At 29.6% G+C, this 61,014-nt stretch overlaps 1 long non-coding RNA gene across 1 annotated transcript; it reads left to right on the forward strand.

Annotated features, from left to right (window-relative positions):
- Positions 1-24,226: 24,226 nt before the first annotated feature.
- On the forward strand, positions 24,227-59,891 carry LOC139425973 (uncharacterized). Its single transcript, XR_011637179.1, has 3 exons — positions 24,227-24,613; positions 54,063-54,233; positions 59,336-59,891. It is a non-coding gene; the product is annotated as an uncharacterized lncRNA (long non-coding RNA).
- The last annotated feature ends 1,123 nt before the right edge of the window (positions 59,892-61,014 follow it).

The raw sequence follows: 61,014 nt of genomic DNA on the forward strand, positions 1-61,014 counted from the left end.
TAACGCAAATGTGGATTAATTCCATCAAAAAGTCAGCCACGAAGAAGAAAATTTCTCCCAATACTTGATACAGGAGTATCCTTGTCTTCTGGTTGGAGTTTAAAATTACAAGACTACGGTGCTGAACATTAACAATCGTAAACCCAAAAATTGGGTCTGCTGTTCAATGTCGGTTATAAAATATACTTTAATATAACCGTAGTTAACAGTGGAACTGTCGTAAGGATAAAATGTGAAGGTAATTGTGACAAAGAGAACAGCCCGCATTGGGTTTTTCATTACAAGTTTAATAGTTAATAGTTCCCAAACCAATTATTTATTTATTTATTATTTTTTTTTAAATTCCTCCGTATTCTTTGTACATTTTCCTACACGCGCTCGTAATTTAAAATTTTTAAGAATTATGGAATTTTCGTAGCGAAACAAAATTTAACGTAAAGTTGAGAGCCTCCGACTACGTCAATTACAATTTTTTTTCTATAGAGAGAGTTACATCATAATATATATTGGTGGGAAAAGTTGTTAATTTTTATGAATAGAGTAGTCTTGTATATATGTTACTATAAATGACCGAAATCGGTGGTTGTTGACTTTCACCGGTGAATGTTGACAATCACATAGTCACTTCGGTAAATATCCGAAATATATACAAAGTCTAGTTAAGTGCCACTGCCTGGTGTACATTTACCCGGTATGCCCTACATCATTGTTTTTTAACGGTCAAGTGCCACTAACCCAGTATGCAGTTAACCGGTATTCCGAACACTGATGTTTCTCCTAATCTATCTTCAGCAGATATTAAAATATCGAAAAATAGAATTTTATCAACGAATAAATTAGTATCAAATCGGATATAACAAATATTTCGGCCATTCAATGAAGCGACTATGTGCTTGCTGACATTCACCTGTGAAAGGCGACATTCTCTTGATTTTGGTCATTCACTATAACATATATATTTATACATTTTGGCAAATTTAAAAATTTTTCATTGAATTCATTTAATTTTTTTAAGAACTTTCTACATTTTGAAACAAATTTTATGTAAGTAAATAAATAACTATATAAAATAAAATAAAATAAAATAAAATAAAATAAAATAAAATAAAATAAAATAAAAAGTGCAACAATAGTACAAATTTTACATTCAAATATTTTTTCCTTTAAATTTTAAACAGTTAACTTACAGATTAACTTCTTTAGAAAATTTTCATGGTGAGCACGAAATTCTGCGATGAGTAAGACAATCTTCCCATGGGCAAGATTCTGTATCCTTACAACAAGGGATAAGTGATAAACTGATGCAATAATTATGATGATTGACAAATCGATTTGTTAAAAAAAAAACAATTTTCATGTTAAATAGAATTTTTATTTCATTTATTGCTTTAAAAAAGTTTCCCCTATGATCCACTCCATTATAACGAAAAGTAATAATTGGGTATAATATGAAAAAAACACAACTACTTGCACTTTACTAGGAATAACATTTACCTTTTAGTTTAATTAATAAACTGAGTTTTAAATATGTTTACTAAATTCATAAACTTAGGTAACCTGGCGAATAACGACTTATAACAAGACACATCGTTTGATGCTTACTTGTTGCTAGAAATCAGGTTCGCAGAAAATGCTGTTTACTGGTTAAATTTAGTAGGAATAACACGATCTGTGACGTAGGCTATAGTATACCCAATTAAAAACTTTTATGTAAATAAATAAATTTACGATATTTAAAAAAATTTATACGGTGTTATTCTCTTAGCAACAAATACGTTACATTTAATTATTACGTATTTAAAAAAATATAATAAAAAGAGATCTAAATATTTACAAAGAAATACAAACTGAATTAAATATCATTTTCGGCGCAAACGATAAAATAATGAGCAACTGATACACTTTAAATCTAAATATTATTTTGGGAGCAAACGATAAAATAATGAGCAAGTGATACATTTTAAATCTAAATATTATTTAGGAAGAAAACAATAAAATAAAGAATCTCTACACACTGTAATTCACGTAGAGCTACATTATTCGGCAAATTTCAATTAAAATTTATTCCAAGCTCTGTACGAATCGTGTTTTCTCTTTTATTTCATCTTTAACCGCGATAATTTCATTCAAGTTCCGGCTAGCTCTGAATTTCTCCAATCGAACAATAGCAAAATAACATTCTCCCAAGCTTCGAAGAACGGAGGAGGGAAGAGAATTCCGAAATCTTCCACATTTAATGGAATTTTTATTCCATTTATTATTTTATATTAGGAGAATCACCCCCTATGGTCATCACTGGTATGAGGAAAAACAATAATAAATAAACATAATAAAGAAAAAACAAGCGACAGAATCATAGCTCTAAAAATGTAATAGATGATTTTAGAAACAGGCCGGCCGCCTATTATTACCCGTTTAATGGCCGGCAAAGAAACGGGGCCTCTAATATCTAATGTTGCCGCTTTACTGGGCTGGTAATATCTAATATTGGTAATCAATGACAGTTAGCGAGGGGGACGAATTAAGATTGGGGGGGGTTGACAAAGGGGGGCTCGCGTATCACGGAGCATTTTTTCCGTGTTGATTACTTCCAGCTGCCGAGGTTGAAAAGGCGTGATGTAAAAAAAAAGTACAATTGAGGATGACATTAAACTGCGGCATTCAAAAACAAAGCTATTTTATACATTTCATTATTGTTTTCTTGAAATAAAAAAAAAATTGAATAAGAGTTGTAGGTAAACAGCCACAGGTTTTGAATGGTTTGTTTTTCCTCTAGCTGCTAATTATGGTGTGAAATGATAGTGGTGGCTCCTCATACACAAATATTTCAATCTGTTTGCATAGAAAGCGTAAGCAAATTAAAATTGATTGGAAAACGTGACTAGAAATAATGCGGGATTAAATAGTTTTATTCGTAAAGTCCCAACCATTCATTTGGCGCGGCTTTGCAGTTCAAAAATTTTAAAACAGCTGGGTTTTGTATTGGAATATTTAATTTACATAATAATTGGCTAGTCCATGCTCTTGCTCTAAATTTGAAAAACAAATCTGTTAAATATATGTTTTTGAGCCATAATGGCTCAGGGGATGGAACGTTCTCCTTCCAATGAGGTGAACCGGGTATGAGTTCCAGCGATGACTGGTCGATACGAATTCCGCATCCGGCTTGTACTGACCACAGTGCTGACGCAAAATATCCTCAATGGTAAAACGGATCATGGGTTAGAGTCCCCTTGCCATCAGACTAACCTTGGTTGGTTTTTGTGGTTTTCCTCTCCATGTAACGTAAATGCGGGTTATTTCCATCAAAAAGGCTTCCGCGAAGGTATATTTCACCCGATACTTGATCCAGGAGTTCTCTTGTCTTCTGGATCGGGTTCAAAATGACAAGATTATGGAGTTGAGCTTTAGTAGTTGTAAACCAAAAATATTGGTTCGGCTGTTCAACGACGGTTATAAAATAAAATATAAAAATATATGTTTCTGTTCGAAACGGTAGATACGACTTTTCATTAAAATTAATGAGCAATTGTAAAAGACTTTTTCTCAATAAATTATTTAATTCGTTATTTTGGGTGATAAAAAATATACATTTTATACTTTAAAATACATTTTATACTTAAAAATATAAATTTTATACTATAATATACATTTTATACATAAACTATTTTCAAAAATTATCTTATTATATAAAACGCTANTAAAAAATATACATTTTATACTTTAAAATACATTTTATACTTAAAAATATAAATTTTATACTATAATATACATTTTATACATAAACTATTTTCAAAAATTATTTAAATTAAAATAATAAGAAAAATGGAAATTACGAAAATTTAGTCACTAGTTCACGGACTAAAAGGTATTACACCTTCATAAAAACTTTCACTGGTCAATTTACTTGTTTCAATTAGATTTTGGTTAAAAAAAATAAGAAGAAGAAGAATTGAAAGGAAAAACTACATTAAAACGAACGTATAACATTCATAATTCTTATAAAGTATGTTATTTTCTGACAATAATTCAGACCACAACTTGAAATTCATAATCAAATCACCAACACCATTTTTTAACATTGATTGTTGCTCCGAGTCGAATTTTAGTGGTCCCTAAACAACAGAACAATGATAGTATTGAGCCCTAAATGAAAGTAAAAATTAACAATTAAAAATTCTACATATTATTCCTTTTCGGTTACCTTTTGATAAACAAGTTTTAAAATTGTTCACAAAGTATAATTGATTTGTGTAAATGATACCACAGATACAGCAAATGAGTAATAATTAAAAAAAATAATAATGATGAAACCAAAAATTAAATTAAGGATCCAAAAAATAAAAGGAATCCGGTAGTTTGGATGTATGCTAAGAATAGATTTTGTTAAAATAAAAATCCGAGATGGCCACAGCCTAAACACAGCAAAAAATTGATAAAATATGGAAAGAGCCGAATGATTGATTTATTTAGACTGCAAGAGATAGACGATCAACTGGAAGGAATGACGCGAAATCTTGGGCTCCAAGACGATGATGGAAATTTAAGCTTGTCTATCCGAAATGCGATTGTTCCTTAACACCCCATTTTATAAAGTCAAATAAATAAATTAAATACAGTTTTTTTCTCCTCATTCAGAACATTTTTGCGTCTAAATTCTGAACTTTATACAGTGAAACCTCTCGGGAGCGGCCACTCTTTGTTCCACAGTAAAATGGTCGTCAATGGAGGTTGGTTGCTCTTCCATTGACTTCAAAATAGTAATCGTTGGCACATGAATTTTAGCAAACGATTTTAATTTTAGTCCGTGTCATTTTCTTGGTGCCGAAATGTCACTTCTGTTGGCGTCGTGAAAAGACGGATCAAGGAATAAAATTTAGCGTCTATAAAAATGATCCCAACTGATATAAGTATGTGTAAAAACTAATTTACCAATTATGAATGATAAAGCTATTTTAAATAAATAAAAAACTATGTTTTTTTTTGTTTAAGTTTGCATTTAATTTTATTTCATAAATATTAGTTAGCTTTAAAGGAGGAGAACAGGTTTGTATCTTTGAGATGCTTGCTTTTTCTAAAATTATTTCTTTTAATTTAACTCTAAAAGTGAATCATCATCTTTAGTGCGCTCTGACTGCAACATGAGGTTGTATCGTCAAAAAGAGATCTCTAAATAAGAGCCTCACACAAATATGTTGAATAAGTTTTATTAATGGTTAATTTAGTGTGTTGGTTATTAGTAATGGTGGTGTGCTAGTAATGGTTAAGTAGTTTTATTATTGGCTAAATTTTTTCTTTTGATATTTCTTACGCGTTTCCTTATTTGACCTTTTCCGCATTTGGTGCAGATGTTTGCCCGGTCGCTGGGAAAGGTTTTAATAATCTCTCCTAAAGGTTTTTTTCAACACAAAGTCTATGGAAACAATTTCTTGCCTCTCAAAAGTGGTCGGAAGCGGTCTCCAGGAAAGAGCACCTCTATTTATAGAGGTGGTCTCTCCTGGACGTTTCACTGTATTATTGAAAAATAATTATGTTATGCACCCCTACCTAAACCATGAAGATTACAACTTTAAAATTTTTTGACGATTACAACTTTAATATTTTTTAGAAATTTTTTTAGATGATTATATTATTACGTTTTTCAATTTGCTCACGGTATTTAACATGGCATTCATTTTTAGAAAAGTATTGCAAAATAACGATAACAAAAAATGCTTAGATTCTAATTAAATATTGTAATTACGTGACTAATACTCAATAAAAAGTTCTAAAAACAAATTTAACTTATTTAAATTTTTTACATTTTACACAAATTTTACCATAAGATTTGAATAGTGTTTTTACTAAAAAGTAGATACATTAAAAACAAATCTAGTTTTTAAATTTATTTCTAGTTTAATTTTTAATTAATTCAAAATATGGAACAGCATTAGATTGCAAGCATAACATCAATAGTAGATAATTGAAAGAAATAATGCCAAAAAACACAGAAGAAAAAAAACTCACAAATATTTAGAACAAATAATGTAAAAACAAAACTAATTCTGTTACTACTTGAAAGTAAACTGCTTCAATATTTTAAAATTAATTAACACTGTTATTAGTTATAAAACATTTAGCAAAAGATTTGAATTTTTTGCTCTTAATCAACTCTCATATAAAATATATTCGGTTTTCCAGAAATTATTTTAATTGCATGAATTTTAATAGAAATAATTTTGAATCGCAGGTTTTCTTCTAATTAATTCTCTTTAAAAATAAAGAAAAATAATCAAGCATCAGAAAAAGAAATACATGCAGTCGAACATTTTAACGATGAATGATTTTGGTACGATTCCATTAAAAATGCTCCAACAACAACTCGGTAATAATAATATTTGCTGCAAATTTTGAAAATATATTTGAATTTTTTGAAAATGTTTTGATCAGAAAGTAAACGTATTAAGGATAAATTTAATTCTAATGTTCTGTTCAATAGTGTTAAAAACAATTCAAAACAATCAAACCTAAAAAAAAAATATCTTCGGTTAAGAGTAAAGAAATACTTATAATTAGATATTTTGATGATGTAATTATAATTCTGGTATTGTTAAATAATAAAAAATCCAATTTGGTACTAATAAAAACTGTTATAAATCATACGACTCTTGAAAATGAATTCACGTTCTCAGCAACAATAATTTTATTGCCAAATACAATCGAAAATTAATTTTAATAAAATAAATCCAAACTGCACTAAGAAGTTTCGTACACGCCAACTGCTTTTGAAATTCGAACCTCATTTATTTGCTCATACATTTTTTTCTTAATAAAGTTTATTAGTTTTACAAAAAGGAATAATCCTATTATCGAAATAAAGTATCATTAAAATTGTTGCTCCATTTTAAAAGATAATTTATATTACCTATTTACAATAAATGCAATTGTCGGAAAATTATTTTATCACAAAATTTCATCTGTTGAAAATTGCAAAAGTAATTCTTTAAAGGAAAAAACACACTAGTAAACACGCAAGTTTATTAAGTATTAATAGCTTTACGTGTTACAGTCATCAATAAATATCTTTTCATATAAAAATTTCGATTGAAAACTTCATAATTGTTTCATAAAATTCAGATTTGAATCAGTTTTAAGCTTTCTGTCTGGAAATCAAATCTGTTAAATTTATGTATAATAAAAGAAATTTTTTTTCGAAAATAAAATTGCTGATATTAATTTGTATCATGAAAGCTAAAACATTTTAAATCTATAGGTTTTGTTTGTGCCTGTAATGGTTTATAAAATTTTGTGTTTAATATAGTTATAATTATGATTAATATTTTGATAAATAAAGTTTTTGCAATGACCAGAATTTAATTTAAATAATGAATCATTATTAAATTGAACTATTGTAAAACTAAACCATTTATTCGATAAAGCCTAATTTCGTAACAATGATATGATATACAAAGAGTTTCTCACTTTAATTTTAAATCTATTGAATTTATTTACATTTTTTAAAATAATTGTTTCTCTATCAAATTCAACCGGCTGAAAAACATCGAAATACACTGAAAAGCACTGAACTAAACAGCGAAACACGCAAATAACATTTTGTTTGATACTGAGGGAAAAAAGTATGGTCAAAACTGCGAGAATAGTTAAAATGAATTGTATTATTTATTAACAATAAAATATCTCTATAAATGTAAAACGTAAAGTCATCAAAGGTAAAACAGTATAATTAATATTAAGAAAATATTTCAAAGCTTCAAAATTTTGCTCAGAAAAAATGTTGAAACATTTATTGACGTTTCTAATGCCACTTGCCAAGCAACAAACCTGCTTGGTGAAACTAAATGACGTTAAGGTAGAGGGTGGGTTTCCTGTTGTCCAGTGGCGCCATCTATGGGCAAGGATATGACTTCAGCCAAATACAAGTCGCATCCCGTTTATAGAGGGGACCCATTCAGACATCCTTTTATTCATCCACAGAGCGTAATTTTGACCTGAATTAGAGAACGATTAATCTCCAATTCAGTAACCTCAGAGATATTGATTTGTTATAGGAACATGGAGAGCTTTGTGACCCGGCAGATTTAACGTGCACCAGTCACTATTTACTGCACGGTGTGTCTTCAGCCGGAGGGGATCGAACTCACGACCTCTTGACATGGGTTCTACCAACCAGGCTATTTCGGCATGCTGAAACATTCCAGCATTGATTGGTTATTAGATATAAGAAACCAATAGTAGAATCAGGGTGGACAGAGGCAAATTAAAAAAAAAAAAGTTGACCTAATAGTTTAAACAAAAGAGCAATTGCAATTTTTTTCGAACAAATGTTTATAATTAAATCGCATATTAGAAATGAAATCGTTATTTAGAACTAATAAATAACCAGTAACTGCAATTATATTATTAAAACGGCACCCAATATTTTAATCGTAAGTAGATACAATTTAGAAAATATCAAATTAGTATACTATTTTATAATAGTATACAATTTTACTAGGAGTGGTTCAGTGTAGATCCAACTATTTAATCAGGAAGTTATCACAATTTAGAAAATATTTAACAATAAAAATTACGGCAAAAGTAGCTGCAATTAAAAAAAAATTGGAACAAAATTGGAATCAACTGATTAATCAGATGAGTAGCAGCAATTTAGAAAATATCGAATTAATTGTTTGACCAAAAGAAAAACTTAGAAAAAATCAAACTATTAGTTTTACCAGCAGAGTAATTGCAATTTTAAAAAAAATTTGAAGCAATTATTTAATCAAAAGAGCGATTTAGCTGTAAGAATTACTAAAATTCGTTACATAAATTTTGAATTTTCGATTTGAGTTTTTTTTATTTGCACTATAAACTTTGATTTCCTAAATTGGTTTATTTTTTTTATTATTTCTATTGCAAATTTTGATCCACGATTAGGGTTTTTTATGTGTTTTTGAATTATTTCAAAACACAAATGAAAAAAAAATTAAAAATTTTTATTACTATTTTCACAATTTAATGTTAATGATGAATTTCTGCGTTATTCAATAATTGCTGCATATTGTATTGAATTCATGAAAATCGAAAGTTCAATCAATATATCAATAAATGGTTACTTAAAATGAAAAAAAAACAAAGCAGTCCCTAAAGATCTATTTAAATCATCATTAAATACATCGAAGAAGAGTACTTTGTTTAGTTTTTCCTTTGTTTTCATTTTTTACTTTCGATAATTTTTGAAACAACTGCCTTATGTCGCGATGAACTGAATAATTCAGCGCATGTTTTATTCATAAAGGAAAGACGGAAAAAAATCATGTCGATGCATGTGGTAACAATGTATAATAAGAGAGAGGGGGGGATTGAAAAATGTCCCCTCGATTACTTTATTCTTTTTAAAATGTTGAGAGGACATTCAATGCATCTTTCACGCATCGTTCATCACTCGCTTCTGTCCATAAATCACGTGACGCGAGAGTTAAAGCGCGTGAAAATGCGATGCCGCTTATTATGTCATAAATTACTAAGTCTTTTTACTTCGCTGAGTGAGTTTGTGGATCAGAGAATAAAAAGTGATTCGTGTCTTTATGATGATGAGAACTATAATTTTAGCTCATTTAATAAATTGAACTTATCGGGAATCATTAATATACACAAATTTGTTGTAAAAGGGAGGATGTGATTTTATTTTGTTTTATAACCGTCGTTGAACAGTCGACACAATTTAGAGTTTACGGTTACCAATGTTCAACTCCGTAGACTTGTAAATTTGAACCCAGCCCAGAAGACAAGGGATCCTGGATCAAGTATTGGGAGAAATTAGCTTTCGTGGAGGACTATTTGATGGAACTAACCCGCATTTGCGTTACGTGGAGAGGAAAATGTCACGAAAACACCCCACGGTCAGCCTGATGACAAGAGGACTCAAACCCATGATTCATCTACCACTGAGGATAGGTTTACATCAGCACTGTGGTGTGAGCCGGGGGAGGTATTCGTACCACCAAGCCATCGCTGGGATTCGAACCCGGTTCACTGCTTTTGAAGGCCAACACTCTATCCTCTAAGCTACCATGGCTCTGGAGGATGTGATTGTAAACTGGAGTAAGTTTAAATTTTTTTTAATGATTTTTGGCACTCCGAATGAGAGAAGCAATGGAGGAGAAAAGTATCTCCCAGGAGACATAATTACACTCTTTACCATAAAAAAATAGAACACCTAGAAAGAGTTATCAGAAGGAAACGAACGTGCGTACAACGTTGATATAAATAAGTGATTAAAAAATCAAAGCAAAATGATCATTTATTGCAGACAAAAATACAAATGAATGGAGATTCCAACAAGGAATTTACAAAGGGGAAGAAGTCTAGCTTCCATGGAAATAATGTAAACAAGTCCCACAAGGGTAGGTGCAGTCCCTGTGTTTAACCTACTGACAGTTTGCACGTAAGAAGCCGTATTTTAACCTGCAGTCTTCATCACGTAGCAAAATCGGTTTTTCCATGTTATTAGATAGGAAATAGTGAATTTCGGAGAAACATTCTTCCAATTTTGCCCATTTGCTGAACCGCCAGTGAGTCAAAGAAAAAAATAACATTTAGGGGCCAAAAGCAGAGTTTCTTGAAACGGGTTTACACCCTCCTCTCCTCCTAACCGATACTGGGTTTGGGTTGAAGAAGAAAAGTTTTCTCTTTTTATTTATGGTTGGTTTATTGCTCTATATTTATAAACAGAGTATTGTACTATTAATTAAGACAATACTTTCAGAATACATTTATATCGTCCCAGTTAATTAAATCTGCTAACATATTTTGACATAGAAAGAAAGAATAAAATGGCGGGAGGCAGCGTATCCAATCATGCAAGTTTTCCCACAACCGATTCACAGGTGACGTATCTCCTGTATCTTTGTTTCCAATGCGCATGCGCTGCATCTTAGTTCAAATGACGCTCTGCTAAATCTAAGTATATTGCTCACCCTGTGGGTTGTTTTTCTGCTATAGCGTACCGCACCGAGCAGTTCCACTCGTTAGTTACGTATTCGTAGAGCTGAACTTGTTCTCTTATATTCTTTGGTACCCTCTTCGAGCACCTCTAACGCGAATTAACACCCTCTCACCCAGTGTGCCTCCGTTTGGAGTGCTTTGGCTCTCGACGATATTGGACTGCAATCGAATCGAACAGGGCCGTTTTCAGTGATGAATTTTAATTTAGGCAAAGATAACCATCGTGCATGAATGTAAATGCTCCATGGTGAATGCTTCAGTCCTGTCTACACTGTACAACAGCACATCTCTGCTACTCATGGTGTGATGGTATGGGGTATCACAACATATGACCCATGATGACCCCTAATATTGATCCACGGTACCATGACAACCAAGTGACCTTCTTCAAGTGACATCCTTCAGCCAGATCAGTTGCCACCCATGGCAGGTTCCCATTAGCCATTTCTCAACAAGATAATGCTCAGACACACTTAGCAAGGGTGCCTCAGAAATGCCTCTGCCACATTACTTTCATTTCCTGGCTTAAGTCAACATTTTTTATGGTTTTCCATAGGTGGACCACCATAATCTTGATGGCAACTATCAATAATTCCATCATGAACCATTATATTTTTGATGGTAACCAACATCAGTAACCATTACCCCAATGTGGGAATTCGGACTGATTTATGATGGACCATCATAATAACAGCAACCTGCTTTGATGGTTTGTTCATGATGAACCATCAGAAATTTCCATCATAGTTCTTAGAAATCAAACGTTGGAACGATCGTGAACTACCTTCATTCCAATATACGAATTCGGACTGATTTATGATGGGCCAACATTAAAAAAAACCAAACCACAAATTCATAATGAAACATGATGGGTTATGGTGACCATCAAATGATATTGGACCATCTGGAATCACTCTGGAACCAACATAAACCATCAAAATGCTTGATGAGACAATCAAGAATTTTGATTTGGTTTGTTCTATCATCAGATTTGTCACAGACTGAGCATATCTGGGTCTACTTAGGAATGCAAGTTTGACAGCCTCTGAATTTAGTCGAATTTAGTTAGATTTCCAATACACTGATATTCCGTTTTGCAGTTGGAATCAGAATGAGTTAATGTTGTCAGTGTTCTTGATTATTCCATAAAACAACTTACAACACACAAAATGATTTATTTTGAAGTTCTATTTACGAAAATATAGAATACTACTCATCAATAAAACTCGAAACACTCAAAGATTAAAAAAAAAAAGACGTAAAATTAAATATATTAATGCTAAAAATAAATAAATATCAGCTCAAAGACATTTTATTTCTTCTCCATAATAAAGAACAAACAAGCTAAAAATAAAAAATAATAATAACTGTTAGCATAGCAATTTAATTTTATGAACTAGATCAAAGTCAAAAATTAAGCAGACGATAATTCTCAACAACTGGAGTGATCATTAAAGTGCAAAAATCGTTTTATTTCATAAATTATCGTGGTCATCTGCAAGCAAACTAAATAATCGTACAGGTTACCTACTAAGTACTCGTAAAAGTTAAAATACGATCACTGTTGAAACAATAGCAGGTTTATACGTTAAATATTAAAGGTTTCTGTACGTTAATATTAACAAAATTTAATTTATTTATTTTTCGCTATCTAAAAAATCAAATGACTCTAATCAAACAATAATCACATTAGTTAGTAAAACCAATCATCAATTGCTCTAAAAACTATAACAACAAAGAATCCAACTGCTTAAAATATTATCACAATTAAGGAAATTAACATAATATCATTGATTTATATTTTAATATTTAACGAATAAGATTATCAAACTAAGGAATTAGTAGATGGAATGATGCTCTTCATTGATTACGCCCTTTAATTGTCTAATACCATTAAAATTCGATCATCTGCAGATCAGGAGTGCATCAATTTACAGATTGACAATTTAATTTGCATATTAACCGAGTGACTTCCGAGCTTTAGTGGTGACATATATACATATATGGCAGTACTTTTACTTTCGTTACTTGTACCGCCGGTACAAGTAAAAAGTACGTACTTTTACTTGTACTTCGTTACTTTTTAAATTTAGTACTTTTACTTGTACTTTCGTTACTTTTTTAGGGAAAAAGTACAAGTATTTGTAACGGAAATGTCGAATGAAATCGTTACTTTTTTCTAAAACTCGGTAAACTTTCTAAAAAAAAAGAGAAAAAAAAATTTAATTAAAAAAAATGCTTATGTTTTTTTAATTTATAAAATTTATGTGCAATATATATGCATTCACAGCTAACTTCGTGTTTAATTAAATACCTTGACCTCCCGTGGAGCGCTTATTCAGCGTGACTATAAGCACGTTCTGAGAAATTCTCGCAGCAGACTCAGTGACACCACTTCCGAAATGCAAATATTTTTCAAAATGAATAAAAATATTAATTAGCATGTTATTTTCATTCATTTTCGAATTTTATGCATTTATTTAATAAATTTCAAATAAAAAATGTTGAATTTTGCTATTATGTTTTTCAATCCCGACCTTGTCAAACAACTACTAGTCAAATCTCTAAAAACTTCAGAGCTATTTGTGCTATTGAAAACTATTATAATCATTACTTTAACTCTTGAATACTCGAAGGTATTAATTTAGCCTCTAATACTAAAATTCGTTTACAAATTTTTTTTATTCCGATTGGCAGAAATGTTCGGAAAATGATTTTCTCGCATGACTTCAGCATTAGACATTGTTACAAATAAAACTGTAGACTGTTCTGTTTCAACTTATACTGCACATTCAATTATTTTTTACTAGCTCAAAGATTACGAAACTATCTGAATTTTACTTCTTTTGCTTGGGTTTGCGAATTTGCTTTCTTTATGTTTGTGCTTTTAAAACGCGTTTCTATAGAGTAAAACAATTTTAAATCAATGAAAATTTAAATAAATAAAAATAATAAACTAAAAATTAAAATCAATAGATAAAATTTCTTTTTCGTGCAAATCCATAAAAGTTTGATATTAAAATTATATTTGATTTTAAAATTATATTATATGATTCAATTATAAAATTATATTATAATATTCTTCCGAATTTAAAAATAAATTAATGCCCATAAGAAGAAATTTGTCTCCAAGGGGCCAGTTAAAGTGAAAAACTATGCCATAGGACAAGAAAAAAAAACATTGTCATATGGAAGGTGACAATTGGAACGTATGTTCTAGGAGACATAAAGAGAAAGTTATCTCATAGGAGTGAGGAGACAATTGTGTCCCTATTGTTCAGGAACTATATTTTAAAAAGATACTGGCTACTTTACTCCTAGTTGCCCAGTGATCTCGTGAGAGAGAGGAGGGAAGAGCTGATACACTCTAATTTCATCAAGAAAAGAAAAAGAAAAAAAAAAAATTGAAATGAAGAAACGTAAAATTTCAAGTAAGTTCAGCTACAATCAAATTATCTTACTTTAAAAAGTTAATAAAATCCTAAATTATTTTTTAAATACTGTGAACTGTGTTGTTTATGTTAACTATAAAGCTGAAAAACCATTTCTGCTACTATGGCGTCCCATCTGTTTTTGTTGTCATGCATTTTTTAATTGATCTATTTTAAAACTGGTTATTTTTAATATACAGTATATTCTCGATATCTCAAAAACCTTGTTATGTCAAAAAAATAAATAAATAAATAAATAAGAATAAAATAAATTCCTCTTGGCATTGTATATTCACCTAATGTTAATTTGAATTCCTATGTCGAAGTGTTTCTTCTCAATATCTTGTTATGTCGAATCTTTTTCGAAATAGAAATTGAATTTTTTTTTAGAAAAATCACAATGTAAGTTTATTGTAAACCAATTATTTTCTATTTGATAGTTAATTGTTCTTGTCTTACTTATAAAAATAAAATTATCATTGTTATATTTAGATTTATAGTCAACTATCATAATTATATACATATTTAATAGTAGTTATTCTTATGGTTCATGACTCTACTTTTTAGAGTAATGTTTTAGAATATATTTTCTACTTTTCAGTAGATACATATTTAGTTCTGAACTCGCTATCTCGAAAACTCGCTACCTCGAAATTTTTTTAGCGTCCCTTCAACTTTGAGATATCGAGATATTGAGATATTGTACTGTAATCTACTTTTTATTTTAGAATATTATCTTAGATTACAGTCCATAACATGCAGTGCATTGGTGTTTAAGCAAAAGAAAGAAATTAGTTTAAGAATAATTAATTTTTTCTTATACCAAACTAGATACAATTTGCGGGCTTTGACATTCTTTTTATTCTAAATTAAAGAATTCTTTATCCAGTCTAGATAAATCACGTAAACGCAATTTTAGAATGAACTTTAAAAAAATACAATCCCACAATTCTACAGCAACGTTGAGAGAAAAAATAAAGCAAACGGTAGCGACTTTAATAGAATTATTTTTCTGTTCTTTTGATATTGTAGACAAAGGCCATCAAAATAAGGGCAAGCTTAACGATTCTGTAATCAAAAGTCGAAATCTTCTCACAACCTGTCAATAAAAAGAGGCAACAAAAATCCCCTTTTATTCACTTTTAAAAGAGAATCACTTAAGAGAAAAGTTTGAATTCGGAGAGAAGTTGTTAAATTATGAAATAAAATGCTGGGTTAGTAGGGTAATTATTTTAGCATCCGTTCCTTCCGAATTATTGTGGAAAAAAAAATCTTTTCGGCTTAATCGTTTTATACAAAACAATAAAACACGTAAAATGCTGTATTATTTATGTGTGTATTTATTGCTTTAGTCGTAATATGCATTCTATGTTACGAATTGCAACATATTTTTTACTAACTCAGTTCGACTTTGAATATCTTAGTCTTTGTTTTTCCCCACTATTTATAAAAATTTTAAGAAAAAATAATAATGATTAAAGAAAAAGAATACAATTTTATTGCTTTGAAGCTATTGCTTCAGAGCATTATTAGTATATTTATTGCTTTAGAGCTGTGTTAAAAATCGTAACATGCATTCCTTTTCACGAATTGCAATATATTTTTTACTAACTCAGTTCGACTTTCAATATCTTAGTTTTTTTTTTTTTGCACTATTTATAAAAATTTAAAAAAATAATGATTAAAGAAAAATAATACAATTTTACTGCCTTAGAGCTATTGCTTTAAAGCATTATTATGTATTTATTGCTTTAGAGCTGCGTTAAAAATCGTAACATGCATTCTATTTTACGAATTGCAACATATTTTTTAATAATTTAGTTCGAATTTGAATATATTAGTCTTTGTTTTTTCCCCTACTATTTATAAAAATTAAAAAAGAACAATGATTAAAGAAACAGAATACAATTTTATTGCTTTAAAGTATGATTAGTGTATTGATTGCTTTAGAGCTGTGATGAAAATCGCAATATGCATTCTATTTTACGAAGTGTAATAGAATTTTTACTAACTTAGTTCGACTTTGAATACCTTAGTCTTTGTCTTTTTCAAACTATTTACAAAAATGAAGAAAAAAAAATGATTAAATAATTTTTTTTTTTTTTATTGCCTTAGAGAGATTGCTTTAGAGCATTAATAGTGTATTTACAGCGTTATAGCTGTGTTAAAAATCGTAACACGCATTCCATTTTAAGAATTGCAACATACTTTTTACTAACTTAGTTCAACTTTGAATACCTTAGTCTGTTTTTTTTCAAACTATTTATAAATTTTTTTAAAAAAAAGAAGATAAAATAAAAAGAATACAGCTAAATTGCAGATGAAATACTTTGTCAGTTATTCAATATAGGTTTTAAAACAAATTTTATTTATAGCTGGAAAATAAGATAAAAAATGGAACTTGAAACTTATCAAAACAAAATTATTCATGTTATTACCAGCTTTACGTATTATATAGTCATAAGCGTTTCCTTTTACATACATAGAATTAATAAATATTTTATTTTTTCCTGCGTCGTTTACGGTAGCAAGTCAATGTTTAAAAATATGTTTTTTGATGGTTTGAACAAGTGCCAAAGTTCCTATAAATTGTATGCATATTGAAAAAGTAAAGGAGATATATGTCTTTCCTACAGTTCCGAAATATGTCTGAATAACAAAAATTAGATCTTGAGAACAGACAAAACAAATTTTTTTTGACATTATACTTTATTTTAAAAAAATTACCATTTATATAAAACTTAACTTACAAAAATTGTAATCATTTTAATTTCTAAATTCAGTAAACTTCGAAAAAATTTTTGTGCTTTGATGAGTAAAAATTGAGATTTAACGAAAATTATGACAAAGAAAAATTTAAATTTTATTCTGTTTAAAATATGTATATATATAGGTGCAGAAATATTTACATTTTCGAAAGAAATTTGGGATATGGATTGTTTTATTTTGAAATTTTTTTAAAATTATTTTAAATGATTAAAAAGAAAAAAAAATCAGAAACGACTTATTCTGTTGATAAAAATAACAGATGTTTTAATATTTTGAAATAGTTTTCCTTCAAAAAATTTAAATTATTGAAACAAACTATTACGCAAAAATAATTCAAACCACCCCAAGACACACATAAATTTTTCTACACTTCTTTTTAGTCTTTATGAAAAAGTAATATTTTACTAGCGATATTTTTTGATTGATTTTTTTTTATCTCAAACTATTCTAATTGCGCATGCGCACTTCTCTCATTTTAACTTTGTCTACATAATCAAAACAGATATTTACGATTACATTGAATGTAGACTATTTCTTTAAAGCTGTTGCATACGATTCAAGGTGCTTTACACAAAGTAAAGCTGCAGTTCTGTGAGAAGAAGATTTGGTAGATTATAGATTTTGACTAATTCAGCGATAAAGTATGCAGCTTATTATTATAATTAATATTTAAAAAATTATTTTTGAACTATAGTTGATAATTTAACTTCTTTTAACTAAATTGTATAGTTAAAATAAATGGTACTTACGTATTATCGCAACCAGGTTGGCGCGATTTGTAAGTTTGAGTAAGAAAGTATGAATAGAAAGAAAATGTACATTTATTAATTACAGATAATTTTTAATACAGTTTTTTATATTATTTTGTTTTAAAATTATTTAAAACAAAATTATTATTATTAAAACAAATTATTATTATTAAAACAAAATTATTATTAATTAATGATTATTAAAATTATCAAATTATTATTAAAACAAAATTATTTATTATTATTTTGTTTCTTTACGAAAAACCACGTATAACACGTAGGCTTGCCGTAAGTAGGGTCGCCAAACTTGGCGATTTATGCGAATTTTGGCCTGGTTGCGTTAATACGTAAGAACCAAATAAATATAATTTGTAATTTTGAAAGAATGAAAATATACCTAGTTTCTTATGGAACTAGTGTAATTCGACAAACATAATGTAAAACAAAAATCAATAAAATTATTTTTCTATTGAATGAACCAATGGTTGTAAGATCACGTGATTCATTTCTAAATTTCATCAATACATTTCTTTAATTTCGCATTCCATGACCATGTTTTTAGTTTGAAGGTAGGCTTAAGCAGAAAACAACCTTTAACAACTATAAACAGCAAGCTTATAGCTTTGTCTTTGTAGCATAAATCACGCCAATATAACGTAAAGATATGTAGCATATAAAATAAAAGCGAGCATGCGCAGTTGCTTCAATATCAGGGAACGTAGGGAAGATAACGTATAAGTACGAAGTCTCCCTATTTTCTTAATCTCAAACTTAAATGTTTGTTTGGGACTAAAGTATGATATATATTCTAATAAACAAGAAATATAAAAAAGAATTTAAAGTTGATTCCAGGTCGAAGGATCAACAAAGAAAATTTTTATTTTAGATACTTTTTATTAAATAATTAAAAAAATTCNATTTATATATATATATATATATATATATACCCCAAGAGCTACCATGTAATGTTCTTTATTGAATTTATCTGACACAGCGAATATAAAATAATTAAATATTTAATTGTGCGCAGGAATTGTTCAAATAGAGCCATAAGTTAGAAATTATCACTGATGTTATCTTTAAGATGTGTGAGAAATTGAATACCTTCTAGTAAAATTAAAAACAATGACTAACGCTTAACCCATCAGAAAATTTAATTCCTTTTTTTGCTCTTCCTCTATTTAATTAATGAATTAATATTTAAAAAAAAAAACTGTGTTAACATCAAGTGCCATCGACTACAAGTTTAAAAAAATGTATTTGAACTTGAGTGGATGTGTAAAAAGTATTTTATGAAGGATTGAAAATTTAAACAAGATATAGGGAGAATGAGAACTAATAGTAGGAATTGAAAAAAGATTCACTACTACGAGTCACTAATCGATCTAGTTTAAGGAAGGATCAATCAGGTTTTTCTTAATTATGAATTACAAATTATAAAAATTATAAATTTCTTAATTATAAAAATAAAGATAGTGTTACAAAAATCACCATCGTTTTCACCTAGCGAGTGATGTGTCAAAAAATTCACTCAGTATAATAAGAACAAAAAAATAAAAAATAAAAAACCGAAATGCGTAATTGAAGTTGATGAATTATCTATTTCAACGAAGCCATCTTAATTTTCTGTTTTTAGAATGCAAATTTTTAAAATAAAAAATACAACTGAATAACATTAAAAAAAAAATTAAATAAATAAATAAATAAATAAAAAACTGTTTTTTTTTTTAAAAAAATAATTATAATCTGATTTTGAATTGAAACTTATCAAATTTAATGTAATACCAAAACTTTAACAGTTTTTTTTCCACATCTTTTGTTTTTTAAAAGGAAAAGTAACTATTCTCATATTTTTTTATTTTAATTATAAACAGAATTTTAAATCAATATATCATGTTATTTAAGAGCAGTTTTGAGTATTCATACTTAACAGTATTTGATTATAAAAATCATTGAGGTATTTGTTATCGCGAATTCTGTGTTCGATTCGTAGTAGCGTATAGATCTAGTATGTGACCTGTTACTTTAGCAGCACTTTTAACAAGATTTGATTATGATATCTTATAAGTTCATTACATAATTATAAAATTGGATGTTGCTGTACTCTTTCGCTTAAACTGTTTTTGAGAACTGCAATTAGTTTAATTCAAGAAATTCGTTAAAATTCCTTCCATTAGCTGCGTTTTAGTTCTCACTTATTTAAAAATGATATATTAATTAGCTTGGAAATTAATATCCAAGCTAATTAATATATCTAATAAATATAGTAACAATTTATATATCTATGTAATTAATATATCTAATATATCTATATAAATAATATATTAATGTACTATTATTTAAACTAGATAACAACTATCTCTTTCGTGGCGTTTTTCAAACTGTAGTAGAAACTTTTCCTCCCTGTGTTAAATTCAATATGATGTGCAACTAAGCTAACGTACTAAATTAATTGTAACATAGTTTTTAACTAAGTTAACACAGTTTGGGAAAGGCCAATTTCTCAATTAGTCAGTTATTGAAAAAAACCCAAAATGCAGAAATAGAAAAAAGTCTCAACATTTTCGATTTCTTTAAAAAAAAAAAAAAAAAAAAAAAAAAAAAAAAAAAAAAAAAAGGAAAGAAAAGAAGAAAAAGGAAGAAAGGAAAAGAAAAACGTTTTCTTTGACTTTCATTTTGAATTTTTTTTTAAATACATGGATTGTTAGATGTATTACGTAAGCATATGCATGCGTAAGAACGTAAGTATTACGTAAGCACACAGTGGTAAGTTAGTTTTTGATTTGCTTAGGCTTATTTTGACTGTTGGGGGGCAAGAAGGGGTAAGGCCAATAGTTACGTAAGTCATTAAAATCACATCACAAAATTTTGAAAAAAATTGGAAAAAAATTGCTCTTTGAAAATTTTGAGGGAAAGAAAATGTACGAAAAAAAATCTTTTATGATTTTCAGAGGTCAAAAGTTCTAACCACAGAAGGAAAACACAAAAGATCCCAAAAGAATAGTTTAGTCAAGATTTCATAAAATGTATTAAAAAATACATTTTGTTTTAAACAAAGTTAAATCGTTTATTTGAATTCAATTCTAAAATCAGATTGCTGCTGTAAAAGTGAAAGCACAAGACAAGAGGGGGTGTTGCGACTTAAGTAGTCATAAGCGGGAGTATCGTTTTGCTTAATTTTGCTGAAAAAGGGGAGGAGAAGTCAAAAATTAACAATACCATGCTCACCTAATATTTGTACGACCCCTGTGCAGAAATAAAAAAAAATTATATCATTTTAAATATTACTTCTAACATCCCTTATATCCATTCGAAGATTATGCGTAACTATCCATTAGAATGAACCAGCGATGTAATTTAACAGGAAAAAAAATAATCCCAAATGATGCGGCGAAGATCTAATTTTTACAGTAATGATTGGTGATACTACGAAAAAAAATACCCCTTTCACACAAACCGCATTACAGTCACGATTATTTTCATTTTTATTCTATAAATGCCGCCATCACTCAAAACCTAAAACTCATCTCGTTTTTTTACCACAATGGAACAATTTCTCTCGGAGTAAAATTCGCCTCCAATTATTCGCATTATGTTAATCGTCGCCACAATCTATCACATACCAATATATTAATACTCTTCTTAACGAGTTTTTTTTCTTCTTTTTAGTGTCGAATTCTTCAATTAGTCAGCGATTGGAAACGATGAAAAGTCGACGGTACGAAGTCGTCGGTGCGTACGAGCTCACGTGATGCTCTCGGAGAGTGAATAGAAATCATAAAGTCTGCAATTTTGACAGCCACTATGCCTGGAAACTCGGGAAACCTGTAATTTGTCGGTCAGCATTGGAGCTTGCAAAATCTCATTATGTTTCTGACTATCATGAACGGGGCGTGTGGAAGCTGGAAGGTGGAGCTTACATTCGTTCGTTCGTTCTTTTTTAATATTAATAGAACGAAAAGCAATTCAATTCGAAAAGAAACTTTTACTCGTGTCCACGTCCACTTTTCGGGTAAAAATAATACACCCGGGCTATAAATTACGACTCGTACACCATTGGTGCAAAGGAAAATATTGAAACCTTTTCGCTATAGTTGAAGTCGTAAATGGAAAACTTTTTCCCGGAAGCTCCCGTTTAGTAATTCTATATTTATTCTTTTCTGTATTCAGTGTATTATTTTATAGCCCGCATGGGCGTGCCCGCTGCCTTCTAAAGTAATTAACAAGCTTACGACGGATGATAATCTAGCTCGGGGTATCAAAATTCGAAGTTTTATGGAACAATTTATGTGCCGCTGCGTGATATATTTCATCAGGCTAAAAACCAATCCAAATGATTACAAATGTTTTTAAAAATTCTGGTAATTTAGTTTTTAAGCTTTACGTCATTTTTTTATTTTTTTTATTTTTTTTTATTTGTTGAACTGTAAAAGTATCAATTTCATATTTAGTCTAAATTGGTAAAATATTGTCGAGAATATTAATATAAAAGATATTTATCTTATATTAAATATCTCGTATTATATATTTACCAGTCTGAAAAGATTTTTATTACTTTGCACTTTAATGAAACTTATGTGAAGTTTTTGAGATTTGTTTGAACATAAGGATTTCTACTGTAAATATTCATTATTTACAGTAACTTGGAATCATCTCACGTTTTATTATGAATCCTATTTGCACCTACGTTTATAAATCACCAATTTTCAAATTTTCAATTTATTATTCCAATAAAGGATTTTTAGCAGGTTTAGGTATCCTTATTTTTTCTTCGTTTTTCAACTGAAAAAAAAAATACTTGAGTCAATAAAGATTATATGCATTAAAAATTTGAAAAATTAACTAAAATACTTTTCACTTCAAAAAATCAATATTCTAACACAATCACGTATATAATAATATTGTATAATTTTTCTTTGCCTACATTTCTTCTCTCCTAACTAAGTTTTGGAATACAATATTTCATTTCTTACATTTTATACCTTCACAAGCATGTTATGTTACATATTGCATATTCTAATATTTATACTTTTTTAGGGTTTTGACTAAATGTTTAAATCAAGATATTAGTGACGTGATAAAATAAAAATATGATTATATTTCCTGCTCTGGATTTTTTATGGCCTTTAGATCATTTTAATTCATGTTAGATTAGTTACACTAGCATGCAAAAAGAAAATAAATAAATAAATAAATAAATAAATATATAAAATGTGTTATTGTTGTAGAATACTGAAAGACATTTAGAAAGTCGTTTAAGAAACTTTTCGTCGCTAATTCTCTTTCACGTCCATTACAAATTTAAAATTCGTAAAAAGGAAAAAGTAAGTTCAGACAAGCCTAGAGTAAGCCGTTAAGTTTCTGCTGCTGAAAAAAAAATTCAAAATAACAAAATGCAAACAAATTATTGGTTAAGAACTTTTTCATTGCATAATCCTAAGTTATCTTCTGCAACTTTATTTTCATTTTGATATTTTGAAAACTTCTTTTCAGTATTTGAAACTTCATGGTTTTCTCTAGGTGTGTCTGAACTCACTTTTTCTATACTTTCAATTTTAAATTAGTTATGGAGGTAAAAAAGAATTTGCAATGAAAAGTTTCCTCCGTGGTATGGCGTCCTCTTAAATATTATAGAAAAAGTTTAATACAAGCAACAGGAGAAACTGTGATCATATTTTCGATTCCGGAATTTTCTAAAGCTATAACAACTTTTTAATTCATGCCAGACTAAAAATAATACAGTATACACTATCATGAAAAGGCGTTGTTTACAGAAAATGTTGACAAACATTGGAATTGAACTACAGCCACACATATTCAAATTTCATATTATTCGGCTGCAAACCTATCATTTTCAATATAACAATGTTAAGTTAAAAATAATTTAAAGTTATAATTCATAAATATTTTATCTGAGGAATTGTAACTTGAAATAATTTCCCCAAACACAAGCAATACAAACAAAATTTTATGCAATAGCCGGGAGAGAATAGAATTAAATTTTTAATTCCAAAATTTTCTAACAGTAAACGAACTTTTTATTTTAAATTAGGAAAAAAAAAACAATATCTCATCTAATTTTGCAAATAAATATGATCCCTCATGTAAAAATAATTTTTCTTGTCTGTTGTAAAAATAAAATTGCATACAATACAATTAAATTTTCAATTCTAGATTTATCTTATACTATAAGATCTTTTTAATTCAAGTTATAATACCGCATACATTACCATAAAAATGAGTTATTGTTGGAAAATGTTGAAAGTCACGGATTTACGGAACAAACTGCTTCCTAATTTCGAAAAAAAGAATAAATTCTTTAATAATTGAGTGATGCCACGAATATAATGATAAAAAAAATTGTGCGCTTCCGGTCTCAACGGGGCAGAAAATGAAGGCATCTCCATTCGAGAAAAAGCGTGAAAATTCAATTAAAACTCCGCGGCAATTACAAGCTGCTCTTACAAGTAGTCATTGCATTTTGTCGACATAATCTTTCAGACATGGCAAAAACAGAATCGCTCTCTTATGTAGAGGCAGGTGTGTGTGTGTTGGTGATGTTTATTGCCTAGTCGTGATAATGATTCTGATGAAGACTTTGAAGAATTGGGATTTCACCTGTTCCAGTGTCTCCAACAGTGCATCATCATCTTTTCGGAGTTTCTATTCAAGTTTCGGGTGAGCTTTTTACAAAAACTATTCTTTCCTTTATGTGTTAATGATGCATTTATATTCTTTTAACCTCTGTGTTTTGAAATAAGAAACCGTGATTTTAAATATGTTTAATAATTCAGAATAATGGAGTAAAAATGGCGAATGAAGTAAAAATGGAATGACGAATACAACGAGGCATGAAAACGACCTAAAAAAAAGCTCGAGTCTAATTCGATTCGAATTATAAATCAATCAAATAGTTATGTTCAACAGAGAAGTTAAAAATATGTATCGTATTTATCTATGAAATTTTTTAGCTACTAAAATTGCAATATTTAAACGTAATTTCAGAAAAAGTACTCACATTTTCATCTCTAATTATTCTTCCTTAACTTTTATCACCAACTATTCTTCCTTTTATGTGTTAAAGATGCATCAATATTCTTTTAACAGTTGTGTTTTGAAATGGGTAACCGTCATTTTAAATATATATAATAATTCAGAAAAAATGGGTTAAACTTTAAGAATGACGAATACAACGAGGCATGAAAACGACTTAAAAATACTCGAATCTAATTCGAAGATTTCAATTCGAATTATAAATTAATCAAATAGTTATGCTCACCAGAGAAGTTAAAAATATGTATCGTATTTATCTATGAAATTTTTTAGCTATTAAAAATGCAATATTTAAACGTAACTTTGGAAAAAGTGCTCACATTTTCATCTCTAACTATTTCTTCCTTGACTTTTATCATTAACTATTCTTTCCATAAAGGAAGAATAAAAAACCTATTCTCTTTTTTAATTTGTTTATGATGCATTAATATTCTTTTATCCGCTGTGTTTTGAAAAAGGAAACCGTGATTTTAAATATGTATAATAATTCAGAAAAAATGGATTAAACCTTAATTAAGAATGAGGTATGAAAACGACCTAAAAAACTTGAGTCTAATTCGATTCGAATTATAAATCAATCAAATAGTTATGTTCATCAGAGGTGTTAAAAATGGTATCGTATTTATTTATGAAATTTTTCAGCTACTAAAAAAGTACTTTTTAAACGTAAGTTTAGAAAAAACACTCTCATTTTTATTTCTGATTCTTCAGAGATTTGTTCCTATGCAGTTGTTTAGTTACTAAAAAATGTAATCTTTAAAAGAAAATTTAGCAAAAACACTTACTTTTATTTCTCGAATCTAATTCCAAGATTTCGATTTGAATTATAAATCAATCAAATAATTATGTTCATTAGAGGAGTTAAAAATATGTATCGCATCTATCGATGAAATTTTTTAGCTACTGAAAATGTAATTTTTAAGCATAACTTTAGAATAAACACTCACTTTTTTATCTTTGATTCTTCAAGCATTTACCTACGCAGCTGTTTAGTTACTGTAAAACGTAATTTTAAAAATAAATTTAGTAAAAATACTTACTTTTATCTGTTATTTTTTAGAGATGTATCTCCAGGAATTAATCTATATAGTTTTTTAGTATCTTAGAAATGTAATTTTTTTACGTAATTCTGATAAAAAAAAAAACACTTTTATTTTTATCTCTCATTCTTCAAAGGTAAAGTATTTTTTTTTAATGTAAGATCTGTCACTTTTTAATACACTAGTTAATATACTAAAAAATTAAGTTTGACTGAAAAATAAGCATTAAATTAATTAGAAAAAACTCATACTTACCAACACATAAGGTTAAAAAAAAAAAAAGATACAAATTAATATTTCGTAAAATGGTAAGTTTTGGATCGATATTCTTCAAAGATAACTTTTTTTCAATTTCTTAGGTTAGCTCTTGCTCATCAAAATTCGCTTAAAAGTCAATACAATAAAAAAGTCTACACAATGCTGAAATAAATTAATAGTAAATGTTAGAAAAAGTCATACATAATCTTTCTGCCTCTCTACGCATAATTGAAAGAATATAATTTTAGATTTCAAAGAAAGACTTATCATATGATCTATCATAATTCAAAGATAAATTATCTCATCTCTTAAGTCAACCATTGGTAACCAAAATCTAATTCGAAGTCAAAATTAAAAGGAAAATCAATTAAGAACAAGAGTTTGAAAAATGACACTTTATCTACCAACATGCAGAAAAAAAATGCATTCTTAAAATAGAACTTTAAAAAGAAATTATTTTTTAATATATAATTCTGATAAAAATAGATATATAATGTATAATTCCAAAAAGATATTTTAATGAAATTCGAATTCTTATACTTATTAACTTTTATAATTCTAAAAAGATATTTTAAAGAAATTCTAATTCTTATAGCTATTATTTTTTATAATTCTAAAAAGATATTTTAATTCTAATTCTTTAATCATTTATAATTCTAAAAAGGTATTTTAAAGAAATTCTATTTTTCATTTTTATTATCTTATATAATTCTAAAAAGATATTCTAAATATATAATTCTGAAAATTTAGATAAATTATCTATCATTGGTCATCAAAATCCACTTATTTGAAGTCTAGTTTAAGAAACTGAGCTTCACGTAAAGGTAAAATAAGTTAACATTAAATGGCCGAAAAAATCTCTCTACATATAAGAAAATTTTAAATTTTAGAGAAGAATTTATAGTTTGGTCTATCATCCCTCAAGTATAAATTATCTGTACCTTAAACTAGTCATTGGTATCCAAAATTTTAATTAGAAGTCAATATGCTAAAACAATTAAATTCCTCATGAAGGAAGGATGATTTGAAAAACATAATCTTAAAATGAAATTTTAGAAAAAAATTCATTTTTCAATCAATAATTCTGATCAATTATCTATCTTTTTAGGCAAGTTATTTGTTATCTCAATTTACTTATTGGAAGTCTGTACTAAAATATTGAACTTCACATGAAGATAATATTAATTAATAACAGGAGTTAAAAATAATTTATAACAAGATTAATAAATACAAGAGAAAAAATCATAGTTTACTACATATAAGGAAAAAAAATGTATTTTTAAACTGAACCTTTTGTAAAAACTAATTTCTGATCTCTTTGAATTTTTTACTATCGATCTCTTAAGAAAAGTCTTATTCATAAATTCTTCAAGCGCTTTTATTCATAAATTCGTATCATTGAATTTTATTCAAACTATTCAGCTTAAATCATTGTCCTTATAATTAAAACAGTTTCACACAGTATTGAAAACTGCTGTTAAACTATGTAATTTGATTAATTATTATTGAAAAAACTCGTGGCATGAATTATATTTGCATGTAGTCGTTTATTAAAAACAAGTGAATTATAAATTATTTTAATAATTAAAGATGAATAAACTTATGATGTACATTATTTTCATAATGAATAAAGGAATTGAAAAGATAATTTTTATGGATACAATTGCTTCTCAAAAACAGAAATGTATTTTAAATGTTGTTGTTTTGAATGTTTTTTTATGATAATTTTTTTTTCTCTCTTTTTTTTTGTTTTGAGTTCATTCTATTTTTCTTATTTTTATTCTTGTTTTCTCCATTTATTTTTTCTTTTGCACATTTCTTTATTTTTTAGTGATCTTCAATTTTTATTTACTTTGAAGCTCAATGAATAATGATAGTTACTAAGGTATGATTTCACATTAATAGTCACTTGTAAGATAAATATCAACAAATTCATTTTTAGATAAAATCTGGAAGAAAATAAAATTTTAAATTATCTCGTATGTTATTCTCATAAAAAACCTATTCGCTAATTTTGACTTATTCACCTATTCGCCTAACGAAATCATCCACACATCCATTTCCAATTTATTCATAAATGTTGGTTTCATACATTTTCATACGGATGTAAAGTACATCATCCACACATTCTTTTCAAAATTATAAAAGTATACATTATCACAGGAAAGGCTATTGTAAAAAATTTAGAATATATTAAAAACTTTATTTTTTTTTCAATTAACAAAGTTGCAATTTAAAATATTTATGTAAAAAGAGTAATTTTATATTGCTTTTAATCCTCCTCAGAAATTTAGTTTGATATGCAGACAAAATAAAGTTAGAATTTAAAATGCTTCTGGGAATGAAATATTTTGCAAAATGGATGTTTTTTTTTTAAAGTAGTTTTTCTTTCTGTAAAAGTAGTTGATAATCACGTACCGAATGGCAAATAATATTGTACGAGATTCTCATACTTTCCCAGAACATCTGCCTCCGATTCGGTACTGCTCGCCAATCTCTGGAACCGTTTACGCAATTCTTATCAAATCCCTTTTGAATATGAACTTGTAAATTGCATTAGAGACAACTAATCTGCATTTCTTAGAGAAATAATGCAATTTTATAGAAAATTCTAATTTGTGTTTCACAGCAGTAAAAACTTATAAAAATTGCTGAACAAAATTAAACATGTTGCAAATTTATTTAGTACTACGTAGAAAAAAAAGGAATTTCATATATGTTTCCAAGTATTATTTTACTCCCGTTATGCGTTTTCACTTGATGTTTCATTTATTTTTATACACTTATACGTTTCGTTTCATTTATTTTCATGAATTTCTGCTGACTAAATTTAATGCGTTTGCTTCACTAAATAATACGCATTTTGTGTTTTATTTCATTCATTTTTATATGATTCTGTCAGTTATTTCACTTCTTTTCCATTTTTACGCGTTATTTCATAGAAAACTTTGCATTTTTCATGCAATACTGTGAGTTGCATAAATAGCATTACAGACTGGTTTTATGATTTAACAATGATTAATATTATTAAACAATTTCACAGCAAGTTAGTTTTTTCACAATTGAAAAGAAAAAAAAAAGATAAAGTTGAACATGCACAAAACGAATTTCGAATAAATGAAAATCATCATCAAGTTTTAGATATTTTTTTAATAGTTTATGTGAGTATTTAAAGATTTTTATTGTTTGAACCTGGTGTTCTGAAAACTTTTAATTGTTTAAATTTTGTATGCCAAAAACTTTTTACTGTTATAAATTTTATTTATTTTTTTTATAAATTTTTTTACGTCTGAATACAATATTTTAATTTTCATTATTGTTTTAGTTTTGTATTTCAACTTTCGTGTTTAACTTACTGTTTTAATTTAAGATATAAAAATTGTTTTTACTTTATTTGCTTTTAAAGCAAAATTACAGGTTGAAACATTCTACAATTAGTCAAAATAAAAATTTTAAAAAAAATATCGACAGTACGAAATTAAAAATCTTTTAATTAAGTTTAAATATTTTAATTATTATTATTTTTTACTAGTTTTAACTTCTTAAACTTTATTTATTGTATTTTCTCTAAGTTCAGGTACCCGAAGTTTTAATACAAAAAATCTGTAGATACTTCAATGTGTTTTTTCCCCTCTAAGTTCAGGTACTCTATTTTTAATACTAAAAATTTGCAGATAATATAATATTTTTTTCCATCTAATTTCAAGTACATTTTTTTTAATGCTAAAAATCTGTAGATAATTTAATGTGTTTTAAAGCATTTCACATTATATTCCCCATAAACAACTGAGAAAAAAATAAAGTGGGGGAAAAATAAAATTTAGAACAAAATGAATTTTCAAATAAATAAAGCCAACATGACGCCGCTTTTTTCCCTTCCTTAGAATAAATATAATCAAATGATGTGAAAGTGTTTCATTTTCGAGTAAACATCACACAATAACCACTCACATTTACATAATAACGTGTTAATGTGTTTCCAATTTTGATTTTAATATCGGCGATAAAATCAACTTTTGCAAATGTTCAACAATGGAATGAAACTCGGTTGTCATTAGATATTTACATAAGCAAACATTAGCCCGATTGTTGAATTTTAATATCAATATCGGGTACCAGGAGTAGATGCCACCCAAAAAAAGAAAACGATATCAAAATTAATTATAGAAAGTGCGAATAAGCGTATAAACATTTCCTTTATGTTGCTTCTTTACAGGCGATTTTAAAATTAATTCGCCATCATTAGGTAAAAAGCGTGACCGTGTTATATTTCGATGAAAATGGCTTTTTCTGTCAATCGATATAGCTTTTCAAAACTTAATCAGAATCATCAATTGTGTGAATAGGCTCGCATTTTGTCTCGCGTGCAACGACTCGGGAGGAGATTATCAAATAAATATTTAACGTGTATAGACGATCAGCCATTATTTGCATAGCGAATAACGCACTGTAACGAAAGCCTACATTATACTACCTGGCACGGCATCGCGTTCATAAAAAATAAATAAAAAGAACGAAAAAAATCTTTTGAACGACCAAAAAACACACGAGTCGCGTGTAAACACATAGGAAAAAGAAAACTTATTAGAACATATGTTTTTGTGATCATCACAGTTATGCTTTAACCGTTCATTTATAGAATTGCAAACATAAATCGTTGAATATTTAAATACGGGGGAAGTCTTTAATTTCGATTTCAATTTTGGGTTTTGTCTGGTTCTAAAATGTTTATAAGTGATAGTCTCCGTATATTGAATTGGAAAATGCATTGTTTTTGTTATGGAGTGCTCTATTTGCGTTTCTAGGGCAACTAGAGACAATAGGAGAGATTCCTTTTTTTCTTCTTTTCCCTGCAATCTTTAAAACACGCTGAAAGATTATGATATAAATTCCTAATTTTTAAAATCTTTCCTCAAATTATATGTTTTTGTCGTTTGTTTGGAAAATTATGTCTGACGAAACAAATCGATTGACTAATTTTTTTGCTGCCTTGATAAACAAAGTATGAAGGAAATTTGTCAGATTTGGCCTAGGCCGTTTATCTTTAAGAAGAAATAGAAGTATGACATTGAACTTACCATTTTTGGATTTTATCATTTTTGTTACTCTGAGAAGGAAAAAAAATGTATAATGGTTACTTTTGGATGATTCTCATAATAATTCTATAATTGCTATACTATAAATTCAATCTCATAATAATTCTATAATGGCTATACTATATATTCAAACTCATAATGATTCTGTAAGTGCTATACTATAAATTCAATCTCATAACTCTTCTATAATGGCTATACTTTAAATTCAATCTCATAATAATTCTATAATTGCTATACTATAAATTCAATCTCATTATAATTCCATAATGTTAATACTATAAATTCAATCTTATAATAATTTTGTGATGGCTATACTATAAATTCAATCTCATAATAATTCTAAAATAGCTATACTGTAAATTCAGTCTCATAATAATTCAATAATTGCTAAATAAAATCTATATTTTATATAAATTCTATATTTTATAGAATCTATATTTTATATAAATTCTATATTTCATAGAATCTGTATTTTATATAAATTCTATATTTTATAGAATTATATAATTCATATAATTCCATAAGTTCAATATCATGACTTAATATACTCGATGTTCCGTACTGAGCACTCTTAATGTGTACTTTTAGAATTAATGTTTAGAATGAAGTAAAAGGGAAAGAACATAATTTATGATCACAAATTAATATTTTTACTAGGATGCCAACATATGGGATATAGTTACCAGTGTAATCGTAAGTGAATCTCGATTGAGAGGCCGGGACTGAAAACACTAAAATCTGTTTGATTGCCGGAGGAAATAAGGAAGAGTTGAAACAGTAAAAACACGTTATTCATAATGAAACTAAAAAATTTCTTTTCCATCATCTCGAGTAATAATTTATTAGAAATTGATAGCGTATGTGCTTCTTTCCTCGCTTATTTATTTTATATCCCTAATATCCATACTGTTTTTACTTCATTTTCGACCAATATCCTAAAATATACTCGAATTAAAGTCCCGGAATGGCGTTCCGGCAGTAGAAAAGTACCGTACCGAAGCGTCGTACCGGTTCGTTCTGGCTTCACTGCCCCACTAGCCATTATTACTTTGCGATAGAAATATAAAATATGAAGGTTAACTCGTCAAGTACGACTTTTGCCAATGTTGCTTTGAGAGTAAAAAACTAAAGCATAAGGGCTAAATTACGGAATTAGGTTTTTGTCATTGTTGCTTTGAGAAAAAAAAGAAAATATTAATTCTTGTTCAGGCAATTCGGATTTTGTCATGATTGCTTTTGAGAAAGGAAAATGAAATATAAATTCTAAATTATGGAATTTGGCTTTTGTCCTTATTGTTTTGAGAAAAAAGAATTAAGCATGAAGGTTAGCGCTTCCAATATAACTTGAAACCATTGTTGATTTGAGGGGAAAAAAAGTATAAGTGCTAAATTATGGAATTTGACTTTTGCCATTGTTGCCTTGAGAAAGAAAGACAAAATATAAATTCTAAATTATGGAATTTGAGTTTTTGCCCTAATTGCTTTGAGAAAAAAGAATTAAACATGAAGGTTAGCTTATCGAATATCACAAAAATAAAAATAAAGCGTAAGTGCCAAATTATGGAATTTGACTTTTGCGCCATTGTTACATTGAGAAAGAAAAATGAAATATAAATTCTTGCTTGAAGAACATGGCTTTTGCCATTACTGCTTTGGGAAAAACTAATTAAATATGAACTCTAAATTATGGAATTATTGCCTTGAGAAGAAAAATAAAAAGTATAAATGCTAAGTTATGGAATGTGGTTTTTTCCATTGCTTCTTTGAGAAAGAAAAAATGCAAAGCTTAAATTATGAAATTTAGCTTTTGCCGTTAATGCATGAGAAAAAGAATAAATATAAAAGCCCATTAGTTAAATTTGACTTTTTCCATTGTGGCTTTGAGAAGAAAATAAAGTATAAAGGCTACCTTACGGAATTTGGATTTTGCTATGTACTCAGGGCATTCAAGCCAGCTAACTTCTGAATTTTTATCACCATTACATAAATACGTCACAAAGATTTGTAAAATATTTGGAAAATATAACCTACATTACTTATTTTCTCAATCTTTCATTGAGAATAGAAGTGCTAAATGCTATGCTAAACTTTTAAATATTTGATGAAGAAAAACTCAAAAGAAAATTTAAGAATTTGATCCAAACCAGACTAATCCAGCAAATTTAAAAATGATCTTGGAAAGTTAAATGACTGTTTTATAAATTCAGCTTTAGGATATTTAGAAAAAATAAAATAGGAATGAAAAAAAACTCAATTTTTAAAATAAAGAATCAAATAATAAAAATTTATTAATTTTCAGCAGGTTTCATCGTTTAATTGTTAGCTTATCAACACACGAAATAAGTTTATTTCATCATTTAAATGCCAATATATTATTCATGGAAGAGATCCCTTTTTCAAATAGATGTCCCTTTTTCATTGTTATAATTTATCATTCATTTTAAATACTTCAACTCAACTCAACTCTCTCAACTTAACTCTCTTTTTTATAATTTATCATGGTAAGTACGAGATTCCTATTATCCAAACAATTCGTATTTCATCGTTATCATTTAGCCTGATAAGCAAGACATTCGTATTTCCCAAACAATTCGTATTTTATTGTTATCATTTTTCCTAATAAGTAACACATTCCTATTTACGAGCAATTCGTATTTCACCGTTATCCTGAAAAATAAGACATTTGTACTTCACAAACAATTCTTTCTCTGTTTTCATTTATCCTTATAAGTAACACATTCCTATTTCTCAAACAATTAGTATTTCATTGTTATCATTTATCCTGATAAATAAGACATTCGTATTTCCCAAACAGTTTGTATTTCATTTTTATTCCTTATCCTGATAAGCAAGACATTCATACTTCCCAAACATTTCGTATTCCATTGTTATCCTTTATCCTGATAAGCAAGACATTCCTATTTCCCAAACAATTTCTACATCAAATTAACTAAAATCTATTGGTTTTGAAATAGCTTATTTGGCATATTTTAAGCCTAATTCCTAAATGAATAAAACTATAAGAATATATAAAAATGCGCTATCTCTTTTTTCACAAAAGCGCTTTCTTCATTATTACAAAAAGGGCGCCAGGCACGCAAGAAGTTAAGGCAGTGCTTTTGCATGCACATTGAACTATTTTTTTTATATTTACTCTCAAAATACCACACAAAACTCTTGGAAAACACAATAAACATCATTAAAATATATGTATATATTACCATTAAAATATTTTCACTGCAGATAATTTAATTAATCCGTATGTGGTGTATATAAATGTTTACTATTTGCACATTATTCTTTTAAAATTTGGTATTTTTCGATGCTTATTCTGTTTTCAAAATTATTCAAAAAACGAAATAGAAGAAAATCAGTCAAGCATAAAGAATGTTGGCCTCTCCCTCTTCGCTAAATATTAAATTGATAGGAAAAGTTCTCCAAGATTGAACTAATCTCAATAATAAACTGGAAGTTAAAATATTTGATTGCACTTGACTTACGTAAGAGCATTTTAAGGACACAAAGAAAAGCAACCATAGTTCAAACAGAGGCTTCTTTTTTTCTGCGTGCATTGAAGGTTACGCCATGCTAATCAAATAAGTTTACGTTTTTAAGTGAAGAAGGATTAATAAAGTTGAAAATGTGTAGAATTTTGGGCGCAGTTTCGAGTGAGGAATGCTAAGCAGCTGAAAAGCGGTCACATTAATCAAATATGGATATAGTTAAGATTCAATAACTTCTATCTTAATGATGGTTTCTCGTTGTAGAAACTACTACATGGCTACTTAGAATAAGTATTTTTTTATTAGTTCATGATTTTCGGAGAGTGTTTTTAATTTTTTTATTCTGTAACTGTCGTTGAACAGTCGACCCAATTTTTGAGTTTACTACTAACGTTTAACTCCGTAGACTTGTAATTTAGAACCCAATCCAGAAGACAAGGAAACTCCTGGATCAAGTATTAGGAGACATTTGAATTCGTGGAGGAATTGTTTTGTTGTGGATGGAACTGACCCGCACTTGCGTTACCTGAAGAAGAAAACTTCACATTGTTAGCATGATGGCAAGGGGACTCTAATCCATGATTCGTCTACCACAGAGGATATTTTACGTGCAAGCCGGACGCTTTCCAATTAGGTGAGCTGGGTTCAAATCCCAGCGATGACTGGTTGATTCGAATTCCGCACCCGGTTTATGGACGGTAATTCCGCACCCGGACTGACGTAAAATATCCTCAGGGTTATAGCTCCCTTACTGTTAGGCTAACCTGATTTTCGTGGTTTTCCTCTCCATGTAACGCAAATGCGGGTTTGTTCCATGAAAAAGTCCTCCACGAAGGCATATTTATCCCAATACTTGATCCAGGAGTTTCCTTATCGTCGGGCTACCAGAGCAAGGGTGCCCTCCTCTCTGCAGAGGATCAAAATTGCGATGCCATGTCTGCGGTTCATATTCATGGATGCTTCCCAGACCGTCGTCAATAGCCCATTGTGCAGCTCTAGTGCGACATAAATAAAGTATCTATCTTTTATTTATTTATATAGATTCCTCAAAAAGCTTGGAATGATTAAATATTAATTGTATCAAATCGGTCCAAATGTATTTTGCTATAAATAACTTAAATATACTGGTAGTGTATAGCTAACTTTATTTTCTATAGATATTATTTCGTTAATGAATGACACCTTTACACTAAATGCTCCCGCCCTTTTTTTTTAATTTCAATTATCAATTATATTTATCGCCTATCAATTTTGCCAATAGATTCTTAAATAAACCTACATGATATATCTTGATATAACCCTATTTTCTAAACATGTATGAGTAAAAACTTAGCCATTCTTAGATATTAATTAGATATTAGAGATTTAGCATCGAATTAAATTACTGCAATATTATCCCACGCAATCAGAATATATTTTTTTACCATCCTCATTTATTTGAACCACTTAATAAATCAATTTCGAGAATTCAACCAGCAGCCGTAGCATGCTCAACACTGTTGCCAGTTAAATTCAATTTCTCCGTGCTTTATTATCTTTTGATGAAAACGATGCAAAATTACACTTATTTCCGAAATCGTTTGCTTGATATCAAGGTATTCTTTATTGTTACTATTCGGCGCAAAGTCAATTTTTTTTGTTCCACTAAAGTGGTGTCTTATTGTTCTTTATTTACAACACTATCAGAATACACTTATTTGAAAAATCGTTTGCTGGATAGTAAAGTGTTATCTAAAATATTGTTCGTTGCTATCATAATTCTATTTTAAACTTCATCAATCAAGTCTGAAAGTTGAAATATTTGTTATAAAGTATCAATCGCGTTGTCAGTTTCGATGTGCAAGTTCAATATTCCCGTCCCACCACACTGATATCTTATTGTCCTTCAATCAAGACATTACGAGATTACTCCTATTTTAGAAATCGTTTGCTTGATATCAAGAACATTATCTCGAACAAAATATGTACATAAATAACTGTGTAACAAGAATGGAATCTTTTTAAAAAACCAACTCACGTTGTAAAACTTTTTGATTCTCTCACACAATTATGACGCGATTGTGTACTCAAGTCTCAAGGGGCATAGACTAACAAGACTGTCGCATGACTTCATTTCTTTTCATAATTTCTCAATTCTCTCTCTTTAACTCCTTGTGGATCACTAATGACAAAGCGGACCACTCGTCGTCGCGCTAACATCATTAATCCATTGATAAATGATGCCGGCTAACTCAACTGAAACATTTGATGTCGCAGACTTGAAAAAGTAACAATCGAAAACACCATTAGGAAACTTCGAAGATTATTTCTTTTCTTGAGCATTAACACACAATAACTGAGTTTTTTTCGAGTTATTAACGAACACAATGTAAAAAATTTACGTACTTGATCAGCCAGGCACGTTGTATGTTTCCCTTGCAATTCGTACAACTTCCTAATCAAGAAAAAATTGCTAATTATTTAAAGTTGATTGACAAGATTAAATTGACAAGGTATTTATTAGTGGCGGACTTTCGGGTTCGTCTTGCTTTTAATCACTTATTTTCAGTAATGCAATTTTAAATCATTTCACAGCTTTAGCAACTTTTAGTATTACACCAGAATTGGACCTAATGTAATTAAATTTCTTTTATAATGATTTCTAAAGTAGCTCGATTAAATGATGAATATATAATGATAGCGATGCAATCACTGTTTATAGCATAAATTTAATCGTAATAGTCATAATTGATATCTGATAATTATGCTTACCAATAATAATCTTGATTTATGAGTGCAAGCAATAGTGCGTATTTGATTCCAAATCACTATGATTCCTAATGATTTTTAAAGTCACATGATAGAATAACAGTTACAAACCATTTCAATCATATACAAGTATAATTGAAATCGTAATTATAAATAAATATAATTGATGGCATGATTACTTAAAATAATCATAATTTATGATTGCAAGAAATAATGATTACTTGATTCAAAATAACCATAGACAAATAGTTTCTAATAGTAAAATAATTATGATTACTTCATTACAAGTAATCAGTATAAGATGTGAATACAATTTAATCTTTGTGAAACATAAATTATACATTTAATGCTATTCTATTAACATTCATATAGTAGAGTATAACATAAAGTGAAGTTTAATACTGAAACAGATTTAGAAACAAAAATATTAATATTTTATAAACAAAAATTAACAGTATTGCTTGTCAAAAAAATTGGGATATAGTACTTTGAATACCACTGAAACGAAAATTAAAAACTAACAAACAGTTCGGGTTCAATGTTTTTTTTCAATAATACTGAATTAATTTTTAATTTTTTTCTTTCTCGCTTCCTGTAATAATGTTCTTCAAAGTGCTAATATTTAAATCACAAAATATCTATTCAACATGTTATAGTGAAATAAGTTTTTATTGAAACTTGTTATTGTAAAATAATAGCAATTGTAACTTGTTATTGTAAAATAACAAGTTATAATAATAATACAATAATAATAATAATAATACAATAAGAATGTAATTTGTATTGTACGTAAATGTCTTACAATTAACTGCAATCAAAATTTTTTGTAATCATGGTTACTTTATTAAACTTGTACTTGATAGTTGTGTACTGAACTTGTACTTGAATGCTTGTATTCTGGTAGCCATCAGCCCAATACTGCAGCAAGTGCTATCACAGCGTATGCAGATTATATCAGGTTGAGTTTTAAGGCTTCTAAAATTGCTGACCGTAGAAAATTTTTAAATTCACTCAATCACCATCAACTAAATTCACACACACACAGATATATATATATATATATATATATCTGTATATANTATGTATATATATATGTATATATATATGTATATGTATATGTATATGTATATGTATATGTATATGTATATGTATATGTATATGTATATGTATATGTATATATATATATATATATATATACACATAATTAGCAGATATCTAAGTTAATGATGAAAATAGATTATTCCTAAATCTACAGGTAATTTTCTTTACAGTATTTATATATAAATACAAAGAAAATTTAAATGAAAAGAATAATTAGAAAAAAATATTTTTGAAAACTCTGTTTGCTTGGTTTAAAATTATTGAACAAAACATACAAATTTCGTTAGCATAACTATTTAACAATATTAATTTTCTGTGCTTCATTTTATTTGCTTTATGATTTCAAATTTTTCTATACACATGTTGTATTTAGCTGAATTTTATAACAATATTCTGGTTTTATTAGAGTTGCGAACAAATTTGAATATCTGAAGCTTGTTGCTGCAGATAAATTCTGCCATTTGTCAGCCTACAACTAACTTGTACGTACGTGCAAGTAAATAATATTATTTATTTATTTCTGTCACTATAAAAATCCGTTTAATGTTTTTCGCCATCTAGACTATAAGATTAATATGAAAATTATGATTACCTTATATTTATTTACGTTTATTTCACATCTTTCAATAATTTTTAAGCAAATTTGTATTAAATCACTATTTTTATGTAGTAAGTATATGTCTTTATTTTTTAATAAAAAATAAGTAGAATAAGAATTTATCAAAAAATTTATAATTAGTAAAATAATATAAACGAGATAATATTTTGATGGCATCTTTTGCAGGATTCGTAGTGCTTGGTGACTTATAATATTCTGCATTAATTCAAATAATCAAATCAAAATTGTCAATGACTGTATGCAAAGTATGGGAGAGACAATAGACACATGACAATAGAAATCGGTTTGATCATTTTTGCATATTTTCATGTTTAAAGAGTGGAACCCTATTCGACGCTTTAGTACAATAGAATATAGAAAATTCCTTTATTCTCAGACACATGAAAGGGTGAGAAAAATATTCGAATTCATCAACGGAAAATATGATCTGAATGAAGCATAAACTCTGTCTACAATTATCAATTAAATATCATTTAATAGTATCACATTAAAGCCGTCAGAATAGAAGGTGCCGTAATTCAAGTTTTTCAGAATATAAAACTATTGAAATTTGTTTTGTTGTTTAAAAAGAATTATGCTATTTGTTGATTTCCAAAAGGCTATTCAATCATATTGCATAGGCGTACGTCATTGCATAAATTAATTATATTTTTAAGGCATTGAAAAAAAATGACATCAGGAAATTTTCTTTAATTGCAATAATATTTTTACCAGGCTGAGATAGCTTGGTCGGTAGGGCATTGGCCCATGTCCAAGGTGTCGTGGGTTCGATCCCCTCCGGCCGAAGACTCCCTCCCTCCCCGTATAGTAAATGGTGACTGATGCACGTTAAATCTGTCGAGTCTCAAAGTCCTCCATGTTCCCATAACAAATCATACCTCTAGGGGTGAGGATCAAGGAGTTCCTTGTCTTCTGGGTTGGTTCAAAATTACAAGGCTACGGAGTTAAATATTAGTAGTCGTAAGCCTAAAATTGGGTCGGTTGCTCATCGACTATTATAAAACAAAATAAAATATTTTTACCATGTGATTCTTTTTATTATAATTTTTAAAGCGACTGACTCCATCAAGTAATGTGTTGATTTTTTAGATATCGACAAATAAATAGATAAATTTAAGTGTTCAAAAACGTTGCTCTTGTTCCTCCAAATATCATGCGCATTACCTATTGAAAGTAAATAATAGGTAATGTGCAGGTAGTTTCCAAATCAGCAAAGTAATTTAAGAAATAAAATTTTGGCACTTGAATGGATTTTTATTATAATTCTCAAAGCGACTGATTCTATCAAATAATGTGTTATTTTTTAGATGTCTACAAATAAATAGATTAATTTAAGTGTCCAGAAACGTTACTGTTGTTTCTGCAAATATCCTGCACATTAACTATTAAAAATAAATATTTGGTAATGGGCAGGTAGTCTGCAAATCAGCAAGGTAATTTAAGACATTTTTTTTTTATAGTTTGTGCTGATTTCTTCACTTCTGTGGGTAACATGTTTGAAAAAAGAATTAAAAATTGTAGGGAAAAAATAATCATATTGAATAACTAATAAAAGAAGTGAGAGTATAGCATTTATATTTTTGAAGAGAGAAGACAAAAAACAAGAATTGACTCTTGAGAAGACGTTTAAAAGACAGAAAACGAGGAAAATTTAAGAAGAAAAAAAAGAAGAAAAAGATGAGGGTGCGTGATTCATGAAGGATGGGAAACCTCTCCCGAAAACACCCTCCCGATTGGCGCAGACGAGAAATGATGAGAACGATTGACGCGGAGGAAGATGATTCGTAGGCGGCCCATTGATAGAACTTGCTCCCCTCTCTGTGGTGGAACTTTCGCCGCTATACATAGACCGTTTTTCTGCATCGAAAATCTCTGCAATCGTATCATCTCTTTCTATTACAGTACGAGAAATCTTTCCTTTCATATTTTCTTCTACAGTATTGGAAATATCCGCATTCATATTTTTTCTTTGTGTATTGGAAATCTTAACACCTATATTTTCTCGCAATGCTACATTGGAAATTTTTACATTCATATTTTCTCTTTCTGTTTCAGTATTGAAAATCTCTATATCCATATTTTGTATATTCATTTAATCTTTATATCCATTGCATCTTTACATTCATATTTTCTCTTTCTGTTATAGTATTGAAAATCTCTATATCCATATTTTCTAAATTTTTTTAATCATTATATACATTTTTAATCATTATATTGCATTGGAAGTCCTTACATTCATATTTCCTCTTTCTGTTACAGTGTTGAAAATCTCTATATCCATATTTTCTATATTCATTTAATCTTTATATCCAATGCATTGGAAATCTTTACATTCATATTTTCTCTTTCTGTTATAGTATTGAAAATCTCTATATCCATATTTTCTAAATTTATTTAATCTTTATATCCATTGCATTGGAAATCTTTACATTCATATTTTCTCTTTCTGTTGCAATATTGAAAATCTCTATATCCATATTTTCTATATTCATTTTATCTCTATGCCCATTACATTGAAAATCTTTACATTCATATTTCCTCTTTCTGTTACAGTGTTGAAAATCTCTATATCCATATTTTCTCCTTGTAATTTCGAATCCCTAGTTCCACATTTTCTCCTAATGTTACATTATTAAATATCTCTGGATTCATATTTTCTCTTAGCGTTGCAGTATTGGAAATCTAAGCATCTATATTTTCTTCCAATCTTATATCATTAGAAATCTTTGCATTCATTTTTTTCTCCTTTTTATTACAGTATTAGAAATCTCTGGCTTCTATATTTTCTCCACTATTACTTACATTATTGGAAATATCTGATTTCATGCTTTCTCTTTGCGTTGCATAATTGGAAATCTCTCTATTTCTGTTTTCTGCGTGTGTTACAGAATTTCAAATTTCTGTAGGAAAATTTGCTCCCAATGTTATAGCATTGAAACTATCTGCAGTCATGTTTCAAATCATAATCTCGTATCCTAATATAAAGGTAAAATTTCAATATTTAAGTATTAGAAATTTTAGGAATTTTTGCATTAATATTTTCTGCAAATATTTAAGTGTATTTATTTATTTATTTAATTTTTTTTTTTTAAATACAATGTTGCAACTTCAAAACTCTCTGCATTTATGTTTTACCCCAACGATTAAATATATATTAGAAATCTCTGTATTCATATTTTCGTATATTCGTATCCTATTATAAGAATAGTTTAAGTAACAAAGAATAGTATAAATAATAGTGGCATATAATAATAGTCGTAAAATTCTAATTGCGAAGTACTTTAATAATTTCTTAACAAAATACGCAAAGAATTTCTTTACATAATTTTTTGAAATTTCTCATTAAATACTGAAATATTGTAGTAGAGATATTTTTCATTTAAATAACTAATAGCTTATACTAACAACTGTTTTTTTAAAAATATTACGAGTACAAATCAATAATAATAAATTACGAATTGTTTTTAATTCAGGTTAGAAGAATTAAAAACACTTTAAAAAAAGAAAAAAAAGTTTCATGGTTTTTTTTTTCGCGAGGCAGAAAAGGGATGATGTATTCGAAGGAATATAACAAAAGGAGTATCAACTTTAAAAAGAAAGAAAAAAATCGTAACAAAAAGATTGGGGGTTGTAAAAATTCATTAACTTTGTTTTGTTATTTTTATGAGCAGTCATGATGTTGACTCAAAATTCCCAAAGTTAATTTTTTAACTTCTCTGGTTCATACGTTATAAATAACATCTTATATTCAACAAGCATCAATTCGTTAATTTTCAAGAGATAACAATTCGTAAGCATTCAATAGAAAGCAATTTGATAAATTTGCCAACAGTGAAGGGTGGCAATTCTTAACAAACATTCAAGAGTGATCAATTTGCTAATAGTCAAGAGTGTACAATTCGTTAACATTCAAGAAACATCAATTTATTAACATTCAGGAAATGTAAATTCGTTATCAATCAAGAAATATAAACTCGTTAACAATCAATATATAGCAAGGATATCAAGAGATATCAATTCGTCAACATTCAAGAGTGATGAATTTGATTACATCCAAGAGATGTCAATCAGTTAATATTCAAGAAATATCTATTCGTTAGCGTTCAAGAATTATAAATTCGTTAACATGTATGAGTGATCAATTTGTTCACATCGAAGAGAGGTCAATCCGTCAATGCTCGGATTATAAATTCGTTAACAATCAAGAAATATCTATTCGTTAACATTGAAGAATTATAAATTCGTCAACATTCAAGAAATATAAATTCGTTAACAATCAAGAGATAGGAAATTGCGAATATTTAAGAAATATAAATTTGTTAACAACATAAATATAAATTCGTCAACAATCAAGAGATATAAATTCGTTAACAGTCAAGAAATATAAATTCGTCAACATTTAAGAGATATAAATTCGTTAACAATCATGAGATAAAATCAAGTTGTGATAATGAGATAAAATCAAGTTGTTGATATTCAAGAAAAATAAATCCGTTAAATATTAAGAGATATTTACACTAAATAAAGGTAAAATCGCTATCATTCAAGAAATATATATTCGTTAAGATTGAACAGTGGTCAATTTCTTAACATTAAGGAGATAACAATTCAGCAGCTCATACAAATACGTTCTAAGAATAGAATTAAAAACATTTCAAAGAAAAAAAAAAGAAAAAAGATTTGTTATTAAACCCATATGAACAGAGCTATGGGCCAATATTCGCCAGCCCAGAAATATAATTTAGTTAAATATTTTCCAAAGGAGCTCTGTTTTATTGTACTGAAAATCAATTTGTTTTTAAATGACATTGATGAATAATTATTTTCACAATAATTACTTTAAAACAAATCTTAGTAAAAAACACCTTTTTAGATCTAGAAACTGTTTTTTTAACATTTTATTTTATTTTTTATTATTATTTTTTTAAAGCAGCAATGCATTCTGGATTTGTTAATGAAAATTTTCATATAAATAAATTAATAGCATTCTAGAGGCATAAATTTGTTAATATTCTAGAGATCTGCATTTCTAGAGATAGCAATTCGTCAACATTCTAAAGATTCAATAGATAAAACTTTGTATTTAAAACTGCAAAAGATATGAATGAAATTCCTTAACCTTCAAGAACTATCAATTCGGTGTAATTCCAATTCGCTAACAATCAAGAGATAACATTTCATGGAAATTTAAGAGATTTCAATTCGTTAAAAGTCAATAGATATAAATTCGTTCACGTTCATAAGATATCATACGTTAATATTCTATATCTATTTAAGATCTCATACGCTTATATATGTTCTAAGAATATAATAGAAAACATTCTAAGAGAATGTTATTATTTAATTGAATCGGATGGAAACTAGTCCCAAAATAGTAAATTAGCTTAATAATTTCCAGATTCAAAAATTGATTTATTTTTAAGAGCCATTCAGCAGAAACCAAATCTTCAACGACTGCCCATATTACATACCTTAAACACCTTTTTGGAAAGAACAAAGAAGAGTTTTTACGAAGGTGATGATCCTTACGCGTTGCTTCTTATGATAGGCAAAAATAAAACTATTTTCTCCTTTTAAGTAATTTTCGATTCATATTTCTTTCCCTTTATAGGGTAAACCAACCAGTGAAGGAACACTACCCAGTGAAGGAACATTTCATATATATTGATTAAAAATAATAATTTGAAAGTTTTTCTTTAGATTGATTGGTAACAATAGCTTACTGCCAAACAATAGGAAGTCATCTAGCAATGTTTTGGATTACCTGGTCAAATAGACTTCTCTGGAAAAAATTTTGAATTGGTTATTATCTCTGCAACAATTTGTTTCCTTAAAAAAATCATAAGGTGAGTGTTTGTATTTACATTTTGAAGTGGAATTAATTGCATGTAATAGTTTTATTTTTCTCACTGTGAAAAAGAAATTTCAAAATATAGTTATTGAAGTTATGTTTTATTTTTTTTTAAAACACCATAGCATAATAAAGTACTGAGATAAGGGGGTGTTTATTCACTGGATCACCAAACTATGAAAAACCAGAGAAGGAACAAGTGCTCCTTTGCTGGGTTTTTTTCTAAGTTAATGAAAATAAAAGATGAACTTTAATTTTCTTGTACCTTTAGTGATGTTCTGCATCAAAAGTATGTTAAAAATACGAAAAACAACTTCTAACCAGTGAGGGAATAGGCATGTTCCTTTACTGGGCATAGATTTCCCAGTGAATGAAAAGTATGTGTTAATACGTTGACACTTTAATTTTCAATTCATGATTACAAAAAAAAGTTAACATTTTCCAAGTATTTATATGTTATAATTTCAAGAATAGGGTTGCTTTTGAATAATTGTAGGGCTTATAAATTCATAAAGAACATTAAAAAGTTATTTGAACCTCCAAAACTTTAAAACAATATTATGTAAGTTCTCTAAAAGTTTTTTACATGATTTGCAATTAGTACACTGTCATTTAACTAAAATTACGAATTTTGGAACTAATATGATTTTTTAAAAGGCAAGCGAAGCTGAAGTGTTCCTTTACTGTTTAGTTTACTCTACCTTAGTTTATGTCAGAAAGTAACCGAAATTTAGAATGAAGATAAATTCTATTTGTATTTGACAAGAAAGGACGGAAACTTGTATTGCCTTCCAGTACAGGTTTTCAGCGTCCAATTAGAAATTTCAATCATTGATATGTTCCACAGGGAGATAGAATGATTATAAATTTAGCTTTCAGTGGTTAGAATACAAATGTAACTTATATTTTTAAGTTAAGCACGAAACACATTTTGTGCACATTTATGACTGTAACTTGGAAAATGAGCGAAATGTCACTTTGTAAAAAGTTCTTTTTAGCGGGGAAATAAAGCATGCATTCTGTTGTCAGATATACTCATCTATCGTTCAGACACATTCTAAGAATGGAATAGAAAACATTCTAAGCAATCATTACAGTCGGACCTCTATTTAGCGAAGTCGCTGAATCCCGATAAAAAGTTCCTTATATGAAAAATTTGTTAAATAGGAAATTACCATTTGAATTACTTAAACAATACAAAACAGGTTTTAAATTCATAAACACTAGACATAATTAAAATAGCAATTGATACATCTTTATCTTGTAAATTATTATCTACTATCGAATTGTTTCAAATGATTTTAACATTTTATCATACGAAGGTTTGGTGGTTTCTTCATCATTTCTGTTTTCGTCTTCCTCACTATTTTTTACTGTACTGTTTTTATTCTTCACACTGTCCAAAATATCCGATTCAGTTGATGTTTCTGCAGTTGCTAGGTTCAGAATCAGCAAAAAGAAAATCATTAATCAGTACATCATTGCTAATTTCGTGGTCTTCTCTCTTAGCTGTACCCATATTTTCTAAGTTCTTCTAAAGGAATATCATCCTCGTCCTCCGCACTTACCAAATTCTTGGAGCAGACTTTAGCAAAACTGTTACGAATAGTACGTACTGTAACATCATAGTTTCATGCTTTAGACATTTCTGCTATGCTTTCGCTTAAATTAATTTTGGGCACGGATTCCTGTATAAAATGCAAACAAAAAGGAAAAGGGATTTTACTGCTTTCACTGAAAGTTAAGTGGCTGCGAAAATCAATTCAAGATCATTTACCCCATAAAGTTCGTTAACAAGTTTGAAATGTTCTGAAATATTTAGGGAACTAGGGAAAGTGGATCTCAAAGAAAAGTTCGTTAAATTGAAAATTTACTTCGCTAATTGGAAGTTATTTCACGAAGAAATGGAGGTTCGCTAAATAGAAGTCCAACTGTATTGTTGATCAATTGAATCGGGTGGGAACTAACCCCAGAATAGTAAATTAGTTTCATAATTTCCAGATTCAAAAATTGATTTATTTTTAAGAGCCATCCATCAAAAGCCAAATCTTCAACAGACTGCCATATAACAAACCTTAGACACCTTTTTGGCAAAAACAGGGAAGAGGGGGGAATGTTGCAGGAAAAAAAAGGGGGGCAATAATACATCCTCTATTTGTCATCGCTACTGGAAATTTTCAAAAAAATGCGAGGGGTTGAAAAGAGGGGTTGCTCAATAACATAAAAGCTCGACCAAAAAAGTTGGAGAAAAAAAAAGAAACCCTTCTTGAGTGAACAATGTGGCTGATCGTGTTTGCCGGGTCTTTATTAAAGGGAAGATGGGGTGGGTAAATAAATAATGAGTAGTTGAAGGCGCTAGAATGGGCGCTCTCACCTCTTGACATACCGTAATAATACGGCGGCATCGGTCGTGAGTGCCTTCATTTCACTTCACTTTTATATGCTCTTAATTCTTCTTTTTTCATAAGTCAACATACAAAAGGCGTCGTTTTGTAGCTGCTACAACATGCTTCTACTTGTCGACCCTTTCATTAAAACGAGAGCTGCTTACACATACCTCTTTTGTTCCGTAAATATTCTCGTCGCGCAACAACATATTTTCTTTCCTCTTTAAGCAAATGTCGAATTAAAAGGATTCTATGAGAATCGGCACTCAATAGAATACAGCAACATTAGGAGTGATGTTTTCCTTATATAAATTTTGAACTAGGAGATTCTATGGGAATCGGCACTCAATGGAATAACGCAAAATTAGGAATGATATTTTTCCTATATAAATTTTGAATAAAGAGATTCTATGGGAACTGGCATTCAATGGAATAATACAAAATTAAAAATGACATTTTCCTTATATAAATTTTGAATTAAAGGATTCTATGGGAATCGGCACTCAATGGAATAATACAAAATTAGGAATGATATTTTCCTTACATAAATTTTGAATTAAAGGACTCTATGGGAATTGGCACTCAATGGAATAACGCAAAATTAGGAATGATATTTTTCCTATATAAATTTTGAATAAAAAGATTCTATGGGGATTGGCATTCAATGGATTTTAGTATAAAGTTAGAACTGGTGTTAAATAAATGCCGAATTGAAGGAATCTATCGAAATTAACACTCGATGGATTTCATTAAAATTTGGACTAATGTAATTTATAATGTATCGTACAAATGAATTTGTATTTCTCTCGTTTTTCAAAAACAAAAAATTTTTTTTTTAAATGTTTAATAACGATTTAGCTGTGAGAACAAAAATGAAATCTCGGGTGTAGAGCAGTATCAAAGTCAATGGTACAACCCATAATCCGTCTACCATTGAGGATATTTCACGTCAGCACTATGGTCGGTGCCAGCCGGATGCGGAATTCCTATCGAACAGCCACCGCTGGGATTTGAACCTGGTTAGCCTCATTGGAAGGCTAAGCGCTCTGTCCCCTGAGCCGTCACGGCTCCGACCGGGATATTAAACATTTTCTTTTTAATCAGAATGGACATTTTTCATAAAAACAATATAATTATTAGAATTCATTTATTGAATTTTATTTATTAAACTACACAAAGACAATATATATATAAAAATTCCCAGTTGAAATTCGGAAAAATTAATGAAAGAACAAAAACAATGTTCTATTTCTATTTCCGGACATTTCCCCCTCTTCGACATCGACTGTTCTATAACTGCGAACCATATGTTGTTGTTCCAAATCATATAGTCTTTATTTCTTTGTTGGAATCTATTGAAAGAACTATTTGAGCGTCTCCTGCATGTCACTGCTAATGTATAGAAATCAGTTACTTTGCAGACTATTTAGCTAATGATATGATTAACTACTCTTAATTTACCATAAAACTGTTTCATTTCTCAAATTATCTGTAAACTGCATCGATAATCAGCCCATTATCTGTTAAGCATTCGTTAAAGTAATAGTTATTAACATAGCGTTACTTATTTTTCGATATTGAAAAGAAACTACAATCTAACAATCAAGATATTAGTTGATAGAATCCATCATCAGTCACCTTAAAATATTTAAAACAGAGAATCAAAAGATTTAAAATGTTATTACAATTAAGAATATTAAAATTTACGTCATTTATTTATTTTTCAATATACAAAGAATCTAATCAAAAAATTAACAAATTAGTTGACAGAATCACGCAATTTATTGATTACGCACTTTAATAGTCGAATTAGTGAGCAAATTAGCAAGGTAATTTGCATAGTAACGGCTCTCAATCCTCAGCGGTAACATATATATGCGTCGTAAGCTAATTCAATAACCCGGCTCTTGAAAAACAATCGCATTATTCGGCAGTGCATCAAGTTAATTAAGTAATCCGTCTTTTAGGAAACAGCTAACAATATTTTACAGTGTATCATGCTGAGCCACGATGGCTCAGGGGATAGAGCGCTCGCCTTCCAATTAGGTGAACCTGGTTCGAATTCCAGTCATGGTTGGTCGATACGAATTCCGCACCCGGATTGCCCAGACCACAGTGCTGGCGTAAAATATCCCCAGTAGCAGACGGATGATGGATAAGAATCATCCTATTGTCAGGCTAACCGGGGGAGGTTCTGGTGGTCTTCCTCTCCACGTAACGCAAATGCAGGTTAGTTCCATTAAAAAGTCCTCCACAAAGGCCAATTCCTCTGTAGAGGGGATGGCTCCCCTGCTTTGGTAGCCCAACGACCTGCGTGAAGTCGAGCACTTTACGGTAGAACAGTTTAACGAGGACAAATACCACGCACCCTCGGTCCCAAAGCATGCTGATCAAAGTGGTCACCCACCCGCACACTGTCCGCAACAGTGATGCTTGACTTCGGTGTTCTACTGGGAACCGCGTCTTTAAGATCAGTCCACTGTGGGATCATTTTAAATGAAGAATTAATATGAGAAAACTAAATAGACATGATTAAAAGTATAATAATTATTTTTCCTTTTCTGATGGTTGACTTCGACCGCGAGAGGAGAAACACTTTAAGAGAAAATAAAATAAATGTTTGAAAGAAAGAGAAAAAAAAGACTTAATATAGTTTATTTTTAGTGGTCACGATTAAATCTCTCAAAACAAGAATATAAATCTCGAAAATGATAGTTATCTAATGCAAAAAAGATTCCTGTCTTTAAACTGGAACTGATGTTTGTTATAAAGATGGCGAATATTCAACTATTATTTTCAGATTTTGAAACGACACGTTTCTCATAGGTGGTCTCCTCTTGCCTTAAATGCCGCCACTTTCATAAAGAATAATAATTGCCAATTCACTTCAATAAGCAGTTATCATAGAGCAACGACAGAAACCCTAAAGATAAGGCCATTTTCTTTTTTTCTTTCTTCAAAAATCTTCCAACATGGAATAATAGCTGTAGCAAACGATTTCTTATTCACTTTATTAATTAATTAGAATGGCGTGAATAAAAAGCGATTTATTTACCCAACATTGAATTCGGTGGTTATGTAGCAGCTCTAGTGTTCATGATTATTGTCTTTGTTTTTACTAAGTTTAGCTTTGTAGAATGGCAATGCCGGTGTAAAAAAATAAAAATAAAAGTTTTTGGCTTTATGATTCGAAATTATTATTTCTGTTTTCTTTGAATTCCAGTATGCTAAAGTCGTCAATATTATTTTATCCTTATAATATATTCTGACCTCAGCAATAATAAACATGCTTTAGTTAAGATATATTCTAATCAAATGTTATTTGTTGCAGATTTTTTACATTATGATTTTTAAAAAAAATCGAAAAATAAATTCGTAAATTAATTACACATCTCAGTGTCTCGGTCATCTGCATGTGAGGGATTCTTTAATGGTCTCTACCTTTTAATCGCCATTTTTTATTTTAGTGTTAAGCTTTAGTTTTCCTTTTTCGCGTTCTATTTTTCAGTTCTTGACAAATTCTAAAACGATATCGCATCACTAATATCTTTTGGAACTTGAACGAATACTTTTTTGGCGCATTTCTTACGGTATATTAACCAAATTAAAACGTATAATTATTTTTCGTAACATAAATATCATTCTAGTTTCTTTGCAAAGTAATAAAATTATAATGTGTTACAGGTTAGTTTTATTCAAGAATTTACCTCAAATAAATAAATAAAAAGAACAGAAACTTATTGTTTTCAAACATCAGTTCGCCTTCAAACTCGCAGCAAATGCGCACTACGTATTATATTATTCAACAGTAAATGCAACGTGTAATTTTAAAGAAACTGTAGTTATACTTTTGTTAACCAACCCATTCATCATCAATGAGTACAAAAAATAAATAAATAAACAACTTGTTATTTGATGAAACTATCGCTAAATTCGATCAAAAGTAGGAACAAAATTGTTTGCGTTATGGTAACACGCATTTCGATATTTCGATGTCAATTTAAACATTAAAAAACATCGGTCGGGGATATCTATGTTTGTTTTTTTATCGCTAACAATTTCGCTTTTGAACAAAGTTATTGGTGAGTTACGCGGCACGCAAATATTTTTCATTCAGTAGGTTAGGCGATCTGTTACCAGTCAGATGGTTGTGGGAGAAACTTATCGCACGGTCGTGTACAAGAAATCACGCAAATCTGTGATTTCAAAAAGACCGTTTCCCCATTTACGTGCTTGTATTTCTAGCTTACAACTCTAATATACCGCCTCCTTTCAATTCGTTTGATTATGTACTATGTAAATTTTATACCGCAAGCTTAAAGCTGTGAAATTTCTACTACAGCTAAGCCTAATATTATGATATCTATTAGAATAAAGAGATGGATTATATATATATAATCAGAATTTTTCCTGGATCCCAAATATATATATATATATATATAAGTATATATATATATANTATTTCTCTCCAAGGTAATCATTGCAAAACCCTTTGTTAAAGGTTGAGATTTAATCAGAGTTTCCAATAATGCATCGGCAACACGACTGTTGTCACAGTATAGTGGACCAATCACTCCATGTCCTCGACTGCCGATCCTCATAGTGCCAAATCCTATGCATGAACCATTTTTAAAAGCAACATACGTAGTATTTCGTTTTTCAAGACAGCTAAGATTCAGGATTGATCCTCTATTATATCCAATCAAGTTACGATCGTAGTTAAAAATGGCTGGAAGATGTAATGTACTAAATGATTCGATATGAAATTCATCTGAGTGGAAAGCATTGCTCAAGTTTAGATTAACTGGATCATCAGTGACGTAGCCTAGTCTCTTATAATTCGATTGCACTAAAGGAAGTGTTGTTAGGTATTTATGCAACATTGGAAATTCGGAATTTACAACTACGGCAGAACCATTATTATCTATTTGTTTCCAAACTGTATTCCAGAGCTATGAAAGAATAGTTAAAAAAATTATTTTAAGGAATGTAATCCGAACCTTCATTAATAAATATAGACACTAGGATGACAAAAGTTATAGAATAGCAATCTGCAAATAATAATAATAATAATAATTATATATATATATATATATATATATATTTCATGCTGAACGCATTTAATTTTAGCGTTATTTTATACTATATTACTGTGATAATTTTTTCTTCTTCATATATTGAAGTTCAAATATTATGTTACCACCTGAGGTGGGGAGAGGGTGTGTGACTTGATTATTTTTGCTGACAAGCGATGAGGAGCGGTATGGGCAATGTATGCATACGACATTAAAACCCTTTTATTTTCTAAGAAAGTACAGCAAAATAAAATGACAAAAAAATTAGATGTGTAAAATTATACTTTTGAAAAAGTTGAATTCGGGGTATAAAAAATTTGAAAAAAAATCTTGTCTTTGTTAAGTCAGTAGTTTCGAAGGCAGAAGAGAAACTCGAAAGATTCTTCAGGATTATTCCTTTCAAATTTCATAAAATGAATAATTTTTTTTTTTTTTTTTTGCTTTATGCAAATCTACAATCTTTATTCGATTTTAATAATAAAATTAGGTTACTGCACTTTATTTCAGTAAAAAACGGAAGAAGGGTAGCTCAAAATTTATGAACAGAATTAGAACAGATTTCAAATTTGGGCTGAGTCACTCTTGAGTGCGATACCTTATTTCCTTTATGTTTTTGATGATGGCTCAGGGGATAGAGGGATCGCCTTCAGATGAGGAGAATGGGGTTAGAATCCCAGCGATGACTGTTTGATACGAATTCCGCATCCGGCTTGCACCGACAACAATGCTGACGCTAAAATATCCTCAGTGGCAGACGGATCATATGTTAGTGTCTCCTTGCCATCAGGCTAAACATGAGAGGTTTTCGTGGTTTTGCCCTTCATGTTGCGCAAATGTGGATAAGTTCAATCAAAAAATCCTCCACGAAGCTAAATTTCTCCAAATACTTGATCCAGGAGTTCCCTTGTCTTGTGGATTAGATTCAAAATTATAATTCTCTTTTATATAAGACTTCGGAGTTTAACATTGGGAGTTGTAAACCCAAAATTTGAGACGATTGTTAAACGACGGTTATAAAAGTTGAACAGCAGTAAGAGCATTTCCCTAAATCATCGTAATAGCGGATGGCTAGTAATTTAAATTCGTCATAAACATACAATTTTTAAATCTTTTATGTCATGACTGTGATTTGAACACATGTCATATTCTCGTAATATGTCAGAATTATTACCAGACAACAAGTTTGAAGTAATAAGGTTCGAGTAGGAAGAATATCGTGTCAGAAATCACAAGTTCGAAAGCCCACTGGAAGAGGGATAACGACGAAAGTGATTCAGAAGGGAAAGTTTAAATCGTTATGCTTCGGAATTTTTATTTTTTTCCCCCAATGCCCACCTGTGTTAACATCCGTCTATTCAGGCACATACAGGGCAAATTTTATTGACCTCTCTTACAGGGGCACCGTATTAGGTGGGCCAACGTCGCTCCCACAGTAAGGACAGATAGTACAGAGAGGAAAAGAACATCGATGCCTTGCCCGGGATAGGAACCCAGAACCTTTCTGATGCAAGGACAGTTCCCTGCCCCCTACACAGGACGGTCGTCGGCTATGCTTTGGAATAAACAGGTGTTTTTCATTTCCTTCACTTTATTTTTAAAATTTATTTCTGACATTTAAAAATAAATTGCATAGTAATTGGGTACTTGCACTCCAAGAAGAAGATGATGACAATACCCACACATGTGACCTATGACTTCAGTCATAGCAAAGTCATTTCAGTCATAGATCGTTCAAAAGCAAAATGGTGTTGAGGTAAGTTTCTCCACGTGAGTTAGAATGTAAATTAACTTGACGTTATTTAAATACAACTCCGTATCACACATGGAATTTGGTGAAATCTAATTCTTTCTACTCTACGTCTTTTATTTAACTTAGATTTATTATGTATGTATTTTATTGTTATAGTGATATATTTTGTTTTGTGTACCTGGCAACTTCGATGCATAATTAGTTTGTTTATGTTCTACATAGCTTCATTCCTGTCTTTCTATAAGAAATATATAGTAAAAGAATTGAAATCTTAAGAAAAAATCTTCGTGAAGGAATAAAAAATGCGTCACCTAAGAGAATTGGTACTTGAAGAGCTTGACTTACTCGAAACAGGATGGAAAGAACAGTTGCTAACGTAAACAAAAGCCACGCTTCAGCTACCAATCAGGAGCGAGATGCCCACATTGCGTCACTTGCAGGTATCCCATTCTAAGTATTGTTACAAAAATTTCTTGCCCTCAATATGCAATTGTTTCTGATTGGATATTAGGTGTATGTTTGTTTATATAAGGTAGGTAGATTCTTAATTTACCTCGCACCAGATCTGCGCAATGAGTTATTGGCGGCGGTCTTGGAAATTGAGGATGATAAGCAATCGCAATCTTGATTTTCTGCAGAGGAGGTGACTCCCCTGCATTGGCATCCAGACGACCTGCGCACGAAGTCGAACAGTTTACGGTAGAACAGTTTAAAGAGATACCCCACATCCTCGGTCTCTATGCGGGCTGATCAAAAGGGTCATCCTCCCGTTTACTGACCGCAGACAGTGAAGCTTTACATTGGTGTCTCTACGATCGATCAATCCACTGCTGGACTATTTATGTAAGACAGATCAAGATTAGATTTGTAAAAAAGAATATGGAGAGTAGAATATGTTTTCCAGAAAATTATTTGATGTTTAATTTAAATTATTTTATTTTCTTGCTTAATATTTTTCAATTATGTTTACTGAGCCGTGGTGGCTCATGGAATTGTGCGTTTATCTTCCAATGAGGTGAAATGGGCTCGAATCCCAGCAATAGCTGATCGATTCGAATTCTGCATCCGGTTCGCACCGACCACAGTGTTGACGTAAAATATCCTCAGTGGTACACGGATCATAGGTCAGAGTTTCCTCTCCATCAGGCTTACCACGGGAAATTTTGTGGTCTTCCTCTCCGTGTAACGCAAATGCGGGTTAGTTCCAACAAAAAGTCCTCCACGATGGACGATGGCAAATTTCTCCTAATACTTTTCAGGATTTGTTTTGTGGATTGGGTTCAAAATTACAAGGCTACGGAGATGAACATTAGTAGACGCAACCTGAAAATTCGGTCGGCTGTTCAACGACTGTTATAAAATATACATTTTATTGTAAATGTATGTTATTGTAAATCTGTGTTATTGTAAACACATGTCATTGTAAACATATGTTATTGTAAATATATGTGTTTGTGTGAATGACCGAAATCAGTGGTTGTTGACTTCCACCGGTGAATGTTGACAATCATAGTAAATGTCCGAAATATATACTAGGTCCATAGTTAAGTGTCACTACTCGGCCTGGCATACCATACATCAATGTTTTTTTAAGGTCAAGCGCTACTGCCCAGTATGCATTTAACTAGTACTCCGAACACTGATGTTTCTCCTAATCTATTTATGGTCAGCAGATATTAAAATATCGATTAAATATACTTACGAATAAATTAATATCAAATCGGATATAACAAATATTTCCGACATTCACCAAAGCAACTATGTGACTGTTGACATTCACCTGTGAAAGACGACATTCTCTTGATTTCGGTCATCGTAGTTCAGTATTTATTTTATTTTTTTCATTCAATAACCGTCATTGATCAGCCGATCCAATTTCTGGGTTTACGACCACTAATGTTCAACTCCGTAGCATTGTAATTTTGGACCAAACCAGAAGACAAGGAAACTCCTGGATCAATACCCCCAGAGTAGGATTTGTTATGGGAACATTGAGGACTTTGTGACTCGACAGATTTAACGTGCATCAGTCACCATTTACTACACGGGGAGTCTTCTGCCATCAGGGATCGATTCCACGATCTCTTGGACATGGGCCCAGTGCCCTACCAACCAGGCCCATTTTGAATTATTAAAATTATAGTTGATCCAGAGTTACAACGCGCAAAACATATAGCAATAATGTATAGATCTATCGGTATTCAAATTTTGCAATTTAGCCAATGTTTTTCTTTCAATCATCAGACTATTTATTTAGACAACAGTGAGGGGACAAAAGCATATCATTCTTTCCAATTAGCTCAAGACAAATCCCAACTTATAGAGCACATAAATGACAATGGCACATTACCACTGGACATAAATATCATTGTCTTGTAAATGTGTTTCTTTCAATTACCATACTATTTATTCACTTGACATTAGGTGGACAAGAGCACATGGAACATGGAGAACTTTGTGACTCGACAGAGTTAACGTGCATCAATTACCATTTACAACACGGGGAGTCATCGGTCAGCAGGGATCGATTCCACGACCTCTTGGACATGGGCTCGGTGCCCTACCTACCAGACTATCCCGGCCCTTGAACATTAGTAGTCGTAAACACAAAAATTGCGTCGGCTATTCAACGACGATTGTAAAATAAAATAAAGCTATTTTTGCTTGGCATTTTCCACCTGACTAATGCAGTATAGCGTGTAGCTTTTAGTAGTGAAATTAATTTACAGATTTTCAAAGTTAGTATAATCCTAAACTAAAGGACAAATAATCACAGGGACTCTTTTTCACAGAGAGACGATCATCTGTTTCTCACGTAGCTACGCATGTATGAAATTATCCGCATATAATTAAACGTGGGAACAAAACAGCGATGATGAGTGTTCCATCTTTTGGAGGAAGCATCTGTCCCATTGTGTCCCAGCAGAAGAGAGGGTCCAACCACGAGTCTCAAGCCTCGGGGCACAAGAAAATCACTCATTCGTTAGTTAACCAGGATGAAAGAGAGGTGTTAACGATTTGACGACAATTATAATCGCGATGACAAGAAAACGCTTTTGCAGCTGGACCTCTTTTGTCGAGATCGTATCATAACAGACTGCTGCCAAAACAGAGAAGAAAAAAGAAAGTAATAATAAAGAAGTCCATTAGCAACTTCTGTTGTCGCCTTCCATTAAAACAAAATATAATGAAAGCCTTCCCTGAGTTTAATGGTCATGGATTTTAAAAGAAAGAAAGTTGCGCAATTAGAGAACGTTTTAACTTTTTGGAAAAAGCAGATTTAATGCGAGTCTGTGGCTTTTTTTACCCCCCCATCCTATGTTGTAAAAACTGTAAAAAAAATTTATGGATGTAAGAAATATTTTTTTTTGAATCAAAGTTCGTTGGCGGTGTTTGGAAGAGATATAAATGAAAAGCCCGCATCGTAATTTTGTCGGTTTTAATAGCTGTTATTATTTTAACTCAATGTTAACATTCATCGGTCAACAACAGAAGAAAAAAAATCAATAAGGACTTTACAGGCGTTGAGCGGAAAAGGAGAAAAATCTTGAAAAACTTTTCATCTAATGATCAGGTTTTAATGCAATAATGTGTTATCTTAACACTTAACATACCAACACTTAATGTATACCTATTTCTACCATAGCCGGTCAAATGACCGGACTAAATGTTTCTTGATTGAATGTATGAATTGTGGATGTTAGGAAGGAAATGAACTAAAAAACCTTTATTATAATTAAACAAAATTGTATATTGTCAATTTTTATGTATTACAAACAAAAAGAATAAGAATTTTTAAGTCGTTGCTCAACGTATTTTTTACATGTACGGGGTGTTTCCAATGTACATTTTCCTCAAGCGTATTTCTTCAAATTATTATTATTTCTATAATTCCTATAATAATTCTTATAACTATAAGAATATATAGGAAATATAATTCTTATAATTAATATTATTTCTTCTAAGAACTTGTGCTATCTTGATTGTTTCCGGGTAAAAACTAACAGTTAGTTAGAAATGAAGTAAAGCTATCAAAATAAAATATAAGCTACTTACTGAGACATTTAGTTTTTGTCACTTTTTCTTACACAAAAATGCCAATCTGAAATTTTAGGTACTTTCTTGAAATTCGAATTCACAGTTATTCTGAATGAAGTAACTACGTAACAGTCTTTGCAGAAATGTGCAACTCATCTAATGCAATACGTTGAACACGCATTACATGGTAATTTCTGATCCGATTACCTTATAATGCAATAAATTGTTCTCTCGGTCAAATGACCGGTTGTGGTAGAAATAGGTATACGACAAGTATTATCCCAAACACACAAAATACAAAAAAATAGAATAATAGAATATGAACTGTATATAATTGTTAGAAAAAGTCATGAAATCAAATGTGCAAAAACGATAAGATGATAAGCGCATTTTAGATGCAAAAGTTCTTAAACGGTCATTTGACCGGTAATGGTATGTTTAGAGTTAAAAAGACGCTATACCGAAGGAGAAACTTTTTATTGCAAATTCTGTTTCACCTACATATTTATTTTCATATTAAAGTTCAGAGAAAATATCTCTTTTTTTAAAAGTAATTTATGCTTAGAGAAGTTTTAAATATCTTTCAAACTGGTTTTTACCAGTTTTAATACGAATATGATTTTTTTTAAATCTTATAACTAACAAAAGAAAAAATAAACTATTTGAAATTACCTAACCTTCAAAATTTAATTGCCTTATGTATTTTTGAATAAATCCATAGACATGTAAATGGAGTACAGGCATATATGGAAGTACAGGCATACATACGTATTTGCAAATTTTATTGTTCACATAGTAAATTGACAAAAGCATAACAGAGATCATTGTAACATATTAACCTTTTTGCATTATCTCACTCATTTTGCTTCATTAAATTCCAGGTCCCGCAGTGGACTGATCGTCAAGACACGGTTCCCAGAAGAACACCAAAGTTAAGCATCACTGGCTGCGGTCAGTGTGCGGATGCGTGACCACTTTGATCAGTCTGCAAAGGGATCGAGGGCGTGCAGTACCTCGTAAACTGTTCTATCGCAAAGTGCTCGACTTCACGCGCAGGTCATTGGGCTACCTGAGCAGAAGAGCCATCCTTTCTTCAGAGGATCAAAATTATGGCATGTCTTCGGATCATCCTCAGGGATGTTTCCCAGATTGTCGCCAATGGCCCATTGCGCAGCTCTAGTGTGACGTAAACCAACTACAGCATATTAAATTCTAGTTTATTTTTAGGATTATAACGCCTGGTGCAAAAGAGATGTATGCCATGTACAAAAAAGACAAGAGCATAGCAGAAGCAAAGGCAGCAAAAGGCAAAACATTGAGTCTATTTATCCAGTCCTATTTACACCTATCACAATCATTTTGCATGGTTAAATTATACTTAATCTGGAGATATAATATCCACAAATTATAGCAGTAACATACAGCAGCCGCGGAGAAATATAGGTAAGTAAATTTTACAATTTTGTAAAGATGTTTCTTTCAGTTATTTGAATAGTTATTTTCATAAGAGTAAGTAGGCAAAAGCTTAAGAGGACGCCATACCACGAAAGAAAATTTTCATCACAAATTCTCTTTATCCTTCATTACTCATTTTAAATTTTAAAGAAAGAAAAAGTAGGCTCAAGCAAACCTAGATAAAGTCATGAAGTATGAATTGCTGAAAAAAAATACTTCAAAATTTTAAAACGCAAACAAATTATTAGAAAAGAAACTTCTCCTTTGCGTAATCCTAAATTATCATCTCATAAATTTATTTTCATTTTGAAATTAAAAATTTTTCAAAAATAAGTATTAACAATAATTTTTCAAATATAAATAATAATAATAATTTATCAAAAATAAATAAAAATATCAATAGTTTCAATAAAATAAATAAATAAATAAAAACTAACTTATCTTGCTACAAAGCTTTTTTTATTTTAGCTCTTATTTATATACAACAGTTATTTTCCTGTACTGCTATTTTTTCGCTTTTAATTCAAGAGCTGAAAACTAAGAGAGCTTTTTTATTTTATTATTATTATAATGTAATTCTGCACTACATTTTAAGATTGAGTAATTTAGAAAGGCGGTCCAATCTTATTTACCGTTTTACAATTATGATTTTCGTGTAAATAACATTAATATACTGCTATAAATTACAGTTAAAGAGATCTGTCAAATGATTTAGTACTTAACGATTAGCTTCATGCACAACGAGATGCAAGCAAGAATAATATTTAATATATCCGTCTGTTCGGTAGGCGGAAATATTAAATTATGTTTGAGAACTCATCAAATTTGTTACTAGAAAAATTCCTTCTGTTCCTCAATAGATCTAAATATTTATAATACTAATAGGTAATAATATTTGGACACGGGAAATGGAGGCACAAGTGTGATCAAACAGAATTCCTTTTAGTACATGCATGTTAAGTGACTAATTTTAACTTTAGTAGAAAAACTGTTCTGTTTTCAGCCAAGAAACAACAATTATTACGAAGCAATCATCGGGGTTGGTAAGCGGTAGCGAGCAGGGGTTTATACAATATATATATATTACCATACTATTTATTCACTT

Source organism: Parasteatoda tepidariorum, chromosome 7 (assembly GCF_043381705.1).
Source record: "Parasteatoda tepidariorum isolate YZ-2023 chromosome 7, CAS_Ptep_4.0, whole genome shotgun sequence".
Lineage (NCBI taxonomy): Eukaryota > Metazoa > Arthropoda > Arachnida > Araneae > Theridiidae > Parasteatoda > Parasteatoda tepidariorum.